Source organism: Taudactylus pleione, unplaced genomic scaffold (assembly GCF_031769625.1).
Source record: "Taudactylus pleione unplaced genomic scaffold, aTauple2 ptg000168l, whole genome shotgun sequence".
NCBI classification, from domain to species: Eukaryota; Metazoa; Chordata; class Amphibia; order Anura; family Myobatrachidae; genus Taudactylus; species Taudactylus pleione.
Genome location: NW_028284570.1, coordinates 307,743 through 377,419, shown reverse-complemented (window position 1 = coordinate 377,419; position 69,677 = coordinate 307,743). Strand labels below are relative to the sequence as shown.

Sequence of the window (69,677 nt, the reverse complement as noted above, 5' to 3'; positions counted from 1 at the left end):
ATCGGCCGGCTAGCAGCGCACTCCAGGTCTTCGTGACCCGGAGTGCGCTGTTCCCATAGCAGGGTTTCACGGGCTATGCCCGTGTTAAACCCTGCTAGTTACCTGGGTTGGATTGCCGGGTCACTCGACCCGGCGATCCAACCCTCTCCCCTTTTACACCAGGGAGCTGCCCGGGTTAACCCTTCAAAAACCCGGATTTTAGCTCCGGTGTAAAAGGGGTATTAAAAGAGGTGATTGCCATAAACAATAAAGGAAAAAACCTGCGCTCTGATATTTATGTTGGGACATAGGAACAACACATCGATATATTAAAAGAATTTAATACTTATAATGATAACAAAAAACACATATACAGACACAATAAATAAATGTGAAAAATTAATCAGCCTGCTAGAAGCTCATAAAAAGTATATAGCAAACAGGAAATAAGTAAGCATGCAAATAAAGGAGTTGATCGGGCTCCCAGATCTAAAACACGCTCTCCTGTGATAATGGCTACACCATATACCTGTGCAAATATGAGCTATATAGTGCTGTAGCAAGTTATGTTTATTAAGGCACTGGAAATAGCCTGTAGCCACTGATAGCTATCCCCAACAATGTATCAATAATGATATTAGTGGAACCCGTTGAAAAAATGCCAATTTTGTATCAAAGTCACAAGTGATCTGGCCAATCTCAAGCGTAAATAATGAGGCTGAGCATGTATTCAAGAAGTGAGCCTGTATATAGCATGTAGAAAAGTACCCTATTGTGCAATAGACAGTCACGCAAAAGTTCTGCTGGGTACTTAAAATATTTAGAGCTGTCGATGAGTACCTGTAGATAAGTACTGCGACCAAGAAGACCCACCTGATTGGGCAATGGTCTAACAGTGGTCCAAATCTCACAGGAAGAGTTGCAGGCTAGTTGTCAATGTGGCGGCACCTGGTTCCAAATGGGCAATAGCTTCAGTGGCTGGTATGGAGGGCAGCAACGCGTTTCGGCTACTGCTGTAGCCTTTTTCAAGCTGTAATGCTCCCCTTCATGGCTAAATGATATATATATAGTGTATAAGGATGGAACCCATTGGGTAATTAGATAATTATATCACTAACCATCCAACTCTCCTTAACCCTTAATGATCGGTTCCAAAGGATATATCCATATCATTTACCAATAGTCTTATTATTCCTTACATCTTAGACACAATACATTCAATAAATAAAAAAATATATTTATAAAAACAACTAAAGTCAATTACTAATAGACGTATAATAATGAACATGATATGCATATATAACTGCGTGTATATAACACGTGTGTGTGCAGGTGGGTCTTCTTGGTCGCAGTACTCTCTGGCGTCCCATGCCGAGCAGTGTTTGAGACTGAGACGGATTGTTCTGCCCGCAGAATCCTCCGGTGTCCACTCCAGATACGGATCCGAGTCACGTGGCCGCTGACGGAGGCCCCGGCGGCTGTAAGCCCGGGACGGGTGCCGTCGCCGACCAAGAGATAAACAAGCGGTTTGCAGACCTGTCGGACATCAATACTCAGCACATCCTGCTGAACTACACTGATTAATTTCAGTTCCAATCTCCTCTGTGTACAGGACGGCATGGTCTCTATCTACAGGTACTCATCAACAGCTCTAAATAGTTAAGTACCCAGCAGAACTTTTGCGTGACTGTCTATTGCACAATAGGGTACTTTTCTACATGCTATATACAGGCTCACTTCTTGAATACATGCTCAGCCTCATTATTTACGCTTGAGATTGGCCAGATCACTTGTGACTTTGATACAAAATTGGCATTTTTTTCAACGGGTTCCACTAATATCATCATTGATACATTGTTGGGGATAGCTATCAGTGGCTACAGGCTATACCAGTGCCTTAATAAACATAACTTGCTACAGCACTATATCGCTCATATTTGCACAGGTATATGGTGTAGCCATTATCACAGGAGAGCGTGTTTTAGATCTGGGAGCCTGATCAACTCCTTTATTTGCATGCTTACTTATTTCCTGTTTGCTATATACTTTTTATGAGCTTCTAGCAGGATGATTAATTTTTCACATTTATTTATTGTGTCTGTATATGTGTTTTTTGTTATCATTATAAGTATTACATTCTTTTAATATATCGATGTGTTGTTCCTATGTCCCAACATAAATATCAGAGCGCAGGTTTTTTCCTTTATTACAAAAAATGATATGACATAATATCTAGTGAATAAACGTAGCGTAAAGCACATGTCTGTTTACACTGGTATACATATGATTTGTGGTTACTATGTGGTGTATATGAGTATTTAGATTACACTGTTACAGTATACCTAACGTACAGCATATATTACATTATTATAATTCACATTTCATCCTGACGCGCAGATCACGGTATGTGGAATGCGGAATGTTCATTGAGTAACTGCGCGTAAGATGATGACATATGTACAACACGCTGGTCAGAACAATATTATTCTGTCACCATGTCGACATTTAAAAGGTCGACAATCATAATGTCGACACCACACTGACGTGTTATGATGTCGACATTGTTGAAATGGCGACGTGGAACGTGTCCACATCTGCAGGATGTGAAGTGTTGACTTTCCGCACAGGTTAGAGTTAGGCTGCGGGAGGGGAGGGTTAGGCTGCAGGAGGGGAGGGGAGGGTTAGGCTGCGGGAGGGGAGGGTTAGTCTGCACGAGGGGAGGGTTAGGCTGCAGGAGGGGAGGGTTAGGCTGCAGGAGGGGAGGGTTAGGCTGCAGGAGGGGAGGGTTAAGATGCAGGAGGGGAGGGCTAGGCTGCAGGAGGGGAGGGCTAGGCTGCAGGAGGGGAGAGGAGGGTTAGGCTGCAGGAGGGGAGGGTTAAGCTGCGGGCGGAGAGAGTTAGGCTGCAGGAGGGGAGGTGAGGCTTAAGCTGCAGGAGCGAAGGGGAGGGTTAGCCTGCGGGAGGGGAGGGTTAGGCTGCAGGAGGGGAGGGTTAGGCTGTGGGAGAGGAGGGTTAGCCTGCGAGAGTTGAGAGTTAGGCTGCAGGAGGGGAAGGTTAGGCTTAAACTGGGTACACATCTAAAAATTTTCTGTCCAACCATCCAACTAATTGATTGGTTGGAATGAAAATCTGGTAAGATATGAAAACAAATGACAATCAGCAATTTGCTCCCAAACGCCGGAAAATAGACAAAAACTGTTTGAACAAATTGTTTCGATCAAACATTTAACAAACTTGTTTGACGTCATTTTCATCTGTTTTCTGGCATTTAGGAGCAAATTGCTGATCATCAGTTACTCCCATACGTTACCAGATCTTCATTCCAACCAATCAACTAGTTGGCTGGTTGGACAGATAATCTTTAGATGTGTGGCCAGCTTTAGGCTGCGGGAGGGGAGGGTTAGAGTTAGGGTGCGGAAGGGGAGGGTTAGGCTGATAGAGGGCAGTTTAGGGTTAGGTTGTGTATGGGGAGGGTTAGGCATAGGCTGTGGGAGGGGAAGATTAGGCCGTGGGATAGGAGGGTTAGGCTGACGGAGGGGAGTTTAGGGTTAGGTTGTGGATGGTTCGGCATAGGCTGTGGGAGGGGAGGGTTAGGCCGGGGGCGGGAGGGTTAGGCTGAGGGAGGGGAGTTTAGGGTTAGGTTGTGGATGGGGAGGGTTAGGCATAGGCTGAGGGATGGGAGGGTAAGATGGGGGGACGGGAGGGTCAGGATTAGGCACTAAGGGGAGGATTAGGGTTAGGGAATGAAAGCGTCATTATCACATCACTGTTGGATACAGAAGACACCTCTGGACCACCAGGAATGTTTTGTCGACAGTGTTGCCATTGTCATATCGACATTATGAATATTGATAAAATATAGCACACCCACTGTTATTATAACCATAGATGTATATGGTAGACCACAGAGCTTACTATTGAATGAACAGTTATTACTGTACAATGGCCCTCATTCAGAGCCGTACGCTCTGAGCAGAGCGCACGCTCTGCATGAGGGCCGGGCTCCATTTTCATGGAGCGTCCTCCTGGACGCTCGTATAGCTGTGGGTCACCACCCACAGGCTATACGAGCGTGCATTTTGATGGCCGCGATGGTCGTGACCATCGCGACCATCGTAATTGCGAGCCGGAGCCTGCGGTTGAGGTTTTCAACCGCAAGCTCCGGAGTGATTTTGGCTCTATCAGAGCCAAAATCACTCCCACTGACATCACTAGTGATGTCAGTGGGCCGGCTTCTGACGGGAGGCGTTCCCATGGGAACGCCCCCGTCAGGGAGGCACGCCCCCGGCACGCCCACCAAAGGGGGCGTGCTGTCAATCAACATTGACAGCACGCCCCCTTTGATCGGACACAACGAGTGAAGGAAAGTCCTTCGCTCGTCGTGTCTGGCGCATGCGCATGACGGAGCTCCCTCCGTCGTGCGCATGCTCAGTGCAGACCATCGACCCACTTGCGAGCGGACAGCCGCTCGCGAGTGGGTCTGAATCAGGCCCAATGTCTGTGTACCCCCTATTATTGGAAAGGTGGAATATCTGATTTGGATTCAGATGCATCAGTGAAACAGCCGCATCTCTTGTTTCCAAGCCGACTGACCATGCGGCTGAATCGCAAAGCACGGTGCGCGCAAGCGCCTTTGCGATGTGTCTGAAGTCGCCACTAGGTGCGCGCTTGCTGCATCCTGTGTGAACGGAGACCAGCATGAAGAAGGCGTTTCCAAGCGGCGAGTATCAAGGCACACGGACTGGCTATTTCTGATGGGCGTGTACAGCATGTACAGATTTGTGTGATTCTGAGTCGTGCGCAAGGTAAGGGGCGCCCATTTCTGACGGCTCTCTTGCACATAGCATGGGGCTGGTTCAGGTGCCTATAGAAATGATGATGGTTGCGACTGCGGACGCTAGAAACATGGGCGAAAAAGGCTCGCACTCTCAGGCACAGAGTCACACCCTAGCTTGGCTGCTTGTCACGTTTGCATATGAAAAAAATATGCCGCAGATAACAGCGACCACAGAAGTGTGCGAGTCCTTATCAGGCCCTTAGTCTGTAGATTATTATTATATTATTATTATAACTATTGTGAAGTTAAGAATTTTAAGTCTGATGGCAAATGTACTTCCCCATAGCACACAACCCCAGAACTACCGTATACTGCCAGTACATAGCCTCTGTAACAATGGAGTGTTTTTGGACATATACAATCTAATTAGTGTATAAATAATTAAGCGCAGTCTTATCTGCTTATTTGTATTTAGTTCCTTTTTGGGTGTTCACATACCCTATAATTTAGACTTGCAGCTGGTTTACGAATGAGAGATTTTTCCTACTGATTTGGTAATATAGACAAATTACTGTAGATAGATTTTGTAGACATACATTGGTTTGTGTATAGGAAGTCATACTCGCCTACTTTTGAAAAAGCATTTCAGGGAGATTGTGAAAGCTACACCTATGACCGCGGCGGTAAAGTGGGCGTGTACTGCTACATCTGAGGGGCGTGTCATAAAATTAATTTACATCCAAATGTAAACGAGTCCCAAAGCAGTTAGTAAGATGTACTTGTTGATGAAAACATGCTTTTCAGAAAATTGTCATCATTGGCCCTGATTCAGAGCCGGACGCTCTGACAGAGCGCTCGCTCTGAATCAGGGCCGTCCTTTTTGATTTTTAGAGCGGCCTCCTGACCGCTCTTATAGCTGTGGGTGACCACCCACAGCTATAGCGAGCGGCCAGGAAGATGGTCGCGATGGTCAAGATCATCGCGACCATCGGGCTTGCGACGAGATCCTTGTGGTAGGGTCTCGTTGCCGCAAGCCCTGGAGTGCTTTTGGCTCAAACAGAGACCCGAAAGCACTCACACTGACATCACTGCCTCCGTCTGGGCAGCCACACCCCCGGCCCGCCCACCAAAGGGGGTGTGCTGTCACTCAACATCGACAGCACGCCCCCTTTGGTACGCGACCCGGAGCGACGGTTTGCCGGGTCTTGCGCATGCGCACTGGGCCCCCATCGAGCTGCTTGCGAGCGGGTCTGAATCAGGCCCATTGTGCCTTATAACCAATGCAGAGAAATTATGCTAATGATGCCATTTGAATGTATATCTCTCTGGATTTTGTATTTTATATACCAGCTTCATAATGGGGGTAAGGTAGAATCAGGGAGATTGCTGGACTCTTCAGGGAGACAGGGAGATTGTTACCAGAGCCGTAACTAGACTTTTTGGTGCCCTGTGCCAGAGTGAGCATTGGCGCCCCCTCATTTTTCAAAGGGACATAATTCACCCAAAAAAGGGCCATGGCTTCATGGGGAAGGGCCAGGGAAGAGATAGGGGAGGCCAGGAGATGCTGGGGATTAAATAAGAGGAAGCTACAAGCAAGATTGATAATAAACAGAAATGTGACAGGCCCAAACAGCACCCCCTGACCTGTGGTGCCCTGTGCGATGGCACCAGCCGCACTACCCTAGCGACGGGCCTGATTGTTACTATTTCAGGGACACTCCCTGACAATCAGGGAGAGTTGGGAAGTATGCAGATAGTGCCGCTTGGGGGTGGTCAGCCGAAAGCAGGCATGCCAGTGTGTTTGCATGCTGTTGCATGGACGTGCATAAATTATCCACTGCAATGCCATACGCAGTCTGAGGTCTCATAGCGTGCATGGCTGTTAACAATTTCTGAGTAAGGTCAGAGTTGTGCAAATGTGTGTGAGGCTGCGATGGTACTCGATTGTACCGATAGTTTTGCCATTCTGCTAATCTTTACGGATGTGTGCAATGTAAAGTGGGCGTCCTTATGTAGTGCTGAGTTTGCATTGCGATTGCAATGGATTAACATACTATCACTGTTGAACTGCATGCGTACGCAATATTAGCCCCAAAATCTGTAACAGTCATAAACTACCAAGCAACTGTTTTCTTGTGTGTCCACTAGATGGCGCATTTACATTTCCACCACTTCTGCAGAGACCATTATATTGCAGGGCCAGTAATAACAGCACCTGAATTATTTAGTGTCCCTATTATACACTGTGCTCACAGATAAAGAGAACCAAGCTCTGCCAGCGTGATGTGGAGGAACAGGTATACAAATGTAACATTTCATCTGCCACACAGTGCAAAAGCAAGTTACAGCACCTAGGTGAATATGGGAGTGGGTAACAAAAGTGTTGCAAAATGGGCTGGTTGCAATACCACCATTATATTTCTACAAGATATAATATATACTATAGCCACAGCCATCTGTAACACATACGCAGAGAGGTGTAGGTTACCGAGCACTGACCGCGCTCGCACCAGGAATGACTGACATATTAAGGCAAGGAATGACTACTGTGTTAAGACTTAAGGCGGCAATTCAGACCTAGACGCTAAGCCGCGACCGTTCGCATCCCAAAGGGGCCGGGTATACAAATTCCGCACTTGCACTGTCTGGTGTAAGAACGCCCTCTATATCTTAGAGAGCGACGGCTTAGTAAGCGCACGCCGGTGTAAAGACGCCCACTTTTCATACTTAGCCCATGTCACTTCCAGGAAGTGGGTGATTAATCGGTAACATCGAGAGCCATCGGAGCTGCACGCAGCGCTTGAGGTAGACCATACCCCACCGCAAGCACTGCGACCACTGCAGGCTGAAATACAACCAAGTGACGTGTACAATGACGCTTCCATGCTAATACTCAAAAAGTAGCGCTCAGTCTTTGTGCAAAGAGCGCACGATTCCCGACTGCAGTGACGCAGACGGGCGGCAATCACCCATAGCGAGCAATCGCGGCTTAGTGTCTGAGTCTGAATCATGCCCTAAGAGCATAGAAAAATACAGTATTTCTGCCACTATACATCGTCAGCGCACACACCTCGTCTATGACAAGTCAGCATCATCAGGGTATACTGCACTATAATATATACCTACTGACAAGTGTATACGCGCTTACATACCGGCCTGCAAGGGCCACATTGCATGAACATGTCCTTACCGAGAACACTCCATCCCTTCCCCATTCCGCCTGTCTGCTGTAAGGTTTGTCATGTACAGACGTGTGCAGGTCTGCCTAGCCGCATGTATGTGCAGCCTCACTCTGAGCGAACTCCCACAAGATACAACACGCAAGTAGGCGTACGTACACTCTGCACCAACCAATACATTTCTATGACCGTTGGGCTTATTCGGCTGCTCCACTGTTACAGCGATCCCAGCGCCGCCATCTTTCTGTCGCTATTCGGAATGATGGAGCATGCGCAGTAGGGAGCAAAGCTGTTCCAGCGCCATCTTTCTGAATACATTATGGAAAGGTGGCACCGCCGGGAGCACTTATAGGCAGTGTCGGACTGGGACATGATGTAGTGCCCACCAGGGGAATGCTGTGTTAGGGGCCTGCTGCAAAACTTACCAACCCACTGCAGAACATGTTTTATTGTCCCCTTAAGGGACCTCTAAGTACCAGCTGCATAAACCAGGGACTTGGGGAATGTAGTTAGTACAGACATGTTAGTAGAACACAGACAGGACAGGCAGACACTAGGGATATGGAACACAGGGCCTGATTCAGAGCCGGACGCTATTTGTGCTCGCTCGTTCAGAAAAAGGGGTCGGCTATTTAAATTGAGCGCTCGCTCTTTGCGGTCTTTTGACGCCTCTATGTCTGAGCGAGCGAACGAAACATGCGCTCGCTAATTTGTAAAGACGCCCCCTTGCCGCTCGCATCCTACGTCATCTCCGCTATTTATTAGATTAATCGAGTACATCGAAAGGCGTATGAACTGCTCGCAGTGCTTGTGGTAGGATTTTCCTACCGCAATCATGCGAACAGTTCAGGCTAAAAGACAACCAAGTGACGTGGTCGATGACGCTGCTTTGTTAATTATGCACACCCTTAAAACACCCGTTTTGACCGTTTGGCACGCCTGCGTTCGGATCTCCACTCCCCGTTTTCAAGCACCTTCCCCTGTTACCACCCACAAACGCCTCATCCTGTCACTCAAATTAGCAGGCATTCGCTATTTTGCGAGCGCTCGATTTCCAACCGCAATGACTGGTTCGCGCATGCGTATTACAACCCATACGCATGTGCAGATGTGCGAACATCGCTCGGAGCGAACGAGCGGCCGCTTACGAGCGGCTCTGAATCAGGCCCACAGACAGGACAGGCACATGCAGGACATAGAACACAGACAACTGGCAGACACTGGGTATGGAACACAGGGGTCTATGTACTAAGCAGTGATAAGAGACAGAGTGAAAAGTGATAAGTCTGTGATAAGGTGCCAGCCAATCAGCTTCCAAATGTCATTTTTCAAACACAGCCTGTGAGATGGCAGTTGGGAGCTGATTGGCTGGCACTTATCACTTTCTTATCACTTTTCCCTCTGTCTCTTATCACTGCTTAGTACATAGACTCCACAGACAGGACAGGCATCAAACATTTGCACTTAGCACTTGCTGTCTTGCTACAATGAGCTGGCAGCTGGATGGATCCCTGTGGAACAGAGGGGAGGGGGGGATGCAGGAGCAGAGCACACTTCCTTCTATTCCATCTGTGCTGAAGACCTGAAGGACAGCCAAAGTGCTGTTGGTTGGCTCCTGCCCTGCATTCTGGACTGCGCCTGTTCCCTGGGGAACCAGAAGGTAAAATCCCCTAGTTGTTGTTTCCCCCATGACAGCAAGGGGTCCTGAATCCACCACAGCTTATACAGTTTTGAAATGATAACACACTAGTTGATGAATAGCAGGGCCGGTTCTAGACCAAGTGGAGCCCAGGGCGAGAATTGCCTTTGGCGCTCAGCTCCCTCCACACACACACATACACACACGCTGCCCACATAGCCACACACACACACTGCCCCCATAGCCACACGCTGCCCCCATAGCCACACACACTGCCCCCATAGCCACACACACACGCTGCCCCCATAGCCACACACACACACGCTGCCCCCATAGCCACACACACACGCTGCCCCCATAGCCACACACACACGCTGCCCCCATAGCCACACACACACACGCTGCCCCCATAGCCACACACACACACGCTGCCCCCATAGCCACACACACACACGCTGCCCCCATAGCCACACACACACACGCTGCCCCCATAGCCACACACACACACGCTGCCCCCATAGCCCACACACACACACTGCCCCCATAGCCACACGCTGCCCCCATAGCCACACACACACACTGCCCCCATAGCCACACACACACACTGCCCCCATAGCCACACACACTGCCCCCATAGCCACACACACACTGCCCCCATAGCCACACATACACTGCCCCCATAGACACACACAGCCTCTTAGCCTCACTCACACACACACACACTGCCCCATATATCCTCACACACACTGCCCCCATATATCCTCACACACACTGCCCCCATATAGCCTCACACACACACGGTGCCCCCATAGCCTCACACACACACTGCCCCCATAGCCTCACACACACACACACTGCCCCCATAGCCCACTAAGCCCCACCCCATCTCATAAAGAGGCGTGGCATGAAATCGCGGGGACCAGACTCCCCGGCGGCCCTGCTTATACAGGGTTCTGCAGCACAGATTATCTCATGGGTGCAGAGTGTGCGGCGGGGGGGGCCTTCCTGGACCCATGGGCATTGCACCCCCTGCACCCATTATAGGTAAGGAGTGGAGAGAGGTGGGAGTCAAGGAGGCCTGATCAGAGGAGGTAGAGCCAGATTACCAATGGACTGGATGGAGCTACAGAGCCGGGGCCCATATAAAATAGGCCCATCCTCAGAAGTATGAATATTGTATTTTCTAGTTTTCTCACAAAATAATGCAAATTTCCTATTTTTATGTATTTAGAGAGACATTGGGGCTGATAGTGTAGGGGATGTACACGCCCACAGGTCACTGGCCACACCCACATGGCACTGGACACACCCACACAGCACTAGTCTCCTCTCCTCCCCTTCCCAGTATAAGCCTGTGAACATTTATGAGCCCAGGTCCATGTAGCCCATATGCTTGCCCGAAGAGCAGGTTACATTAGTTCAGTCTAGAGATGACCAGTCCGTGGATGAGGGTCTTCATTGCCTACAGGGTGAGAAAGCGTCTGATCCTGGAGACATTTTGAAGGCGGAAGCAACCAGACTGGGAGGGGGGAGATGTTTCAAGCCTTGGAGAGAGATAAAGTGGCAAAGTTGCCCACAGCAACCAATCAGCTTCTGTCATTTATCTAGTACAGGGGGAGATGTATCAAACCCTGGAGAGAGATAAAGTACCAATCAGCTTCTATCATGTTACAGGCTGTCTTTGATAAATGACAGAAGCTGATTGGTTGGTACTTTATCTCTGTCTGAGGTTTGATACATCTCCCTTACAGCCTATGAAATGATAGTCATATGGTGATTAAAAGTTTTTGGCAACTTCTCCACTTTATCGTTCTCCAAGGCTGGATACATCTCCCCCTGGGAGAGAGAGTGACTGTGTGGTATGAAGGAGAGGGCAGAGTCTAGAACCCTTAGACAGCGAGCACAAGGATCCATCCCCTCCCCTCTTCCTTAGGGCTGGAGCACTGTATAAATGACGGTCACGTATGATCCGGTATACCGGGGAGAGCACTGAGCCTGAGAGTTAGGTGCTCAGTGTTGTCCCTGCCAATATAAAGGATTCAGCTCAGGGTCACCTCCTTCCAACATGTATTTTAGGCTTAGAGCCCTGAGCGGTCCGAGCAGTGACCCCAGACTATGGACCTGATCCAGCGGTCGGCGCTAATGCTGCCACCGCTGAGTCTGTGTACGCGGTTGCTATGCAGAAATATGCAAATGTTGCAGAGGCGTAAGAATGTACTGAGACGCCCCCCTGCGACTTTGCTAATATAAGTATGTGCTTACAGAGACTCAGCTCCAGTCGCAGGTCATTCGCTTATCGCAGTTCTGCGTAACCCTTAGGCTACTCAGAATGGCCGCGGGAGCTGGGACACCAGAGACATTTTCGTGCGTGCGGAATCACAGATGAAGGAAAGTGACACGCCCCAAAATGGCCACGGCACGCCTGCGTTCTTTACCGCCACTCCCCCAATCGCTCCCTGACTGTCAATCACACAGAGTAAAAAGTCGCAGTCTACGGTGATAAGGTACCAGCCAACTAGCTCCTAACTGTCATTTTTCAAACACAACCTGTGACATGGCAGTTAGAAGCTGATTGGGTGGTACTTTATCTCCGTTCACGTTCTCTCCACCCAAGGCTTAGGAAATAGACCCAGAAGACTTCCAAGTACTTCCCCGGCCCCCTAATTCCCCAGACTTGAACCCAATTGAGCATTTGTGGGACCACCTCGATCATGGAGTACGCTCTATGGATCCTCCACCACGCACCCTCCAGCAGCTGTGGGATGCAGTGCAGTCAGCATGGCTCCAGATACCTGTGCCCACCTACCAGCACCTTACTGAGTCACTCCCAGCCCGTCTAGCTGCTGTATGTGCTGCACATAGCGGTGACTCTGGCTATTAGCTGGTGGTCATAATAATGTGACTCCACTGTGTAGAAGGTATATAGACTATGGGCCTGATTCTGAGTCCAAATGAAAACGGATCCCGTGGATATCTGCACACTGCACATACGCCATAGATAGAACCACAGCCTGCATATGTACCGTACCCTGCATACACACATAGCCAGCACCCACAGCCTACGTATGTACCGTACCCTGCATACACACATAGCACCCACAGCCTGCGTATGTACCGTACCCTGCATACACACATAGCCAGCACCCACAGCCTGCGTATGTACCGTACCCTGCATACACACATAGCCAGCACCCACAGCCTGCGTATGTACCGTACCCTGCATACACACATAGCCAGCACCCACAGCCTGCATATGTACCGTACCCTGCATACACACATAGCCAGCACCCACAGCCTGCGTATGTACCGTACCCTGCATACACACATAGCCAGCACCCACAGCCTACGTATGTACCGTACCCTGCATACACACATAGCACCCACAGCCTGCGTATGTACAGTACCCTGCATACACACATAGCCAGCACCCACAGCCTGCGTATGTACCGTACCCTGCATACACACATAGCCAGCACCCACAGCCTGCATATGTACCGTACCCTGCATACACACATAGCCAGCACCCACAGCCTGCGTATGTACCGTACATTGCATACACACATAGCCAGCACCCACAGCCTGCATATGTACCGTACCCTGCATACACACATAGCCAGCACCCACAGCCTGCGTATGTACCGTACCCTGCATACACACATAGCACCCACAGCCTGCGTATGTACCGTACCCTGCATACACACATAGCCAGCACCCACAGCCTGCGTATGTACCGTACCCTGCATACACACATAGCCAGCACCCACAGCCTGCGTATGTGCCGTACCCTGCATACACACAGACAGCACCCATAGTCTGCGTATGTACCGTACCCTGCATACACACATAGCACCCATAGTCTGCGTATGTACCGTACCCCGCATACACACATAGCCAGCACCCACAGCCTGCGTATGTACCGTACCCTGCATACACACATAGCACCCACAGCCTGCGTATGTACCGTACCCTGCATACACACATAGCCAGCACCCACAGCCTGCGTATGTACCGTACCCTGCATACACACATAGCCAGCACCCACAGCCTGCGTATGTACCGTACCCTGCATACACACATAGCCAGCACCCACAGCCTGCGTATGTACCGTACCCTGCATACACACATAGCCAGCACCCACAGCCTGCGTATGTACCGTACCCTGCATACACACATAGCCAGCACCCACAGCCTGCGTATGTACCGTACCCTGCATACACACATAGCCAGCACCCACAGCCTGCGTATGTACCGTACCCTGCATACACACATAGCCAGCACCCACAGCCTGCGTATGTACCGTACCCTGCATACACACATAGCCAGCACCCACAGTCTCCGTATGTACCATACCCTGCATACACACATAGCCATCACCCACAGCCTGCGTATGTACCGTACCCTGCATACACACATAGCCAGCACCCACAGCCTGCGTATGTACCGAACCCTGCATACACACATAGCACCCACAGCCTGCGTATGTACCGTACCCTGCATACACACATAGCCAGCACCCACAGCCTGCGTATGTACCGTACCCTGCATACACACACAGCCAGCACCCACAGCCTGCGTATGTACCGTACCCTGCATACACACATAGCCATCACCCACAGCCTGCGTATGTACCGTACCCTGCATACACACATAGCCAGCACCCACAGCCTGCGTATGTGCCGTACCCTACATACACACATAGCAAGCACCCACAGCCTGCGTATGTACCGTACCCCGAATACACACATAGCACCCACAGCCTGCGTGTGTACCGTACCCTGCATACACACATAGACAGCACCCACAGCCTGCGTATGTACCGTACCCTGCATACACACATAGCCAGCACCCACAGCCTGCGTATGTACCGTACCCTGCATACACACATAGCCAGCACCCACAGTCTCCGTATGTACCGTACCCTGCATACACACATAGCCATCACCCACAGCCTGCGTATGTACCGTACCCTGCATACACACATAGCCAGCACCCACAGCCTGCGTATGTACCGTACCCTGCATACACACATAGCACCCACAGCCTGCGTATGTACCGTACCCTGCATACACACATAGCCAGCACCCACAGCCTGCGTATGTACCGTACCCTGCATACACACATAGAGCACCCACAGCCTACGTATGTACCGTACCCTGCATACACACATAGCCAGCACCCACAGCCTGCGTATGTACCGTACCCTGCATACACACATAGACAGCACCCACAGCCTGCGTATGTACCGTACCCTGCATATACACATAGCCAGCACCCACAGCCTGCGTATGTACCGTACCCTGCATATACACATAGCCAGCACCCACAGTCAGCGCATGTGCCGTACACTGCATACACACATAGCCAGCACCCACAGCGTGCGTATGTACCGTACCCTGCATACACAGATAGCACCCACAGCCTGCGTATGTACCGTACCCTGCATACACACATAGCCAGCACCCACAGCCTGCGTATGTACCGTACCCTGCATACACACATAGCCAGCACCCACAGCCTGCGTATGTACCGTACCCTGCATACACACATAGCCAGCACCCACAGCCTGCGTATGTACCGTACCCTGCATACACACATAGCCAGCACCCACAGCCTGCGTATGTACCGTACCCTGCATACACACATAGCCAGCACCCACAGCCTGCGTATGTACCGTACCCTGCATACACACATAGCCAGCACCCACAGCCTGCGTATGTACCGTACCCTGCATACACACATAGCCAGCACCCACAGCCTGCGTATGTACCGTACCCTGCATACACACATAGCCAGCACCCACAGCCTGCGTATGTACCGTACCCTGCATACACACATAGCCAGCACCCACAGCCTGCGTATGTACCGTACCCTGCATACACACATAGCCAGCACCCACAGCTTGCGTATGTACAATACCCTGCATACACACATAGCCAGCACCCACAGCCTGCGTATGTACCGTACCCTGCATACACACATAGACAGCACCCACAGCCTGCGTATGTACCGTACCCTGCATACACACATAGCCAGCACCCACAGCCTGCGTATGTACCGTACCTTGCATACACACATAGCCAGCACCCACAGCCTGCGTATGTACCGTACCCTGCATACACACATAGCCAGCACCCACAGCCTACGTATGTACCGTACCCTGCATACACACATAGCACCCACAGCCTGCGTATGTACCGTACCCTGCATACACACATAGCCAGCACCCACAGCCTGCGTATGTACCGTACCCTGCATACACACATAGCCAGCACCCACAGCCTACGTATGTACCGTACCCTGCATACACACATAGCCAGCACCCACAGCCTGCGTATGTACCGTACCCTGCATACACACATAGCAGGCACCCACAGCCTGAGTATGTACCGTACCCTGCATACACACATAGCAGGCACCCACAGCCTGAGTATGTACCGTACCCTGCATACACACATAGCCAGCACCCACAGCCTGCGTATGTACCGTACCCCGCATACACACATAGACAGCACCCACAGCCTGCGTATGTACCGTACCCCGCATACACACATAGCCAGCACCCACAGCCTACGTATGTACCGTACCCTGCATACACACATAGCCAGCACCCACAGCCTACGTATGTACCCTACCCTGCATACACACATAGCACCCACAGCCTGCGTATGTACCGTACCCTGCATACACACATAGACAGCACCCACAGCCTGCGTATGTACCGTACCCCGTATACACACATAGCCAGCACCCACAGCCTGCGTATGTACCGTACCCTGCATACACACATAGCCAGCACCCACAGCCTACGTATGTACCGTACCCTGCATACACACATAGCCAGCACCCACAGCCTGCATATGTACCGTACCCTGCATACACACATAGCCAGCACCCACAGCCTGCGTATGTGCCGTACCCTGCATACACACATAGCCAGCACCCACAGCCTGCGTATGTACCGTACCCTGCATACACACACAGAGCACCCACAGCCTGCGTATGTACCGTACCCTGCATACACATATAGCCAGCACCCACAGCCTACGTATGTACCGTACCCTGCATACACACATAGCCAACACCCACAGCCTGCGTATGTACCGTACCCTGCATACACACATAGCCAGCACCCACAGCCTGCGTATGTACCGTATCCTGCATACACACATAGCACCCACAGCCTGCGTATGTACCGTACCCTGCATACACACATAGCCAGCACCCACAGCCTGCGTATGTACCGTACCCTGCATACACACATAGAGCACCCACAGCCTGCGTATGTACCGTACCCTGCATACACACATAGCCAGCACCCACAGCCTACGTATGTACCGTACCCTGCATACACACATAGCCAGCACCCACAGCCTGCGTATGTACCGTACCCTGCATAGACACATAGCCATCACCCACAGCCTGCGTATGTGCCGTACCCTGCATACACACATAGACAGCACCCACAGCCTGCGTATGTACCGTACCCTGCATACACACATAGACAGCACCCACAGCCTGCGTATGTACCGTACCCTGCATACACACATAGCCAGCACCCACTGCCTGCGTATGTACCGTACCCCGCATACACACATAGCCAGCACCGACAGCCTGCGTATATACCGTACCCTGCATACACACATAGCCAGCACCCACAGCCTGCGTATGTACCGTACCCTGCATAGACACATAGCCATCACCCACAGCCTGCGTATGTGCCGTACCCTGCATACACACATAGACAGCACCCACAGCCTGCGTATGTACCGTACCCTGCATACACACATAGCCAGCACCCACAGCCTGCGTATGTACCGTACCCTGCATACACACATAGCCAGCACCCACAGCCTGCGTATGTACCGTACCCCGCATACACACATAGCCAGCACCCACAGCCTGCGTATGTACCGTACCCTGCATACACACATAGCCAGCACCCACAGCCTACGTATGTACCGTACCCTGCATACACACATAGCCAGCACCCACAGCCTGCGTATGTACCGTACCCTGCATACACACATAGCAGGCACCCACAGCCTGCGTATGTACCGTACCCCGCATACACACATAGCCAGCACCCACAGCCTGCGTATGTACCGTACCCCGCATACACACATAGCCAGCACCCACAGCCTGCGTATGTGCCGTACCCCGCATACACACATAGCCAGCACCCACAGCCTGCGTATGTACCGTACCCTGCATACGCACATAGACAGCACCCACAGCCTGCGTATGTACCGTACCCTGCATACACACATAGCCAGCACCCACAGCCTGCGTATGTGCCGTAACCCGCATACACACATAGCCAGCACCCACAGCCTGCTTATGTACCGTACCCCGCATACACACATAGACAGCACCCACAGCCTGCGTATGTACCGTACCCCGCATACACACATAGCCAGCACCCACAGCCTACGTATGTACCGTACCCTGCATACACACATAGCCAGCACCCACAGCCTACGTATGTACCGTACCCTGCATACACACATAGCACCCACAGCCTGCGTATGTACCGTACCCTGCATACACACATAGACAGCACCCACAGCCTGCGTATGTACCGTACCCTGCATACACACATAGCCAGCACCCACAGCCTACGTATGTACCGTACCCTGCATACACACATAGCACCCACAGCCTGCGTATGTACCGTACCCTGCATACACACATAGACAGCACCCACAGCCTGCGTATGTACCGTACCCTGCATACACACATAGCCAGCACCCACAGCCTGCGTATGTACCGTACCCCGTATACACACATAGCCAGCACCCACAGCCTGCGTATGTACTGTACCCTGCATACACACATAGCCAGCACCCACAGCCTGCGTATGTGCCGTACCCTGCATACACACATAGCCAGCACCCACAGCCTGCATATGTACCGTACCCTGCATACACACACAGAGCACCCACAGCCTGCGTATGTACCGTACCCTGCATACACACATAGCCAGCACCCACAGCCTGCGTATGTGCCGTACCCTGCATACACACATAGCCAGCACCCACAGCCTGCGTATGTACCGTACCCTGCATACACACACAGAGCACCCACAGCCTGCGTATGTAACGTACCCTGCATACACACATAGCCAGCACCCACAGCCTACGTATGTACCGTACCCTGCATACACACATAGCCAGCACCCACAGCCTACGTATGTACCGTACCCTGCATACACACATAGCCAGCACCCACAGCCTGCGTATGTACCGTACCCTGCATAGACACATAGCCATCACCCACAGCCTGCGTATGTGCCGTACCCTGCATACACACATAGACAGCACCCACAGCCTGCGTATGTACCGTACCCTGCATACACACATAGACAGCACCCACAGCCTGCGTATGTACCGTACCCTGCATACACACATAGCCAGCACCCACTGCCTGCGTATGTACCGTACCCCGCATACACACATAGCCAGCACCGACAGCCTGCGTATATACCGTACCCTGCATACACACATAGCCAGCACCCACAGCCTGCGTATGTACCGTACCCTGCATAGACACATAGCCATCACCCACAGCCTGCGTATGTGCCGTACCCTGCATACACACATAGACAGCACCCACAGCCTGCGTATGTACCGTACCCTGCATACACACATAGCCAGCACCCACAGCCTGCGTATGTACCGTACCCCGCATACACACATAGCCAGCACCCACAGCCTGCGTATGTACCGTACCCCGCATACACACATAGCCAGCACCCACAGCCTGCGTATGTACCGTACCCTGCATACACACATAGCCAGCACCCACAGCCTACGTATGTACCGTACCCTGCATACACACATAGCCAGCACCCACAGCCTGCGTATGTACCGTACCCTGCATACACACATAGCAGGCACCCACAGCCTGCGTATGTACCGTACCCCGCATACACACATAGCCAGCACCCACAGCCTGCGTATGTACCGTACCCCGCATACACACATAGCCAGCACCCACAGCCTGCGTATGTGCCGTACCCCGCATACACACATAGCCAGCACCCACAGCCTGCGTATGTACCGTACCCTGCATACGCACATAGACAGCACCCACAGCCTGCGTATGTACCGTACCCTGCATACACACATAGCCAGCACCCACAGCCTGCGTATGTGCCGTAACCCGCATACACACATAGCCAGCACCCACAGCCTGCTTATGTACCGTACCCCGCATACACACATAGACAGCACCCACAGCCTGCGTATGTACCGTACCCCGCATACACACATAGCCAGCACCCACAGCCTACGTATGTACCGTACCCTGCATACACACATAGCCAGCACCCACAGCCTACGTATGTACCGTACCCTGCATACACACATAGCACCCACAGCCTGCGTATGTACCGTACCCTGCATACACACATAGACAGCACCCACAGCCTGCGTATGTACCGTACCCTGCATACACACATAGCCAGCACCCACAGCCTACGTATGTACCGTACCCTGCATACACACATAGCACCCACAGCCTGCGTATGTACCGTACCCTGCATACACACATAGACAGCACCCACAGCCTGCGTATGTACCGTACCCTGCATACACACATAGCCAGCACCCACAGCCTGCGTATGTACCGTACCCCGTATACACACATAGCCAGCACCCACAGCCTGCGTATGTACTGTACCCTGCATACACACATAGCCAGCACCCACAGCCTGCGTATGTGCCGTACCCTGCATACACACATAGCCAGCACCCACAGCCTGCATATGTACCGTACCCTGCATACACACACAGAGCACCCACAGCCTGCGTATGTACCGTACCCTGCATACACACATAGCCAGCACCCACAGCCTGCGTATGTGCCGTACCCTGCATACACACATAGCCAGCACCCACAGCCTGCGTATGTACCGTACCCTGCATACACACACAGAGCACCCACAGCCTGCGTATGTACCGTACCCTGCATACACACATAGCCAGCACCCACAGCCTACGTATGTACCGTACCCTGCATACACACATAGCCAGCACCCACAGCCTGCGTATGTACCGTACCCTGCATACACACATAGCCAGCACCCACAGCCTGCGTATGTACCGTACCCTGCATACACACATAGCCAGCACCCACAGCCTGCGTATGTACCGTACCCTGCATACACACATAGAGCACCCACAGCCTGCGTATGTACCGTACCCTGCATATACACATAGCCAGCACCCACAGCCTGAGTATGTACCGTACCCTGCATACACACATAGAGCACCCACAGCCTGCGTATGTACCGTACCCTGCATACACACATAGCCAGCACCCACAGCCTACGTATGTACCGTACCCTGCATACACACATAGCCAGCACCCACAGCCTGCGTATGTACCGTACCCTGCATATACACATAGCCAGCACCCACAGCTGCGTATGTACCGTACCCTGCATACACACATAGCCAGCACCCACAGCCTGAGTATGTACCGTACCCTGCATACACACATAGCCATCACCCACAGCCTGCGTATGTACCGTACCCTGCATACACACATAGCCATCACCCACAGCCTGCGTATGTACCGTACCCTGCATACACACATAGAGCACCCACAGCCTGCGTATGTACCATACCCTGCATACACACACACAGCCAGCACCCACAACCTGCGTATGTACCGTACCCCGCATACACACATAGTCAGCACCCACAGCCTGCATATGTACCATACCCTGCATACACACATAGCCAGCAGCCACAGCCTGCATATGTACCGTACCCTGCATACACACATAGCCAGCACCCACAGCCTGCGTATGTACCGTACCCTGCATACACACATAGCCATCACCCACAGCCTGCGTATGTACCGTACCCTGCATACACACATAGAGCACCCACAGCCTGCGTATGTACCATACCCTGCATACACACACACAGCCAGCACCCACAACCTGCGTATGTACCGTACCCCGCATACACACATAGTCAGCACCCACAGCCTGCATATGTACCATACCCTGCATACACACATAGCCAGCAGCCACAGCCTGCATATGTACCGTACCCTGCATACACACATAGCCAGCACCCACAGCCTGCGTATGTACCGTACCCTGCATAGACACATAGCCATCACCCACAGCCTGCGTATGTGCCGTACCCTGCATACACACATAGACAGCACCCACAGCCTGCGTATGTACCGTACCCTGCATACACACATAGCCAGCACCCACAGCCTGCGTATGTACCGTACCCTGCATACACACATAGCCAGCACCCACAGCCTGCGTATGTACCGTACCCCGCATACACACATAGCCAGCACCGACAGCCTGCGTATATACCGTACCCTGCATACACATATAGCCAGCACCCACAGCCTGCGTATGTACCGTACCCTGCATAGACACATAGCCATCACCCACAGCCTGCGTATGTGCCGTACCCTGCATACACACATAGACAGCACCCACAGCCTGCGTATGTACCGTACCCTGCATACACACATAGCCAGCACCCACAGCCTGCCTATGTACCGTACCCTGCATACACACATAGCCAGCACCCACAGCCTGCGTATGTACCGTACCCCGCATACACACATAGCCAGCACCCACAGCCTGCGTATATACCGTACCCTGCATACACACATAGCCAGCACCCACAGCCTACGTATGTACCATACCCTGCATACACACATAGCCAGCACCCACAGCCTGCGTATGTACCGTACCCCGCATACAAACATAGAGCACCCACAGCCTGCGTATGTACCGTACCCTGCATACACACATAGCCAGCACCCACAGCCTACGTATGTACCGTACCCTGCATACACACATAGCCAGCACCGACAGTCTCCGTATGTACCGTACCCTGCATACAGACATAGCCAGCACCCACAGCCTACGTATGTAACATACCCTGCATACACACATAGAGCACACCACAGCCTACGTATGTACCGTACCCTGCATACACACATAGACAGCACCCACAGCCTGCGTATGTACCGTACCCTGCATACACACATAGCCAGCACCCACAGCCTGCGTATGTACCGTACCCTGCATACACACATAGAGCACCCACAGCCTGCGTATGTACCGTACCCTGCATACACACATAGCCAGCACCCACAGCCTGCGTATGTACCGTACCCTGCATACACACATAGCCAGCACCCACAGCCTGCGTATGTACCGTACCCTCCATACACACATAGCCAGCACCCACAGCCTGCGTATGTACCATACCCTGCATACACACATAGCCAGCACCCACAGCCTGCGTATGTACCATACCCCGCATACACACATAGACAGCACCCACAGCCTGCGTATGTGCCGTACCCTGCATACACACATAGCCAGCACCCACAGCCTGCGTATGTACCGTACCCTGCATACACACATAGCCAGCACCCACAGCCTGGTATGTGCCGTACCCCGTATACACACATAGCCAGCACCCACAGCCTGCGTATGTACCGTACCCCGCATACACACATAGCCAGCACCCACAGCCTGCGTATGTACCGTACCCCGTATACACACATAGCCAGCACCCACAGCCTGCGTATGTACCGTACCCTGCATACTCACATAGCCAGAGATTGCATGAGTGGACGGCATAATCAGTTCATTTGTGGCTCATTCCATAACATGGGCAGCTACCTTGCGATCGCACTGAACTGATCCATCTCATGGAGTGTGGTCGGTGGGTCGGTAGAAGGGTGCCTGTTTCTCGCCGATCTTTTACGACCCCCATTAGGTGGGTTTAAGTCATGGTCCTACTGATGACGGGCGGAAACTTGCATTACCATAAGGTAGTAAGCCGTCTGCCACGGGCAACTCCGGTGGATCCAAGTCACAATCCGGCTCTTTGCTAGAATACTCATATGAAAGTAGACATTTATGGCCTTGGCATGGTTTCTCATGCACTATGCTTCCTGCCTTCTCATACACTATACACCCAGTGCAGGGTCCCAGGACACAGATAGTACCTGCTCCCCAGGCCAGGAGGGGTTAATCTCTGCCTTCTCATACACTATGCACCCAGTGCAGGGTCCCAGGACACAGATAGTACCTACTCCCCAGGCCAGGAGGGGTTAATCTCTGCTTTCTCATACACTATGCACCCAGTGCAGGGTCCCAGGACACAGACAGCACCTGCTCCCCAGGCCAGGAGGGGTTAATCTCTGCCTTCTCATACACTATACACCCAGTGCAGGGTCCCAGGACACAGATAGCACCTGCTCCCCAGGCCAGGAGGGGTTAATCTCTGCTTTCTCATACACTATGCACCCAGTGCAGGGTCCCAGGCCAGGAGGGGTTAATCTCTGCCTTCTCATACACTATACACCCAGTGCAGGGTCCCAGGACACAGACAGCACCTGCTCCCCAGGCCAGGAGGGGTTAATCTCTGCCTTCTCATACACTATACACCCAGTGCAGGGTCCCAGGCCAGGAGGGGTTAATCTCTGCCTTCTCATACACTATACACCCAGTGCAGGGTCCCAGGACACAGACAGCACCTGCTCCCCAGGCCAGGAGGGGTTAATCTCTGCCTTCTCATACACTATACACCCAGTGCAGGGTCCCAGGCCAGGAGGGGTTAATCTCTGCCTTCTCATACACTATACACCCAGTGCAGGGTCCCAGGACACAGACAGCACCTGCTCCCCAGGCCAGGAGGGGTTAATCTCTGCTTTCTCATACACTATGCACCCAGTGCAGGGTCCCAGGCCAGGAGGGGTTAATCTCTGCCTTCTCATACACTATACACCCAGTGCAGGGTCCAAGGACACAGACAGCACCTGCTCCCCAGGCCAGGAGGGGTTAATCTCTGCCTTCTCATACACTATACACCCAGTGCAGGGTCCCAGGACACAGACAGCACCTGCTCCCCAGGCCAGGAGGGGTTAATCTCTGCCTTCTCATACACTATGCACCCAGTGCAGGGTCCCAGGACACAGACAGCACCTGCTCCCCAGGCCAGGAGGGGTTAATCTCTGCCTTCTCATACACTATACACCCAGTGCAGGGTCCCAGGACACAGACAGCACCTGCTCCCCAGGCCAGGAGGGGTTAATCTCTGCTTTCTCATACACTATGCACCCAGTGCAGGGTCCCAGGCCAGGAGGGGTTAATCTCTGCCTTCTCATACACTATACACCCAGTGCAGGGTCCCAGGACACAGACAGCACCTGCTCCCCAGGCCAGGAGGGGTTAATCTCTGCCTTCTCATACACTATACACCCAGTGCAGGGTCCCAGGACACAGACAGCACCTGCTCCCCTGGCCAGGAGGGGTTAATCTCTGCTTTCTCATACACTATGCACCCAGTGCAGGGTCCCAGGCCAGGAGGGGTTAATCTCTGCCTTCTCATACACTATGCACCCAATGCAGGGTCCCAGAACACAGACAGCACCTGCTCCCCAGGCCAGGAGGGGTTAATCTCTGCCTTCTCATACACTATTCACCCAGTGCAGGGTCCCAGGACACAGACAGCACCTGTTCCCCAGGCCAGGAGGGGTTAATCTCTGCTTTCTCATACACTATGCACCCAGTGCAGGGTCCCAGGCCAGGAGGGGTTAATCTCTGCCTTCTCATACACTATGCACCCAGTGCAGGGTCCCAGGACACAGACAGCACCTGCTCCCCAGGCCAGGAGGGGTTAATCTCTGCCTTCTCATACACTATACACCCAGTGCAGGGTCCCAGGACACAGACAGCACCTGCTCCCCAGGCCAGGAGGGGTTAATCTCTGCCTTCTCATACACTATACACCCAGTGCAGGGTCCCAGGACACAGACAGCACCTGCTCCCCAGGCCAGGAGGGGTTAATCTCTGCCTTCTCATACACTATACACCCAGTGCAGGGTCCCAGGACACAGACAGCACCTGCTCCCCAGGCCAGGAGGGGTTAATCTCTGCCTTCTCATACACTATGCACCCAGTGCAGGGTCCCAGGCCAGGAGGGGTTAATCTCTGCCTTCTCATACACTATGCACCCAGTGCAGGGTCCCAGGACACAGACAGCACCTGCTCCCCAGGCCAGGAGGGGTTAATCTCTGCCTTCTCATACACTATACACCCAGTGCAGGGTCCCAGGACACAGACAGCACCTGCTCCCCAGGCCAGGAGGGGTTAATCTCTGCCTTCTCATACACTATGCACCCAGTGCAGGGTCCCAGGCCAGGAGGGGTTAATCTCTGCCTTCTCATACACTATGCACCCAGTGCAGGGTCCCAGGACACAGACAGCACCTGCTCCCCAGGCCAGGAGGGGTTAATCTCTGCCTTCTCATACACTATACACCCAGTGCAGGGTCCCAGGACACAGACAGCACCTGCTCCCCAGGCCAGGAGGGGTTAATCTCTGCTTTCTCATACACTATGCACCCAGTGCAGGGTCCCAGGCCAGGAGGGGTTAATCTCTGCCTTCTCATACACTATGCACCCAGTGCAGGGTCCCAGGACACAGACAGCACCTGCTCCCCAGGCCAGGAGGGGTTAATCTCTGCCTTCTCATACACTATGCACCCAGTGCAGGGTCCCAGGACACAGACAGCACCTGCTCCCCAGGCCAGGAGGGGTTAATCTCTGCCTTCTCATACACTATACACCTAGTGCAGGGTCCCAGGATACAGGCAGCACCTGCTCCCCAGGCCAGGAGGGGTTAATCTCTGCTTTCTCATACACTATGCACCCAGTGCAGGGTCCCAGGACACAGACAGCACCTGCTCCCCAGGCCAGGATGGGTTAATCTCTGCCTTCTCATACACTATACACCCAGTGCAGGGTCCCAGGCCAGGAGGGGTTAATCTCTGCCTTCTCATACACTATACACCCAGTGCAGGGTCCCAGGACACAGACAGCACCTGCTCCCCAGGCCAGGAGGGGTTAATCTCTGCTTTCTCATACACTATGCACCCAGTGCAGGGTCCCAGGCCAGGAGGGGTTAATCTCTGCCTTCTCATACACTATACACCCAGTGCAGGGTCCCAGGACACAGACAGCACCTGCTCCCCAGGCCAGGAGGGGTTAATCTCTGCCTTCTCATACACTATACACCCAGTGCAGGGTCCCAGGACACAGACAGCACCTGCTCCCCAGGCCAGGAGGGGTTAATCTCTGCCTTCTCATACACTATGCACCCAGTGCAGGGTCCCAGGACACAGACAGCACCTGCTCCCCAGGCCAGGAGGGGTTAATCTCTGCCTTCTCATACACTATACACCCAGTGCAGGGTCCCAGGACACAGACAGCACCTGCTCCCCAGGCCAGGAGGGGTTAATCTCTGCTTTCTCATACACTATGCACCCAGTGCAGGGTCCCAGGCCAGGAGGGGTTAATCTCTGCCTTCTCATACACTATACACCCAGTGCAGGGTCCCAGGACACAGACAGCACCTGCTCCCCAGGCCAGGAGGGGTTAATCTCTGCCTTCTCATACACTATACACCCAGTGCAGGGTCCCAGGACACAGACAGCACCTGCTCCCCTGGCCAGGAGGGGTTAATCTCTGCTTTCTCATACACTATGCACCCAGTGCAGGGTCCCAGGCCAGGAGGGGTTAATCTCTGCCTTCTCATACACTATGCACCCAATGCAGGGTCCCAGAACACAGAGAGCACCTGCTCCCCAGGCCAGGAGGGGTTAATCTCTGCCTTCTCATACACTATACACCCAGTGCAGGGTCCCAGGACACAGACAGCACCTGCTCCCCAGGCCAGGAGGGGTTAATCTCTGCCTTCTCATACACTATACACCCAGTGCAGGGTCCCAGGACACAGACAGCACCTGCTCCCCAGGCCAGGAGGGGTTAATCTCTGCCTTCTCATACACTATGCACCCAGTGCAGGGTCCCAGGCCAGGAGGGGTTAATCTCTGCCTTCTCATACACTATGCACCCAGTGCAGGGTCCCAGGACACAGACAGCACCTGCTCCCCAGGCCAGGAGGGGTTAATCTCTGCCTTCTCATACACTATACACCCAGTGCAGGGTCCCAGGACACAGACAGCACCTGCTCCCCAGGCCAGGAGGGGTTAATCTCTGCTTTCTCATACACTATGCACCCAGTGCAGGGTCCCAGGCCAGGAGGGGTTAATCTCTGCCTTCTCATACACTATACACCCAGTGCAGGGTCCCAGGACACAGACAGCACCTGCTCCCCAGGCCAGGAGGGGTTAATCTCTGCCTTCTCATACACTATACACCCAGTGCAGGGTCCCAGGACACAGATAGCACCTGCTCCCCAGGCCAGGAGGGGTTAATCTCTGCTTTCTCATACACTATGCACCCAGTGCAGGGTCCCAGGCCAGGAGGGGTTAATCTCTGCCTTCTCATACACTATACACCCAGTGCAGGGTCCCAGGACACAGACAGCACCTGCTCCCCAGGCCAGGAGGGGTTAATCTCTGCCTTCTCATACACAATGCACCCAGTGCAGGGTCCCAGGACACAGACAGCACCTACTCCCCAGGCCAGGAGGGGTTAATCTCTGCCTTCTCATACACTATACACCCAGTGCAGGGTCCCAGGCCAGGAGGGGTTAATCTCTGCCTTCTCATACACTATACACCCAGTGCAGGGTCCCAGGACACAGACAGCACCTACTCCCCAGGCCAGGAGGGGTTAATACCTGCTCAGTGCTCTTTGATCTCAGCAGCAATTATAGAGTGGAATATTCCATCTCATCAGACAGGAGGGGGGTAAGGGGCTGTAGTGTAATAGACCTTGGCAATGATCTCAGACCTTCCCCATAGATGTATCTTTGTTGGGCACAGGAATGACAGAGCTCCTGCCCAGTGTATGTAGATTATACCCGGCAGCTGTCCCTGCCCCCTGCCCTTTGAGCACCCCTCCTTCCTGTGCCGGTGGTTGCTTCCTCCTGTGGATGTCGCCCAGGCTGCAGGACACACAGGTCTGTTCCTCCCATTCATTCCTCCCTATGCTCTCTGTGTGATCTGTGCCATGTGTCCGGGGGCTCCATCAGTGCCAGGCAGGGGGGCAATGGCCTGGTGATCCCTGCCTGAGAGGCTGGTGTGGCATGCTGGGATTTGTAGTCTCACGATGGGTGTTATTAGGCCTCAGACTGCTGTCTCTGATGGGTGTTAGTAACTGATTACCCTGGGGGGTGCATAGGGAGGGAGTGGGTCACAGGCCAAACAGTAGGTGCCCTATACCTGTGGCCAGGGGATGCATTATACAGGGAATCGGTAGGATCCACCGCCGGACCCATGCCCGGCGTTTGGGATCCCGACAGCGGCATCCCGCCAGAGGAGGAAATCCCAGTCGTCCCCAGGTAAGTATATATACTAACCTATTTATACCCCCTAACCCTCCCTTAGGGGTGCCTAACCCTAATCCCCCCTCTAAGTGCCTAAACCTAACCCCCCCTTCCCCGCCACCTAAACCTAATCCCCCCCCCCCGGGGGTGCCTAATGCTAACCCCCTCTTCCACTAGCCCCAACCTCCCGGGGGGCGCCTAACCCTAAGTCGCCCCCGGGAACCCTAAACCTAACCACCACCCCCACGCGGCTATCCGCGCTCGGCGCCGGGCATCTCTTCGATCGGGCGTATGTCTAATGACAGACGTTGGCATATCGACGCCTGCCTTTACACCCTTCTCGGGATATGGCAGTCGGGAAGCCGGCTGCTGGGATTAGGTCCGCTGGCTTCCCGACTGTATACCTTATGCACAGGGTACAAAGCTGAGCCAGGACCATAACTAGGTATTTGAAAGGCCCATAGTAACAGTGTGTAAGGGCCCCTATGTACCACCCAATGGTGGAAATTGTACATAACACATGTAACTGTGACAAGGAAGACGGGCCCCCCCTCAGCTCTGTGCCCCATAGCAGCTGCACCTCTTACACCTATGGTAGTTACGCCCATGAGCTGAGCTGCTCACTGGATACAATGGGGGTCTATTAGATGCCAGCGGCACAGTGACATAGAGGCATCGGCATTGGCACCTCAACTCGCCTCAGACTTGCGGCTCTGTGTAAGACAGCCCATTACTGCGGAGAAAAGTCAGCGGGGCCAGTACAATTAGGAGCGCAGGGGGCCAATTACCGTTATAACTGCATAGAAACGCCAGCAGCGGCACGGCTATTTGCCCCCCTCCCCCCGACGTGGCCTGATCTCACCCCGACTCGCACATTTTTGCTTGCAGCCCTACGGGGACTGCGAACAGAAATGTGTGAGTGTGGAGGTACAGCCGCGCCGTGTTCTCACGGAGAACAACGCTCCTAGATGGATCGACCCCAGCGAGTTCAGGACTACCGTAAGTGCCGCATATCTGCGCAGAATCTCGCAGAGTCCCTCACTGAATTGATCCCCATGTATCAGAGATTACTGAAATGATTCTAGCTGATTAGTTACACTGTCAGCTGTGATAGAGATATACAGTAACTACAGCACATGGCAGATATACAGTAACTACAGCACATGGCAGATATACAGTAACTACAGCACATGGCCGATATACAGTAACTATAGCACATGGCCGATATACAGTAACTACAGCACATGGCCGATATACAGTAACTATAGCACATGGCCGATATACAGTAACTACAGCACATGGCAGATATACAGTAACTACAGCACATGGCCGATATACTGTAACTACAGCACATGGCAGATATACTGTAACTACAGCACATGGCAGATATACAGTAACTACAGCACATAGCCGATATACAGTAACTACAGCACATGGCAGCTATACAGTAACTACCGCACATGGCAGCTATACAGTAACTACAGCACATGGCATATATACTGTAACTACAGCACATGGCACAGATATACAGTAACTACAGCACATGGCACAGATATACAGTAACTACAGCACATGGCAGCTATACAGTAACTACAGCACATGGCACAGATATACAGTAACTAGAGCACATGGCAGATATACAGTAACTACCGCACATGGCCGATATACTATAACTACCGCACATGGCACAGATATACAGTAACTACAGCACATGGCAGCTATACAGTAACTACCGCACATGGCAGCTATACAGTAACTACAGCACATGGCATATATACTGTAACTACAGCACATGGCACAGATATACAGTAACTACAGCACATGGCACAGATATACAGTAACTACAGCACATGGCAGCTATACAGTAACTACAGCACATGGCACAGATATACAGTAACTAGAGCACATGGCAGATATACAGTAACTACCGCACATGGCCGATATACTATAACTACCGCACATGGCAGCTATACTGTAACTACAGCACATGGCCGATATACAGTAACTACAGCACATGGCAGCTATACAGTAACTAGAGCACATGGCAGCTATACAGTAACTACAGCACATGGCCGATATACAGTAACTACAGCACATGGCAGCTATACAGTAACTACAGCACATGGCAGCTATACAGTAACTACAGCACATGGCCGATATACTGTAACTATAGCACATGGCAGATATACAGTAACTACAGCACATGGCCGATATACTGTAACTACAGCACATGGCATATATACTGTAACTACAGCACACAGCCGATATACAGTAACTACAGCACATGGCCGATATACTGTAACTACACATGGCAGATATACAGTAACTACAGCACATGCCAGATGCAGTAACTACAGCACATGGCCGATATACTGTAACTATAGCACATGGCAGATATACAGTAACTACAGCACATGGCCGATATACTGTAACTACAGCACATGGCATATATACTGTAACTACAGCACATGGCCCATATACAGTAACTACAGCACATGGACGATATACTGTAACTACAGCACATGGCACAGATATACAGTAACTAGAGCACATGGCAGATATACAGTAACTACAGCACATGGCCGATATACAGTAACTACAGCACATGGCAGCTATACAGTAACTACAGCACATGGCCGATATACAGTAACTACAGCACATGGCAGCTATACAGTAACTAGAGCACATGGCAGCTATACAGTAACTACAGCACATGGCCGATATACAGTAACTACAGCACATGGCAGCTATACAGTAACTACAGCACATGGCATATATACTGTAACTACAGCACATGGCAGATATACAGTAACTACCGCACATGGCCGATATACTGTAACTACAGCACATGGCATATATACTGTAACTACAGCACACGGCCGATATACAGTAACTAGACCACATGGCAGATATACAGTAACTACAGCACATGGCCGATATACTGTAACTACACATGGCAGATATACAGTAACTACAGCACATGGCAGATATACAGTAACTACCGCACATGGCCGATATACTGTAACTACAGCACATGGCATATATACTGTAACTACAGCACATGGCCGATATACTGTAACTACAGCACATGGCCGATATACTGTAACTACAGCACATGGCACAGATATACAGTAACTAGAGCACATGGCCGATATACAGTAACTACCGCACATGGCCGATGTACTGTAACTACCGCACATGGCAGCTATACAGTAACTACAGCACATGGCATATATACTGTAACTACAGTAAATGGCCGCTATACTGTAACTACAGCACATGGCCGATATACAGTAACTACAGCACATGGCAGCTATACAGTAACTAGAGCACATGGCAGCTATACAGTAACTACAGCACATGGCCGATATACAGTAACTACAGCACATGGCAGCTATACAGTAACTACAGCACATGGCCGATATACTGTAACTACAGCACATGGCAGCTATACAGTAACTACAGCACATGGCATATATACTGTAACTACAGCACATGGCAGATATACAGTAACTACCGCACATGGCCGATATACTGTAACTACAGCACATGGCATATATACTGTAACTACAGCACACGGCCGATATACAGTAACTAGACCACATGGCAGATATACAGTAACTACAGCACATGGCCGATATACTGTAACTACACATGGCAGATATACAGTAACTACAGCACATGGCAGATATACAGTAACTACCGCACATGGCCGATATACTGTAACTACAGCACATGGCATATATACTGTAACTACAGCACATGGCCGATATACTGTAACTACAGCACATGGCCGATATACTGTAACTACAGCACATGGCACAGATATACAGTAACTAGAGCACATGGCCGATATACAGTAACTACCGCACATGGCCGATATACTGTAACTACCGCACATGGCAGCTATACTGTAACTACAGCACATGGCATATATACTGTAACTACAGCACATGGCCGATATACAGTAACTACAGCACATGGCAGCTATACAGTAACTAGAGCACATGGCAGCTATACAGTAACTACAGCACATGGCCGATATACAGTAACTACAGCACATGGCAGCTATACAGTAACTACAGCACATGGCCGATATACTGTAACTATAGCACATGGCAGCTATACAGTAACTAGAGCACATGGCCGATATACAGTAACTACAGCACATGGCAGATGCAGTAACTACAGCACATGGCCGATATACTGTAACTACAGCACATGGCATATATACTGTAACTACAGCACATGGCCGATATACTGTAACTATAGCACATGGCAGATATACTGTAACTACAGCACATGGCCGATATACAGTAACTACAGCACATGGCATATATACTGTAACTACAGCACATGGCCCATATACAGTAACTACAGCACATGGCCGATATACTGTAACTATAGCACATGGCAGCTATACAGTAACTAGAGCACATGGCCGATATACAGTAACTACAGCACATGGCAGATGCAGTAACTACAGCACATGGCCGATATACTGTAACTACAGCACATGGCATATATACTGTAACTACAGCACATGGCCGATATACTGTAACTACCGCACATGGCCGATATACTGTAACTACAGCACATGGCATATATACTGTAACTACAGCACATGGCAGATATACAGTAACTACCGCACATGGCCGATATACTGTAACTACAGCACATGGCATATATACTGTAACTACAGCACACGGCCGATATACAGTAACTAGACCACATGGCAGATATACAGTAACTACAGCACATGGCCGATATACTGTAACTACATATGGCAGATATACAGTAACTACAGCACATGGCAGATATACAGTAACTACCGCACATGGCCGATATACTGTAACTACAGCACATGGCATATATACTGTAACTACAGCACATGGCCGATATACTGTAACTACAGCACATGGCCGATATACTGTAACTACAGCACATGGCACAGATATACAGTAACTAGAGCACATGGCCGATATACAGTAACTACCGCACATGGCCGATATACTGTAACTACCGCACATGGCAGCTATACTGTAACTACAGCACATGGCATATATACTGTAACTACAGCACATGGCCGATATACAGTAACTACAGCACATGGCAGCTATACAGTAACTAGAGCACATGGCAGCTATACAGTAACTACAGCACATGGCCGATATACAGTAACTACAGCACATGGCAGCTATACAGTAACTACAGCACATGGCCGATATACTGTAACTATAGCACATGGCCGATATACAGTAACTACAGCACATGGCAGATGCAGTAACTACAGCACATGGCCGATATACTGTAACTACAGCACATGGCATATATACTGTAACTACAGCACATGGCCGATATACTGTAACTATAGCACATGGCAGATATACTGTAACTACAGCACATGGCCGATATACAGTAACTACAGCACATGGCCGATATACAGTAACTACCGCACATGGCAGCTATACAGTAACTACAGCACATGGCCGATATACTGTAACTACAGCACATGGCACAGATATACAGTAACTAGAGCACATGGCCGATATACAGTAACTACAGCACATGGCAGCTATACAGTAACTACAGCACATGGCAGCTATACAGTAACTAGAGCACATGGCCGATATACTGTAACTATAGCACATGGCAGCTATACAGTAACTACAGCACATGGCCGATATACTGTAACTATAGCACATGGCATATATACAGTAACTAGAGCACATGGCCGATATACAGTAACTACAGCACATGGCAGATGCAGTAACTACAGCACATGGCCGATATACTGTAACTATAGCACATGGCCGATATACAGTAACTACAGCACATGGCCGATATACTGTAACTACAGCACATGGCCGATATACTGTAACTATAGCACATGGCAGATATACTGTAACTACAGCACATGGCCGATATACAGTAACTACAGCACATGGCAGATATACAGTAACTACAGCACATGGCACAGATATACAGTAACTAGAGCACATGGCCGATATACAGTAACTAGAGCACATGGCCGATATACAGTAACTACAGCACATGGCAGCTATACAGTAACTACAGCACATGGCAGCTATACAGTAACTACAGCACATGGCCGATATACAGTAACTACAGCACATGGCAGCTATACAGTAACTACAGCACATGGCATATATACTGTAACTACAGCACATGGCCGATATACAGTAACTACAGCACATGGCCGATATACTGTAACTACAGCACATGGCATATATACTGTAACTACAGCACATGGCCGATATACTGTAACTACAGCACATGGCATATATACTGTAACTACAGCACATGGCCGATATACAGTAACTACAGCACATGGCCGATATACTGTAACTATAGCACATGGCAGATATACAGTAACTACAGCACATGGCAGATATACAGTAACTACAGCACACGGCCGATATACTGTAACTACAGCACACGGCCGATATACTGTAACTACAGCACACGGCCGATATACTGTAACTACAGCACACGGCCGATATACAGTAACTAAAGCACATGGCCGATATACTGTAACTACAGCACATGGCAGATATACAGTAACTACAGCACATGGCCGATATACTGTAACTACAGCACATGGCAGATATACTGTAACAGCACATGGGCGATATACCGTAACTGTAGCACATGGCCGATATACCGTAACTACAGCACATGGCCGATATACTGTAACTACAGCACATGGGCGATATACCGTAACTGTAGCACTAACGGGGAGGGTTGGTATACTTACCCCACCCCTGTCTGGATACTGAGCACCAGGATGCCTCTGTCGGCATTTTGACAGTAGGCATCCCGACTGTCGGTGTTTCATACCCAACCCCCTTATTAGTACCTCAGTCAGTTTGATTATACCATCTGCGCACAAGCATGGACGTCCTTAAAACGTTAACTGCAAGGACTGAGCATGGGAAAGAACCCTGCCACAAAGTATTTAACTGAGGCCTTGATTCAGAGCCGGACGCTCTGACAGAGCACTCGCTCTGAATCAGGGCCGTCCTTCCTGATTTTAGAGCGGCCTCCTGGCCACTCGCATAGCTGTGGGTGACCACCCACAGCTATAGCGAGCGGCCAAAAAGATGTGACCGTCGGGCTTGCGACGAGACCCTTGTGGTAGGGTCTCGTCTGCCGCAAGCCCTGGAGTGCTTTTGGCTCTATCAGAGCCGAGAGCACTCCCACTGACATCACTTGTGATGTCAGTGGGGCCGGCCCCAGATGGCAGGCGTTCCCTTGGAACGCCTCCGTCTGGCCAGCCACGCCCCCGGCACGCCCACCAGAGGGAGCGTGCTTTCACTCACCATCGACAGCACGCCCCCTTTGTAGCGAGACCCATAGCAATGGCTTGCCCGTCGCTATCCGGGTCTCGCGCATGCGCACTGGCCCAACATCGACTTGCTTGCGAGCGGGTCTGAATCAGGCCCTGAGTGTAGCACAGTGTTTCCCAAACCCAGTCCTTATCCCCCCTCACAGGGCCTGATTCAGCCGCTGTCGCAAGTGCAGCTATGTATACAGATCGAGCGATTGTTAGGCCTTTGCGCATTCATATAAGCCGCCCTGCGATTACGTACGCACAGAGGAATCCATCGCAGAGTGAGTGACAGGCTGTCAGCGTTCGGGGGTGGTGACGGGGGAGTGATTGGAAAAACGCAGGTTGGAAATGCCAACCGACGCCATCGATGTTCCGCGATCCATCGTAGAATCGGTGAAATTATACGTAAAATTTGGATTGTGATCGGCAAATCGGTTAAATCCAACATGTTGGATTTCACCAATCCTCCAACCCGGCATCTCTGCATCAAGACAATCCGTTGCTAGTGTATGGGGTAATAAGAAGAGAAGAATTAATATATCAAATGTAAAACTCAAGTTATAATCAATATAAGGACAGGATTTCAGCATTTCATTATTGTGAAGGCCCCCACCTGGCTATTTATTGGTGCCACCCGGCTGGCAATATTTTCTGGGGAGAATTCTGATATGGCATCTGCTGTTCTGCGCGGCCGATGCGATATAAAGCTAAATAAATCACAATATATACGTATGAAGATTGAACGAACTCCAGACGCAAATAAATGTAACCAGTTAAGGTGTGTACACATTATACAGATATATATATGTCGTTAATACACATTGCACGGCCATCATCTGTGTCTGGCTGCGGGTCATGGCAGCCAGGGAGCGTGTCAGGGGCGTGGCCTAGTGGGTGGGGTGCGTGTCCTGCACCCCTCCCCGCGGCTGCCGCTGTGTGTGAACGGGTGGGTTGCAGACCGCCCATGTACACCTGCCGATGGACAAATATGTCTGCAGACTTATCTGTCCAGCACAGCCAATGCGATATGTCGGTGAACGGCGACGTTCACCGACATATCGCCGGTACACACTTGCCGATGGGCAGCAGATATATTGGCCAATATATCTGTCAGTGTGTACCCAGCATAACACTCTCCTGACTGGGGCCCGGGGTCTCCTGGGGGCATGGGGAGGTGGAGGGGGGGTCATTGGACATCACCTATTTGGCTAGTTTGGAGAAGAGTGCGGTCTTGAACTATTTCTCCCTTCTAATGAGGGGCTCTAAAATCAAGTACCAGCAACAGGTCATGTTTTGTGGATTTCTTTAATCCCGCACAGGTGAGTTACTCTAATTTGCTGTAATTATCTCACCTACGTCCTTAAAACATGACCTGTTGGGGATACTTGTGGTTGAGAAGAAATGCTGGCGTGTATTCTCTATAGTAGAAATGTCATTGCATTCTGATAACATAATTTAAATCCTCAATTTTGATTAACCAATTTTAGTGTGTTTCTTAATTGTTACACTGTCATTAGACTAATTACAGCCCCTAGCATCTGCTGATCATGTCTGGGGCCAATTATATGCCCCGTCGCAGCTACTTGGCAGAGTATGCATCCAGGGAATGTAATCAGCAGATATAAAATCCTGTATACTCTGGTAATGAGTGACTTTTGTGAATAATTGTTTGCTAAGCTCATTATTTTTGTCAATAGCACATCTTGGAAATGATTAATCTTATGACACCGGCTTAGGGCTGCCACAAGTCCGGGGTGAGATTTGGCCACGAGGGGGGCGAGTTGCGGGGCCGCTAGCTGCTATCACCGGTACTTACACCTACCCCATGTTAGGTACAAGGCATGCTTGTGCATTATGCAAAAAATCTCACGAGGCGGCTGCGTGCGAATCAGAAACGGGCGCACAATCTGCATTTACAGTATTTAACAACGTCATTTTTTCTTTACATTTTGGCCGCTAATTCACCAACTAATAGCGTTGGGCTCACATATGTCCTTCGTACACTGGGCCAGATTCAGAGATGGAGGCAGCGCCGGTGTTTACGCAGTTGAGCGATTATCGGTATCTATGTCTGAGTCGCAGTCCACATGCGTCAAGTTTTGAGTATCGTTGCCGCTCGCAGGGAGGATTTATTCGCAAACTGATTGACAGGCAGCGGATGGCAATGGAGGGGGTGTGGCAACTCAAACGCAGGCGTGTCGCAACCGTCTTCGTGATGAGGCTCGTCCTGTGACTGCGATCTTGTATGCAGTAAGGATGATATCCGTTGTCTCAGTTCCCGCGGCGATTATGCGTGGCCATGGCGTTACTCAGAAGGCCGATTATCGACTGATCTGCCACCGATGCTACTTCTTGTATGCAGCCGCCGGTGGGTGCCTTAATACAGATCCGGGTGGCTGAGACATTTGCATATTCTCGCACAGTCGCTGCGTACAATTTTGCAGCTACGGCGGCGACATTAGCGCCAAATCTCTGAATCCAATCTCTAGCACTTATGGAATGTTTGAGGCCACTATGTGAGGACCTGACATTGGGTTCTGGATCACCGTAGTGTTTATAGGTTACAGGAGTGTATTCTGCTATGGTCCTGTTCTCCATAATGTGCTGTGCTCTGTCCTGGCCACAGCAGGGCACCATTTTGGGGATCCGGTTAAGATGCTGGCGGATGGGATGCCTGACGCCAGGTTACCGATGCCGGAATCTCGACGCCTGTCAGAATGCCGACGCTGCTATCTTGAAAAGATCGAGATAACGACGTCGGCATACCAACCGCCGATATCCCGAAGGTAAGTATGCGGGATAGTGTTACGGTTTGCCCGGGGATGGGGGGGGTTAGATTTAGGGACATTCTGGACTGGTTTAGAGTTAGGCACCAACCAGGGAGGGTTAAGGTTAGGCTACGGGAAGGGAGGTTAGGGTTAGACACCACACTGTAAGGTTAGGTTTAGGCACCCCGGGGTAGGTATTGGGGGGGGGGAGATGGGGAGAGTTAGTCTACTTTCCGGCCCCTGGTGGTATTTTGCATATCGTGATGCCGCTGTCAGTCTTCTGACCGCCGGGATCCTGTCCGACGATCATTCATACCGATTCCCCATTTTGCGTACATGCTTTGCGCCCAAGGCACCATGTGATGTATATATAAATGGGAACCCAGAAGCTGGTGACTCGTTAAGGGTAATAGGGAGCGATAACCTGAACTTAGGGCCCGGTTCAGACCCTCTCGCTAGGAAGCGTTCGCACGCAGCTAGATGATTTTTGCATTCTGTGCATGCGTGAACCAGTCCGAGCGATCGGGAAGCGTACGCTCGCCGCGCATAGACTGCCCTGCATAATGAGTGACAGGAGAAGCCTTTTGTGAGTGGTAACAGGGACTGGCCAATAAAAACGGGGGAGTGGAGGTGCGAAAGCAGGCGTGCCTGAGCATCTCAACGCCGTTTCAGAGGCGTGCATAATTATTACGGAGCATCATAGTACACGTCACTTGGTTGAGATTTACACTGAAGTGCTTGCAGTGCTTGCGGTAGGGTATGGTCAACCACAAGCGCTGCGAATGCATCCGATGGTACTCGATAGTACCGATGGTTGCATACACTTCATGGAGATGACGTGCACAAGTGGGCGTCTTTAGACAAAGTGGGGGGTCTACTTACACAAAGCGATCGCACGCCAAGACATATTGGGCGTGCTAATGTCTTGTTGTGCGATTGCTGCCTTCCCAAATTTGCATACGCATCGAGCGAGCGGGTCTGAATCGAGCCCTTAGGGCCTGATTCAGAGCCGCTCGTAAGTGGCCGCTTGTTCGCTCCGAGCGATGTTCGCACATCTGCGCATGCGTATGGGTCGTAATGTGCATGCGCCAACCAGTCAGTGCAGTTGAAAAACGTGTGTTCGCAAAATAGCGAGTGCCTGCTAATTTGAGTGACAGAATGAGGCGTTTGTGGGTGGTAACAGGGGAAGGTGCTTGAAAACGGGGAGAGGTGATCCGAACGCAGGCGTGCCAAACGGTCAAAACGGGCGTTTTAAGGGTGTGCATAATTAACAAAGCAGCGTCATCGACCACGTCACTTGGTTGTCTCTTAGCCTGAACTGCTCGCATGATTGCGGTAGGAAAATCCAACCACAAGCACTGCGAGCAGTTCAGACGCCTTTCGATGTACTCGATTAATCTAATAAATAGCGGAGATGACGTATGATGCGAGCGGCCAGGGGGCGTCTTTACAAAATAGCGAGCGCATGTTTCGTTCATTCGCTCAGACATAGAGGCGTCAACAGACCGCAAAGAGCGAGTGCTCAATTTAAATAGCCGGCCCCTTTTTCTGAGCGAGCGCAAATAGCGTCCGGCTCTGAATCAGGCCCAAAGTTCCTTTCATTTCATGCTGAATGAAGCAAGGACGAGCTTCGTACTGGGATTGAAAATAACTTGTGGGGATGGTCTAAGTAAGGCACCCAGCTTAGGGAAAACGAAATGGGAAAGTGACTATAACTGGAACAAGGTGCATATATCCATGTGGCAAATGTATTGCCCTAGGACTCACAGTGATTTAGCAATGTTTGAAGTTAAAGGGTGTATCCACTTAGCGATATACAAACGACAGCACGATTGCGACATTGCAATCGTTCTGTCGTTTGTATAGCTAGTGATGTGCTAGGACTGAACACTCACTCGTTCAATCCCGGCACATCCCTCATCCCCGCACATGCAGAACCTGACGAGATCGTCAGGTTGACCTGCATATACGGGCGATGTTGGAAGCGACCCGCGGGTACACGCATCGCGGGCCGCTTCTGTCCAAAACATGCCCGATGCATGCATGATTTTCAAGCGATTGCACGATAACAACATCGTTATCGTGCAATCGCTTGTTTAAATCGCTAAGTGGATACCCCCCATTAGTTTATGTCATGCACAAGCGGGATAAGCGAATATTATAAACACAGAGATACAGGTGGGTGGGGGTGCGGTACTGTGTTTGGGCATTTGTACAGATGAAATTGCCTCTACAATAAAGACGCCCATGGCAGGTCCCCCAGAGAAAGCTCCAGTGTAGACTGTGTGATAGTCCTTAGTACTCGCACCTTAGTACATCTACTGTATGTACCTATGGCCGTGCGTCACCTGACTCCGTGTACACATCGTAATAATAATAATGGTACATGAGGGGTAGCATCTAACGCTTATACATAATAATAATAATTTTTGTATAGCGGCTTTTCTCCAGAGGGACAATAGTCGCTTATGTGCATGATCTGGCTAAAGCAGAGCTGCAGTATCTGATGTGTTGGTGACATCTGTCTCCTCCCGCAGGTCCTCCATATTGAATCCCCTTCTTGGTTACACAGACGCCAGGGCCATGTGGATCGCGGTGCTGGTCCTCAGCCTGGCTGCCGCCTTGTTTTCCCTGCTGGATATCTGGTATTTTGTCCGTGCTTTCCTGGCGGTCCTGAGGTCCCGGCTGCAGCCTGCGGTGAAGGATCTCCTGAAGGAACACGCCGTCTCCGGCCTGGTCCTACCCCATGACCTAGACTTCCTGCTCCACATGAACAACTCCCGCTACCTCCGCGAGGCCGATTTCGCCCGTTTGTCGTTCTTCACCCGCAGCGGGATCTTTGGGGCCATACACTCCCTGGGAGCTGGCATGGTGATGGCCGCTTGCACAGCGCGCTACCGCCGCTCGCTCCGTTTCTTGGAGGCCTTTGAGATCCGCACGCGCCTGCTCTGCTGGGATGATAAGGCCTTCTACGTGGAGCAGCGCTTTGTGGCCCCAAGGGATGGCTTTGTCTGCGCCGTACTCCTGAGCCGGCAGCACATCATCGGGAACTCCCCCGACAAAGTGGTACAGACCATGTGTAAGAGGAAGGTAAGCTGGGCGTGTGGGCTGGGGGTGCGGGGAGTATACTGTAAATACAGGGAACCCCACTGAGTGGGAGACATCTCTGAGGTAGAACGTGTTACTGATGAGTTAGTAGATGTATCCCCCACCTGACTGCCATATGGGTTATACATAAATTGGGAAGAGCCATTTTCCAAACGGCGCAAGTAACGTGTATGGCGGCCACACGAGAAAGTGCATCGGCGCTGGCACAGTATTGCTAAATTAGCTGCCACATAATGACATATAATATGCTAAGTACCCCTCCTTCACATCTTATACCGCCACCATATTGCACTGAGGGTTCTGCTTGTGGGGTAATCGGATATTATGGGCTCAATTATTATATAGCTGAAAGTTTAAGATATATTAATGGATGTTCCTTAGGATTAATATTTTGCACAGTTTGTGACAATATCCCTGACATGATGTGAGGAGCGGAATGGAGGCAGCAGGGAGCCACAGACTGATAGTTATATAGTGGGAGGAGCAGGGTCCCCAGCAGCACAGAGTATATCAGGAGATGAGTGATGTGTTAGTGAGGACAGGGCTGCATGTGACAGAGGCAGTGACATGATGTGAGGAGGGGAATGGAGGCAGCAGGAAGCCACAGACTGAGAGTTATATAGTGGGAGGAGCAGGGTCCCCAGCAGCACAGAGTATATCAGGAGATGAGTGATGTGTTAGTAAGGGCAGGGCTGCATGTGACAGGATGTGAGGAGGGGAATGGAGGCAGCAGGAAGCCACAGACTGAGAGTTATATAGTGTAAGGAGCAGGGTCCCCCCAGCAGCACAGAGTATATCAGGAGATGAGCGATGTGTTAGTGAGTACAGGGCTGCATGTGACAGGGGCAGTGACAGGATGTGAGGAGAGGAATGGAGGCAGCAGGAAGCCACATACTGACATTTATATAGTGGGAGGAGCAGGGTCCCCAGCAGCACAGAGTATATCAGAAGATGAGTGATGTGTAAGTGAGGACAGGGCTGCATGTGACAGGGGCAGTGACATGATGTGAGGAGGGGAATGGAGGCAGCAGGAGGCCACATACTGAGCGTTATATAGTGGGAGGAGCGGGTCCCCAGCAGCACAGAGTATATCAGGAGATGAGTGATGTGTTAGTGAGGACAGGGCTGCATGTGACAGAGGCAGTGACATGATGTGAGGAGGGGAATGGAGGAAGCAGGAAGCCACAGACTGGGAGTTATATAGTGGGAGGAGCAGGGTCCCCAGCAGCACAGAGTATATCAGGAGATGAGCGATGTGTTAGTGAGTACAGGGCTGCATGTGACAGGGGCAGTGACAGGATGTGAGGAGAGGAATGGAGGCAGCAGGAAGCCACATACTGACATTTATATAGTGGGAGGAGCAGGGTCCCCAGCAGCACAGAGTATATCAGAAGATGAGTGATGTGTAAGTGAGGACAGGGCTGCATGTGACAGGGGCAGTGACATGATGTGAGGAGGGGAATGGGGGCAGCAGGAAGCCACAGAGTGAATGCTATATAGTAGAAGGAGCAGGTTCCCCAGCAGCACAGAGTATATCAGGAGATGAGTGATGTGTTAGTGAGGACAGGGCTGCATGTGATAGGGGCAGTGACAGGATGTGAGGAGGGGAATGGAGGCAGCAGGATGTCAGACCCGAGAGTTATATAATGGGAGAAGCAGCATAGGCAAACGCAGGTGGGGGGGGTTCTGTCTGCCTGGAAACCCCCCTCCCCAGCCCACACCATGCATAGTAATATAATGGAATTTTACTATCTCTGCATGTTCTTCTCAGTATCATAAATGAAATAAATAGCACAACCTATGGATCTTTTAACATGTATCAGCCAGTAATAAATACACCTGTGCCCCAATTAGGGGATTTGGAAAACATGCACCATTAGGGATGCACTGTTATAGAGCCCAATATGTACATATATGTCCAGGGCAGTCCTGGGTTATTCTGCTGCTCCCCCAGACTCCCGGACTTGCCCATGCCCTGGAATGGGAGCCCACATCTAACATAAAAACATTCAGCTCAAGGAGGATGGCCCTACTGCCACATATAATGGGTTACTGTGATCACTGGTCCTGTATATGCTGGAATTATTATACACAATACACTATGTATGACACATATAATGGGTTACTGTGATCACTGGTCCTGTATATGCTGGAATTATGACACACAATACACTATGTATGACACATATAATGGTTACTGTGATCACTGGTCCGGTATATGCTGGAATTATGACACACAATACACTATGTATGACACATATAATGGGTTACTGTGATCACTGGTCCTGTATATGCTGGAATTATGACACACAATACACTATGTATGACACATATAATGGTTACTGTGATCACTGGTCCGGTATATGCTGGAATTATGACACACAATACACTATGTATGACACATATAATGGGTTACTGTGATCACTGATCCTGTATATGCTGGAATTATGACACACAATACACTATGTATGACACATATAATGGGTTACTGTGATCACTAGTCCTGTATATGCAGGAATTATGACACACAATACACTATGTATGACACATATAATGGGTTACTGTGATCACTGGTCCTGTATATGCTGGAATTATTATACACAATACACTATGTATGACACATATAATGGGTTACTGTGATCACTGGTCCTGTATATGCTGGAATTATGACACACAATACACTATGTATGACACATATAATGGTTACTGTGATCACTGGTCCGGTATATGCTGGAATTATGACACACAATACACTATGTATGACACATATAATGGGTTACTGTGATCACTGGTCCTGTATATGCTGGAATTATGACACACAATACACTATGTATGACACATATAATGGTTACTGTGATCACTGGTCCGGTATATGCTGGAATTATGACACACAATACACTATGTATGACACATATAATGGGTTACTGTGATCACTGATCCTGTATATGCTGGAATTATGACACACAATACACTATGTATGACACATATAATGGGTTACTGTGATCACTGGTCCTGTATATGCAGGAATTATGACACACAATACACTATGTATGACACATATAATGGGTTACTGTGATCACTGGTCCTGTATATGCTGGAATTATTATACACAATACACTATGTATGACACATATAATGGGTTACTGTGATCACTGGTCCTGTATATGCTGGAATTATGACACACAATACACTATGTATGACACATATAATGGTTACTGTGATCACTGGTCCGGTATATGCTGGAATTATGACACACAATACACTATGTATGACACATATAATGGGTTACTGTGATCACTGGTCCTGTATATGCTGGAATTATGACACACAATACACTATGTATGACACATATAATGGTTACTGTGATCACTGGTCCTGTATATGCTGGAATTATTATACACAATACACTATGTATGACACATATAATGGGTTACTGTGATCACTGGTCCTGTATATGCTGGAATTATGACACACAATACACTATGTATGACACATATAATGGTTACTGTGATCACTGGTCCGGTATATGCTGGAATTATGACACACAATACACTATGTATGACACATATAATGGGTTACTGTGATCACTGATCCTGTATATGCTGGAATTATGACACACAATACACTATGTATGACACATATAATGGGTTACTGTGATCACTGGTCCTGTATATGCAGGAATTATGACACACAATACACTATGTATGACACATATAATGGGTTACTGTGATCACTGGTCCTGTATATGCTGGAATTATGACACACAATACACTATGTATGACACATATAATGGTTACTGTGATCACTGGTCCGGTATATGCTGGAATTATGACACACAATACACTATGTATGACACATATAATGGGTTACTGTGATCACTGGTCCTGTATATGCTGGAATTATGACACACAATACACTATGTATGACACATATAATGGTTACTGTGATCACTGGTCCGGTATATGCTGGAATTATGACACACAATACACTATGTATGACACATATAATGGGTTACTGTGATCACTGGTCCTGTATATGCTGGAATTATGACACACAATACACTATGTATGACACATATAATGGGTTACTGTGATCACTGGTCCTGTATATGCTGGAATTATGACACACAATACACTATGTATGACACATATAATGGGTTACTGTGATCACTGGTCCTGTATATGCTGGAATTATGACACACAATACACTATGTATGACACATATAATGGGTTACTGTGATCACTGGTCCTGTATATGCTGGAATTATGACACACAATACACTATGTATGACACATATAATGGGTTACTGTGATCACTGGTCCTGTATATGCTGGAATTATGACACACAATACACTATGTATGACACATATAATGGGTTACTGTGATCACTGGTCCTGTATATGCTGGAATTATGACACACAATACACTATGTATGACACATATAATGGTTACTGTGATCACTGGTCCGGTATATGCTGGAATTATGACACACAATACACTATGTATGACACATATAATGGGTTACTGTGATCACTGATCCTGTATATGCTGGAATTATGACACACAATACACTATGTATGACACATATAATGGGTTACTGTGATCACTGGTCCTATATATGCTGGAATTATGACACACAATACACTATGTATGACATATATAATGGGTTACTGTGATCATTGGTCCTGTATATGCTGGAATTATGACACACAAAACACTATGTATGACACATATAATAGGTTACTGTGATCACTGGTCCTGTATATGCTGGAATTATTATACACAATACACTATGTATGACACATATAATGGGTTACTGTGATCACTGGTCCTGTATATGCTGGAATTATTACACACAATACACTATGTATGACACATATTATGGGTTACTGTGATCACTGGTCCTGTATATGCAGGAATTATGACACACAATACACTATGTATGACACATATAATGGGTTACTGTGATCACTGGTCCTGTATATGCTGGAATTATGACACACAATACACTATGTATGACACATATAATGGTTACTGTGATCACTGGTCCGGTATATGCTGGAATTATGACACACAATACACTATGTATGACACATATAATGGGTTACTGTGATCACTGGTCCTGTATATGCTGGAATTATGACACACAATACACTATGTATGACACATATAATGGGTTACTGTGATCACTGGTCCTGTATATGCTGGAATTATGACACACAATACACTATGTATGACACATATAATGGGTTACTGTGATCACTGGTCCTGTATATGCTGGAATTATGACACACAATACACTATGTATGACACATATAATGGGTTACTGTGATCACTGGTCCTGTATATGCTGGAATTATGACACACAATACACTATGTATGACACATATAATGGTTACTGTGATCACTGGTCCGGTATATGCTGGAATTATGACACACAATACACTATGTATGACACATATAATGGGTTACTGTGATCACTGATCCTGTATATGCTGGAATTATGACACACAATACACTATGTATGACACATATAATGGGTTACTGTGATCACTGGTCCTGTATATGCTGGAATTATGACACACAATACACTATGTATGACATATATAATGGGTTACTGTGATCATTGGTCCTGTATATGCTGGAATTATGACACACAAAACACTATGTATGACACATATAATAGGTTACTGTGATCACTGGTCCTGTATATGCTGGAATTATTATACACAATACACTATGTATGACACATATAATGGGTTACTGTGATCACTGGTCCTGTATATGCTGGAATTATTACACACAATACACTATGTATGACACATATTATGGGTTACTGTGATCACTGGTCCTGTATATGCAGGAATTATGACACACAATACACTATGTATGACACATATAATGGGTTACTGTGATCACTGGTCCTGTATATGCTGGAATTATGACACACAATACACTATGTATGACACATATAATGGTTACTGTGATCACTGGTCCGGTATATGCTGGAATTATGACACACAATACACTATGTATGACACATATAATGGGTTACTGTGATCACTGGTCCTGTATATGCTGGAATTATGACACACAATACACTATGTATGACACATATAATGGGTTACTGTGATCACTGGTCCTGTATATGCTGGAATTATGACACACAATACACTATGTATGACACATATAATGGGTTACTGTGATCACTGGTCCTGTATATGCTGGAATTATGACACACAATACACTATGTATGACACATATAATGGGTTACTGTGATCACTGGTCCTGTATATGCTGGAATTATGACACACAATACACTATGTATGACACATATAATGGTTACTGTGATCACTGGTCCGGTATATGCTGGAATTATGACACACAATACACTATGTATGACACATATAATGGGTTACTGTGATCACTGATCCTGTATATGCTGGAATTATGACACACAATACACTATGTATGACACATATAATGGGTTACTGTGATCACTGGTCCTGTATATGCTGGAATTATGACACACAATACACTATGTATGACATATATAATGGGTTACTGTGATCATTGGTCCTGTATATGCTGGAATTATGACACACAAAACACTATGTATGACACATATAATAGGTTACTGTGATCACTGGTCCTGTATATGCTGGAATTATTATACACAATACACTATGTATGACACATATTATGGGTTACTGTGATCACTGGTCCTGTATATGCAGGAATTATGACACACAATACACTATGTATGACACATATAATGGGTTACTGTGATCACTGGTCCTGTATATGCTGGAATTATGACACACAATACACTATGTATGACACATATAATGGGTTACTGTGATCACTGGTCCTGTATATGCTGGAATTATGACACACAATACACTATGTATGACACATATAATGGTTACTGTGATCACTGGTCCGGTATATGCTGGAATTATGACACACAATACACTATGTATGACACATATAATGGGTTACTGTGATCACTGATCCTGTATATGCTGGAATTATGACACACAATACACTATGTATGACACATATAATGGGTTACTGTGATCACTGGTCCTGTATATGCTGGAAACATGACACACAATACACTATGTATGACACATATAATGGGTTACTGTGATCACTGGTCCTGTATATGCTGGAAACATGACACACAATACATTTTGTATGAGGCATATTAAAGCTGGATAAGCCACACTCACTCTAAAATCAAGCATTTGGAAACCCCCCCTAGAAATCCTGCATTTGCCACTGAGAAGCAGGGTCCCAAAGAGCACAGTTTAGTGCTATGATGTTTCTGTAGATTTGGGCATCCAAAGTACCTTTATGTGAAGTTATGCTCATTCATCTATTGTTTAAATGTATTCTGCTGTCTACCAAAATAAATATAATCTGTGTATAGAATGTATGATCTGTGTATAGAATGTATAATCTGTGTATAGAGGGTACTAAGAAGCCCAGGCTAGTGGACCCTCATTGTTAGAGACTGAAGGTTACTTATTCTGTACAATGTTTCCCTCTGCTGCGTCCCCAGGTGGAGTCTCCGGAGTTCCCGGACGAGGTCATGCACTGGATCGATTACAACGACAACAGCAGCCAGAAGCTGAGAGCAGAGAGCGGGGTGACTGGCAACAACAAAGACCAGTGACGGAGCCGCCTCCTGGTATCGCTCCCCGTTACACTACACCTGCTGAACCTGCATAAGCCAATGCAGATAGATTAGGATTGTTACCCAGTTCTAGTAGTGTTAGTCCTTTACTCCAGAACTGTACGACGAGTTCTGTATCATTCCTTACAGTGAGCCTCAGGTAGAACGGTGTCTGCTTTATACAGGGTACGAGGGGAGGGAGAACCACTTCTCCTGATACGTTATGTATCTTTGTATTGTGCATTTTATTTATTTAGGAACGATGCATGTTAAACATCCAGCACACTGCAACGGCACAGCGCGGCTAGCCTGCAACATGTTACATATATGTACGTTTACAGGCACAACATGGTAACCCTGCAACATGTTACATATATGTACGTTTACAGGCACAGCACGGTAAGCCTGCAACATGTTACATATATGTACTTTTACAGGCACAGCATGTCTGGGGTCCCTACAGTTGTATTATAAAACTCCTATAGATGTAAAGTGCGATGGGATTCACTCCTGGCAACCGGGACCTGAAAATACAACTATAAGTCCTTTGGCAATTAATCAATTATTGAAGACCATGAAAATGTATTTAATTACTTTTTAAAGGAAGGAATTGTTCAGCAGCGTATAAAGATGCGGCAGGAGCAGTATGTGTATAGATAGGGGCACTTCTTGAATGTCATTTAGAAAATACTGTACTATGTGTGTTGGTCCAAATTATCCAGAAAATGGCACAAAGTCTGGATACTCTACCTTCAGCTTTATTTTACTGTATGACTGCTGGGGGTTGGGTACGGAATCTCGGCGGTCAGAATACCAACAGCGGCATCCAGTCGGTCAGAATCCTGACCCAACTAGGTAAGTGTCCTATCCCTTAACCCTACCCCTCTCCCTAATATAACCTTGATACTTACCGTCGGAATGCCGGTGGCACCGGTAGTTCGCCGGTATACTGAGCTAAGGTATCCGGCGCTCAGTATACCCACTGCGTGGCATAGTTCTACTTTAATAGTAAAAACTCCTCCACCTCCTAAATACCTCTGGAATATTGTGCTGGGAGGGGAATATTAGGCTGGGAGGGGAATATTGTGCTGGGAGGGGAATATTAGGCTGGGAGGGGAATATTGTGCTGGGAGGGGAATATTGTGCTGGGAGGGTAATATTGTGCTGGGAGGGGAATATTAGGCTGGGAGGGGAATATTGTGCTGGGAGGGTAATATTGCGCTGGGAGGGGAATATTGCGCTGGGAGGGGAATATTGCGCTGGGAGGGGGATATTGCGCTGGGAGGGGAATATTAGGCTGGGAGGGGGATATTGCGCTGGGAGGGGAATATTGCGCTGGGAGGGCGATATTGCGCTGGGAGGGGAATATTGCGCTGGGAGGTGGATATTGCGCTGGGAGGGCGATATTGCGCTGGGAGGGGAATATTGTGCTGGGAGGGGAATATTGTGCTCAGCACCTCAGGTGATTTAGCAGAGATGACCCGTGAACCATTCCCTGAGCAGTCTTACATTTGCTGGATGCCACTGACACATTTTAAAGTGTATATTAAATATTATTTAATGTATCTAAGGTACCTTGTAATGTTAAAAAGTATTAGCAGTTTATTTTTAATTTATTTCTCTAAACCTGTTCAGTGAAACGTACGGGTGAGGCGTAAGTCAGTCTGCTAAAGGAACCTGATTATTTATAAATTATATATAATATATTTATGACTGGGCACTGCTGGATAAAATGTAAATCTCATTAATAGGCTGCAGGGAAGTAGGGTCAGTGGGAACAAAACCATATAGTTGATGCTTGAGTTTACCTAAGTGACGCATCTCCCATAAATAGGAGTACCAATGTGTTATGTGTGTAGTAGCTATTGTTATATGTGCCTGCTGGGCACGCTTTTCAAAAGACAGCCGGTGTAAAGGGGTTTCCACCTCAAATATGATTGTGCGTAATCTCCTTAAATCTCCTTAAATCTTTACAATTGATCATTTGGCAGATGCCTTCGCACTTATACACAATCGCCTTCAGCGTCGCGTGGACCTCGCCGCAGCAGGTCTCTGACAAAGCGTCTCTAGGGTACCTATTACAGACACTACGGAGAAAGCTGAGCAGTCGCAAACAGTATCCATAGGGGTCCCGGCTAATTCTAGCGACTGGGAGATCCCACCAAAGAACTGTTATTGCATAGGGAGGGGACTGAGCCAAATTCATGTTTAAATTGGAAAATCCCTTTAAACCTAATTGGTATAAATATGTGTAACTATGCTGTAACCACTAGCAACCAGCCTAATAGTTTTTTTATCAGTGTATTCTGCACTTGCCTGATTCAAAACGGTTATTTACTTAGTTGCTATGAGAGACGGTGATTGTGTGTTATATGTAACATGTTATTAATTGCGGTTTTGGCGATCAAGTTGTATTTATATTCGCATATTATTGCACAGGAGCTGCGTCCAGAGTCTCCGCTACTGTGCAATAGCGTGCAACTCAGAATTCCCATATTTGGTCTATATATTTTCATTTTGTATGTAGGCAATGATCAGTCTAGGCAATGATGAATAGCGTGCTATAGAAACGATCCCACAGAGCCCCGAGTGTCTTAATGCAATTGCGCAGGGACTCACCGCAAGCTGCCTGTCCAGAAAGGGACGAAACCCCTCCTATAAATTGGTAAAGAAAGTGAAATAAAAAATAAAACAATCCTGGGAGTGAATTGACCAGCACAAGTTACAAAGTTGCATTTCACCAAATGGTTAAACTTGATCGCTAACACGTGAATGTATAGCAGGTTGTCCTGTTTTATTGGTGGCCGATTAATTATACAAAATTTGCACTGAAGCCGATCAAGAAACATTTATAGAAACCTGAAGCCTGGGACAAGCAATAATACCCCTTTTACACCGGAGCTAAAACCCGGGATATTGCAGGGATAACCCGGGTAGCTCCGTGGTGTAAAAGGGGATAGGGTTGGATCGCTGGGTGTAGTGACCCGGCAATCCAACCCAGGTAACTTGCAGGGTTTAACGCCGGAATGTCCCGTGAAACCCTGCAGCGTAAACGGCCGGCTTCAGATTATGTCATCTACAAAGCATCCACTTTCACGCCGGAAGAGCCGGGGTCACTGTAGACCTGGCTATGGTGTGAACTGCGCCGCCTCGGGAATATCCTGGGTCGGCGCCGACTAAATCCTGGGTTTTTCTGGTTTGAAACCCTGTTGCAACCTCCGGGTCAGACCTGGAATTTAGGTATAAAAGCTGTATTAGTGTTGGCTTGATCTGCGTGTTATTTATCAGAGCAGTGTGTCTGTACGGTCTGTGGGGGTCATTCAGTCCCGCTCGCGAGCGGCAGTACGCTCGCAAGCGGGTCGATGTTCCCCACTGCGCATGCGCACGACGGAGGGAGCTTTCCATCGCTCCGGGTCTCGCACCAAAGGGGGCGTGCTGTCGATGTTGATTGACAGCACGCCCCCTTTGGTGGGCGTGCCGGGAGTGTGCCTGCCAGACGGAGGCGTTCCCATGGGAATGCCTACCGTCTGAAGCCGGCCCCACTGACATCACTAGTGATGTCGGTGGGAGTGATTTTGGCTCTGATAGAGCCAAAATCACTCCAGGGCTTGTGGCAGGGAGACCCTACCGCAGGGTCTCCGTCGCAAGTCCGATGGTCAAGACCATCGCGACCATCTTTTTGGCCGCTCGCATATGCTGTGGGTGGTCACCCACAGCTATGCGAGCGGCCAGGAGGCCGCTCCATTTTCATGGAGGAGGGCCCTGATTCACAGCGAGCGCTCTGGTCAGAGCGTTCAGCTCTGAATCAGGCCCTGTGTCCCCTGCTGAATTACACAGCACTTGTATGTACATAAACATAAGTCTAAAGGGAATATTGCACTTGTGTGAGTCTTTTTTTCTTCAGGGGTTTCATGAATAAAAAGAGAACTGAAGGGTCTATAACCCCTGTGTTATCTGTAAGCGTTTTCTGTATGTACTCGTGATATTGGAAGTCCGACCTGGTACTAATATAGGTGTCTAAATCCCGACAGCTGGTATCCCCAACGAAGGTAAGCGGGGACTGTTAGCTGTTAACCCCGGGGGGGGGGGGGGTTAGGTTTAGGCACCCTCGGGGGGACTTGTGGTTAGGCACCCCCCGAGGAGGGTTAGGGTACTTACCAGCTACAGTCGGGATCTCCACTGTTTGGGCTTCCGGCGTCGGTATTACGTCCGCCGGGTACACATCCGGTGGCATTACATACCGATTCCGCTCCATATAGCTGGCCCGCTGGAAGTTGGTGGGAGCTTCCGTTCAGATGCAGCAAGATAAAGTAATATTTATGTAATCTACACATATGCTAATAGACTTCCGGATAGCACAGGGTTTATATTGGTGAAAGTGATGTAGTCGGTGATGTCATAACTGCTCTGACGCTTATTCTCAATGAAATATATAATGGTCAGATGGCTGCGATTTAACGCCATGCAGTAACGTTTGGTGCATGTTTATTAATTATCGGGTCTTCGGCCCCATGATAGTTACATGTTACTGACGCCGTTCGTGGCAATGAGAAATGATGATTCACCCAGATGTATTAAAATACAATCGCTCAGAAAGGGGCCAATCCCTGCGCGGTGTAAGTGCGGAAGGGATTGCGATCCCTACACTACAGTACGTCTTCGGGAGCTGTGTGCACTACTGCACACCCAATGTCAGGAGATCCGCGAATGCGCAGCCTCTGTATTACACACGGGTATATCTTCTGTGAGTGCCCAGATGCCGCACCTTGAATGAAAGGCTGCGGTGGTTTGGGGGGGGCGACGTCAAAGGGGGCATGTCGGCCCCGTATCCTGGATGTGCTTTTTGTAAAATTTAGCCCATAGGCCAGTGGTTCCCAAACGCAGTCCACAAGGCACCCTAACATACCAGGTTTTAAGGATAACCCATGCATAAGCAGAAGTGACTTCATTAGTACCTCAGTCAGTTTTATTATACCATCTGTGCACAAGCATGGCTATCCTTAAAACCTGGACTGTTAGGGTGCCTGGAGGACCATCTGGAGACGGCAATAGCTACCTGGGCCACGCTCCAGGATGCATCGCATTACTGAGCTTGGTACATTCTGCTAAAATGCAGCCCTTATAGAAACCTATGGGAGACTGCAGAATATATCTCCGATACCTGCTGCTGTCCCCCGGTTACATACATTCGGGGGATACTTATTAATTTTAGGTACCCCCCTTATTACGTGCAGGTACCCCCCTTATTATTTGTAGGTACCTCCCTTAAACATCTGCAAAAATAACTGATAAATAGGCCCCATAGTATACATCAGCGCTGGATGGTTCTTGTTACGCTCCTCGCCATACAGCTGGGAAGGCGCAGTGTGCAGCGTGTTGTAGTGAAACGCACTAGTAAGAAGCCTGATGGGCATTTATCCGCCGGGGTGATTAGCAATAAGGGACCCGCATTATGCACAGAATAAAATACCTATTGTCACCGTTTGTAGAGTTGGAGTTGTATGCATCTCTATGTCTGGGCCGCACCCTATCCTTGCGCTTAGTTTGAAAGATGCCATGATCGCCAGCCTACGGCACACATGCATATTCACTCCCAAATCCCCCCCCCAACCCCCGCAGCTGCTTAGACACATTGCCTGCGTGAGTACGCACCGCTACAGCCATGTTGCGCCTGCTCAGTGGCGATTTGACTGAAATGCATTCAACGCTACATCACCCGAACTTGCGTGTGCTTGTTTCCGAAGCATGCGCCAGATACGCTCCGCAAATAGCTGTACGCCCAATTGTGGCTTAGCCATGATGATGGCTAACATTTATTAGGATAACATAAACTAGTTGCGCTCCCCCCCCGTTGCTTTAATTAAGAATAAATTACAGATTATGATCGTTATGAATGTTAATAAAGGTGGGAGCAGGACAAACTGTACCAATGAACTATACCCAACTCCTTTATTGTCATAGGAGGAAATCCTTTGTAATGGAAGTTGCTCTAAGGCCTCCTGATGATGGAGAATGAAGGCGCACACAGGGGGGGATTCCACCCGCACTGAGTGTTCCTCCCACCAGCCGGCTGGTCTCTGGCACTCCCACTGTTCCCGCCATATTGCACTGTACTCCCCTCCTAGCGGCTGAGTCCTCCAGGTACTGGAGCACAGAGTAGTGAGATGTAATGTTGCAGGATGGACCTCAGAAGAGGCTGCACCTGATTGGGCAGGTTCTCCGCCATCCAGGTTCTGACCGAGCTGTAGCTCCTCCTACGGTGAGCACTGGAATTCCTCTGTGACCTTCTCACCCTCGGGACTCGGCCATTGCAGGGAGAATCTATCTCTGGAGATACCAGTGAGGTTCTGCGTTGGACAGGGCTGGGGACAGAGGGACTAGTGATTGGGTGGAGTTCTCCTTTATTTGCACTTAAATATAAACTTTATGTGATGATAAGAACTGGAAGTATTTATATATTGCACATAAATAAAAAACTATATTTTGATGGAAAGTCTCTATTTTCCTACCTGGCTTATTAAGCGAAGTCTGTCAGGTTGCACCTGGTTTCTGAGCTTTAATTCGCGGAAATATTTTATATTTTCTGAGCAGCGAAAGGCGTTAAGGACGAGTAACACGTCTCCATTAGGAGCATTGTGATGTTAGACGTGTATTGTATTGTGACTTCCGATTATTTAATACTTTGGAGAAGATTTAGCAAAGCTTGGAGAGAGATAAAGTGAACGGGGATAAAGTACCTACCAATCTGCTCCTGTCACCTTACAGGCTGTGGAGTCTATGTACTAAGCTTTGGAGAGACATAAGGTGAGCGGCGATAAAGTACCAACCAATCAGCTCCTAACTGTCATTTTTCAAACACTGTGTAACGTGACAGGAGCCGATTGGTTGGTACTTTATCTCCATCCACTTTATCTCTCTCCAAGGCTTAGTACACATATATATATATATATATAATTAGACTGTGGAAGTAGCTTAGTTAGGCAAAGCATGTCTGTCGCCCACTGCAATGAATGTAGAGAATGCCTGTTGTTTTAGTGGCAGGTGGATGACGCCACATTCTAGCACAAAATAGATGCCACCAATTTTTCTAATGCCCTGACAAGGAAATGGGCGTGACTAACTGGGTGGGTGGGGCTATGCCGGAGTGTGCGACTGAAGCAGAACTGCAGCGGGGTTTGGACAATGTTACTGTTGTTCTGATTTTTTGATCTTAAGTGTTGGAACAAATGTAATAGTTGTACATTATTTCCTGTGTCCAGTTGAGTCAGGAAATAATATGGACATACAGGGCCAGACTGGCCATCGGGCACTTCTGGTATTTGCCACCAGGCCGATGGTGTCAGGGCTGCTTCGAGGAGGGTGGAAGTATCCCCGCTCTCCACCCCATGCCACCGGATACATGATATGCGGTCAGGGGAGGGAAGGGGTGGCGGCAGTGGGCCGGGAAGAGAGGTGGGTGTGCCGCAAGGCCAGGCTTCTGTGACTCGCGGCACGCCCCCCTCAAAGCTAAACCATGCCCCCTTTGCACACACAGGGCAGACTGCCAGGGCTGATGTACAGCCCCAGTCCATCCCTGTGGACATAGGAGGATGTTGGGATAATACTTTTGGTGTGCATAGTGTAATTTGCAGGCAGTACTGTGTATGGTGCTATAGATGTGCCCACATACTGTACAACTATCCTCAGTGCGCTACAAGTCGCGCCACACATAACGCGGGAGCTCACTGTGACTCGGTGGTGCCGAGCGTCTTTTTACCTTCAAATGCGTCTTATTCGCACAACAATGCGATCAGATATCATTTTAATCAGCAGAAGCTGCTTGTGCTATGCAGCATGCCTATGTTCTGTGTGCGTCTGCGGCTGTATCTGCATGCTAAACACTACGATACAGTGTTACACCCGCTGACACAGTAACGTAGCAGTTCGTATATGCAGATACACCCGTACTCGCACAGAGAAATAGGCATGCTGCATATCATTTTAATCATCAGAAGCTGCTTGTGCTATGTAGCATGCCTATTTTCTGTGTGCATCTGCGGCTGTATTTGCATGCTAAACACTACGTTACAGTGTTACACCCGCTGACACAGTAACGTAGCATTTCGTATGCATATACACCCGCACTCGCTCACAGAACATAGGCATGCTGCATATCATTTTAATCATCAGAAGCTGCTTGTGCTATGTAGCATACCTATTTTCTGTGTGCATCTGGGGCTGTATCTGCATGCTAAACACTACGTTACAGTGTTACAAGAACTGACACTGTAACGTAGCATTTCGTATGCAGATACACCCGCACTCGCTCACAGAACATAGGCATGCTGCATATCATTTTAATCAGCAGAAGCTTGTCCTATCTATTCGCATCGTTGTGCGAATAAGACGCATTTGAAGGTAAAAAGACGCACGAAAATACGCCTGGCGCTACTGAGTCACGCCACATCATGGTGCGATAACGCTCCAGGAGGCTAGATGTATGTGGACCCATCTGTAATTAGACTGTTCTGTATTATTAAAAAAAAAAAAACCTCAACAATTTTTCCAACTAGATTTTGGTTTTTGTTTTCTTAAGCATAAAGTGTAAAACACTTTGGCTCCTGAACTGAGCCAGCAATTCACATGATCCCAAAGCTCCTATCTCTGCGTTATTTCATTACAGTTTGGTGTTTTTGTCATGTTAGTACATTTGAATCAGACTTACATCCTAGTCCGTGTTTGCTTTACTCTGCGCTCTTGAAACAAAATGTTTGCATATGAATATCCTGTCACTTTTTGGTACCCATCTGCTGTGCTCCATGTTCTTTATGTGTTATTTATTAAATTACCTATATCACCACTGGAGTCTGTTTTTTTGTGTGAATTTTTTATGCTATTCAGTTGGGCTGTACAACAGGCGGCAGGTGGGCCAAATGCGATCCTCTGCCATCACCGACCGGCAATCTAGGCATTGTGTGGTGAGGCATGACCAGGATGACGCAATTGCACAGTCACACCTACCGTCCCACCCCCAAATTTGCGTCACGCCCCCCGGAGGAGGCAGTCAGACTGGCGGTAAGTATGACATTATGCTTTTTATTTTCTGGCAATCACTTCGCCTGGAAGCACATTGTTACAACATATATTCTGTTTGGGATATTTTTGTGCTGAATTATTTTATGGTTTTTGATTGTGACTTTGGTTGAAGTGAGCTGGGATGGAACCAACCTTTATCCCAGAGGTTCCCAAACACGGTCCTTAAGGCTCCCCAACAGCTCAGGTTTTAGAGACATCCATGGTTGCGCACAGGTGGTTAAATCAAATTGACTGAGGTACTAATAAGTCACATGTGTTCAAACGTGGATATTCTTAAAATCTGGACTGTTATGCTGGGTACACACGGGACGATCTGTTCAGCGAATGATATCGCTGAACGGTCTCCCTTGAAATTCCTGGTGTGCTGGATGAATGATATTGTTCATCCACACACCAAAGATATCACCAACGATGAGCGACCAACGATCGCAAACCCCTGTGGAAAATGAACGATATCGTCCAGATTGGCCTGCATGCATGCCCGATGGACGATATCGTTATCATCCAGAGGGAGCGCGCATCGTTGGTAGTTTGTTGCATACACACGGAACGATATAGGGCTCGATGCAATTGGGTGCGATGTCCTCGCGTGTGCGAGTCATCGCGACAGTGGCCGTACTTGACGGCCACCTGAAAGTGCTCGCTGACCTATAGGGTGGCGAGCAAATTCAGTGGCGAGTCGGGGTGCGATGTGCCGGGCCGTTAACGCCGTTGCCACGGCACATCGCAACCTAATTGGATCGAGCTCATAGTGTTGAACGATATCGTTATCGTTCATATTAAGATATATCGTTCCGTGTGTACGCAACTTAAAGGTGCCCTGAGGACGGAGTTTGGGAACCTCTACTTCAGCCAATCAGTCAATGCAAAAACAAACAGACCCTCATCAGAATATATGTGTAAAGCTTTCATCTATATCAGACATCGCTAATCCATCCACCTCGTTACCAGATCTATTCTCCTGAGGATAAGATCATTATTTACTGTATAATTATTAATGTTCGTCACTATTGTTTGCTATGGGCTTCTTGTCCACCTATTCTCCTTACAAGGCTTGATACCTCTCCCCTTATACAGACATACCGTATAACTGTCTTCGCCCCCCTGTCTACCTTACACACACACTTTCTCTATCCTTCCTCCACCTGTGCCAGAGATATATGATGACCTGTGCCAGCAACATTTATCTATATATCACCTGAAAGATGACTGCTGCCAGCTGATCGGTGGCAGGGTATGCTGGGATTTGTAGTTTCTCAACACCTGGAAAGCTACAGGTTGTCCAGGTCTGATGTGATTAGTCTCTCGTTTCTGGACAAAAGTAGGGGCTCGTTCTCAAGCTGCACTTAGCGAGACCACGTTCTCGTGTCATCAGACCCTCCCCATTGGCACGGTAGATGCTGACATGTTGGTCCGTAAGTACATGTGCTTCCTCATAACACCAGGAAACCACAGTGACTGTCCCAATTCTGATTTTTTTTAATTTTTTTTTATTTGCTGATAATTACTACGAGATATTCTATTTTAACCATTTGTGGTGGTCCCCAAGTTTGGTCCATGGTCCAAACGATCTCTGCTTCAAAGAGTTGATACTATGGATCCAGACACAGGGCCAGATTAAATTAGCCGTGAAAAGTCCCGGACTTTTCGCCTGTCAGACTTTCCGCCGCATTCGCCTGTTTAAGAGGCGAAAACTTTCAGTGCGCTTCCACGCTTTTCGCCTAATTCAATTCCAAATCAGGCAAAAACGGTAAGCGGCGAATGCGGAACAGGCGGAAAGTACTGAATAGATTGGGGGAAATCAGTCTGTACCCCAAAATAACATGCACTGACACTGGAAATCATTACAGATGTGTACTATTAGCCCTAATAAAGGTACCTTTGTGTCATTCATTTAGGTTAAAAGCTTTATATTAAAAGCGCTGAAAAATTGTAGAAAACATTATTTTTGGGGGTTTAAAGAAATAGTCCTGTCAAATTTTGGGTATTTGAAAACGGGTGCTAACATATTTTTGTGTCTCTAAAGTGAACTTTGAGAAAAAAAAGTACTTTTCTGGGGTGTTCTGAGGTAATTTTTTATTGTTTTTGGCTAATCTGTCCTTTGGGGGGGCTACCCCAAGGGTTCTGAGTCGTTTCCCCACGTTTGCACCCCAAAATAACGATTTTGCACTTTTTTTCACCTGCTGTTCATAGGAGATACTTCTCTGCCTATTACATTGCATTGAGTTACCGCTTAGGCAAAATCGTCCTGCAATTGAATATGGAGATACTTTGAAAACAGTCGAAAAAAGTCCAAATCGGCGGAAACTTTTCACCAAAAGGCACTTTTCGCCTCTGATTGAATCCGGCCCACAGAGACTGATGAGAACCCCAAATAAACTGCACACACTTACAGGATTGTGGTTTATCATTATGGGAAAATGAAGGAAGGAATAATCACAGCGTATGAATATACAATATATGTAATGTTCTATAGCATTCATACATGAATTACTATTATCTCTGGCATATTATAATGAAACCTGTACCTCAAGAGGATCACAATACAAACACATCATGTACAATAACAAGGTGACGTGGCCCAAATGAGCTTACAATCTAACAGGACAACTGTAGATGTTGGTGGGGAAAGTGTGTGGTTACTGAGAGACGGAAGCATTATGGGTAAGGTAAAACATGAGCATACTGTATTATAGTACATATAAGGTCACTAAATGGTGCTAATCACTGGGCTGTAGCTCCAAATCTTATCCTCCACTTGCAGACCTGGCCAACCTGTGGCTCTCTAGCTGTTGAGGAACTACAACTCCCAACATGCTTTACCAGTGATTGGTGGGAAGGTATGCTGGGAGTGGTAGCACCACAGCAGCTGGAGAGCCACAGGTTGGCCAGGACTGCAAGTTATACTATTTAGCAGTAATCTGGGCTGGCAAATTGGTCCTTCGGCAGTTCCTAAAGTCAGTATGCGACAATCTCCGTTGCTTGTTATCATTATTATTAGATGTTCAATTGGGGGGAAGGACGTTTACCCCAGTTCTAGGGTCCAGTCTGTCTATTATACTGTAGATGCAGCCCCTGGGAGGGTAATTGTCTGTACATTTTATCTATACAGTGCAGAACATCTGCTGATCCCTTCTGGCTGTGCTCTGAGATGCCGTGTATACATCATTCAGTGTTTTGTTACCAAGGGGTTCTGGATCATCACTGTACGAGTCTCCTTGGAGTTCTGTCACTTGGACATGGCTGAGACTGTGGCTTATTATCCTGGCCTGGTCTTTCCTTGCTTTACCTTCTGTTATTCCACCATCAAAATTTACTGTGACTTTGGAGCAGATGTATCAAGATTAAATAACCTTTTTTTCTTTATTTTTGGTGACCTGGACTAGAAAGAGCATTTGTGCCTTTCCCCCAAACGCCCCCTCCCACACACACACACACACGGTGCCCCTTCCCACATGGAGTATATATATCTATACTACCTGACGTACTCGGTTTCACCCGGGTAGACCTATGATATTTACTATTTCCATCTCACCACTCCAGTAACACATTAATCCTTAACTTCTATAGAAATGCATCACTGCTATAGTAAGACATTACCCTCTCTCACCTGTGTACTAACACATTCCACTCCCTCACCTCTTTAGTAACACATTATCCTTGCTCACCTCGGCAATAACACAATTCCCTCCGTCACCCATGTTGTAACACATTCAACATTCCCCTTCCTCACACCTGTGGTAACACATTACCCTCACTCACACCTGTAGTAACTTATTCTCCTCCCTCACCTCTGTAATAACACATTACCCATGCTTACCCCTGTAGTAACACTTTCCTCTCCCCCACCTCTGTAGTAACACACATTCCCATCCCTTGCCGAATGTGTTACTACAGAAGTAAGAGGAAAATTTGATACAACAGCAGTGAGAGGGGAATGTGTTACAACACAGATAAGGGAGGAGAGTGTGTTACTGTAGAGGTAAGGGAATGAGTTACTACTCAGGTCTGGGAGGGAAATGTGTTACAACATGGGTGATGGAGGGGAATGTGTTGCTACAGGGGTGATTGGGAGTAATGTATTTCTACCGAGGTTAGGGAGGGGAATGTGTTACTCCAGAGGTGAGGGAGGGGAATAAGTTACCACAGGTGTGAGTGAGGGTAATGTGTTAATACAGGTGTGAGGGGGGGATTGCATTTCTACAATGGCAGGGGAATGTTGATTGTGTTACAAGATGGGCAAGGGAGGGAAATGAGTTATTACAGAGTTGAGCAAGGACGATGTGTAATTACAAAGGTGAGGGAGTAAAATGAGTTAGTACACAAGTGAGGGGGAGTGATGTCTTACTACAGCTGTGAGGGAGGGGATGCATTACTATAAAGATGGAGGATTAATGTGTTACTGGAACAGTGATGGAATGGAAACGGCAAATATCCAAGGTCTAGTACATCAGCTGGAATATATATATATATATATACACACATACAGTATATAGGCTTACCATATCATCCCTTTAAACCAGGACAGTCATGTATTACACAGGTTCTGTGGCTCATTAAAACCAGGTGAAATCCAGTCTTGAAATAAGCCAGCCACAGAACCTGTATGATTCATGAGTGTCTTGGTTTAAAAGGATAGTATGGTAATATATATATATATAGTACAAAATAGGCCAGCACTCCACAAAATAACAAGTGATTGCCCAGGTGCCATCCAATGGTAAAATGCCAAAAATATCTAAAAAAATAATAACAGCGGCACTCACAGGACTGTAGTAATGAAGACTCACGACTCAGATGGGTCAAAGTTCAACGTTTCCGTCAGGCGACTTTTATCAAGAACCAGGGTTCTTGATAAAAGTCGCCTGACTGAAACGTTGAACTTTGACCCATCTGAGTCGTGAGTCTTCTTTACTACAGTCCTGTGAGTGCCGCTGCTATTTTTATATATATATATATATATATATACACACACACATATATTTGTAGAGCACCTAAACTGAAATTCAAAGCACTCTGAGAATCCGCTCATATCACGTTCATACACTTGAACAGAGTGGTCCACGCTCCAGGTCTTAGAGGGTATGTCTATAAGGTGTGTGAGGAAGGGAGATTAGGGAGCAAGATGGGGGGAAAGCAAGAGAGGTGGGGCTATGGTGGTGCTGCACGTGGAACAGGAGTACCAGATCCTGTTAATTACAAGTTGGACGAGGGGGGGTTTACACGTGCGCTCCTGTATGTGGATACATGCTGCGAGGGGAGGATAAAAAGGGGGGGGGGGTTTGTGGGAGAAATGTATGTATATATGTTGGTGGGGTGAGGGGTGAGAGGAACGGGGTGGGGGGGAAAAAAAGGGGGGGGGAGGTGGGAAAGCGGAATATGGGTGGTTATGTAATACCAATAGATGGCGTGTATTAGTATTTGTCTACTGTGTGGGTGTTGTTGGTGTGTAATGAAAAGCCAGACACTTGAGATCGAATCCAACCTGTTTATTGGTGAGTCACAGTGCTCCCCAGGCAGTATCGTGAATGAGATTGGGGTTGAGTGGCGGGTTTAGTGATTTCCTGGTCAGGGAGTTGGTGAGCCCTTTTAGGGGGCTCCTTTCCGTGCGGCCCTTACTTCTGCACGTCCCCTCTGCTGGACCTATGGTCACAGTCTTAGAGGACCAGGATAGTGATGATGTCTATGATAAAGTCCCGTGAAGTGGCAGTGGCGGCGTCCCGCACTGATGTTGTAGTTACCTACCGGTAGGATGCAGTCTCTAGTCCTTGTACAGATGTCGTGTACTCCGGTATCGGTCCGGTGGTCACTGGCACACTGCTTTGTGATAGGGGATGATGCGGCGGTCCGCGTTCGTATTTCTGTGCCACCTTGCCGTGGAGTTGATGGGGTACAAGGTGGGGTAGTGCAGTAGTCCTGTGCAGGGGTGTGTTGCCTCCAACACGTTTCGGCCTTAAGCCTTCTTCAAGGAGCTCCTTTATTTAACACACATTTCTCAACACTGTCATACCCAGAATTGAAACCTATCACCTCTCACATTGTAGTCAGACACCTTACAGATGGAGCTGTTTGCTCCTGCGTATGAAGGCTGTGAATTCTAATTATATGAAGCTACTTCTAATTGTTAGTTTAAAACCTTTGCAACTACTGTAAGCAGATTTTTTGTAGTGTGCAGCCACATCCAATGCCCTGCAGCCACACACTACATAGATCTGTTCAGCTGCAACGTTTATGTTATACTGACAATTAAAAGTACCTTCATATAGTTAGAATTTGCAGGAACAGATAGCTCTATGTGTAAGGTGTCTGACTGCAGTGTGAGAGGTCATAGGTTTGAGTCCCGAGTATGACAGTATTTTAAATTGCGTGCCTTAAATTGAGGTAAAATGTGATTGAAGGTGCTTAAGGTTGGAAGGGGAGGTGGCCAGGCAGCGGAGGGAACGGAGATAGATTTGGGCAGGGAGGAGCTAGGAGGTGTGGTCAGATGCAGAGAGAAGATGCGGGGAGCACCGCAAGGGTGTGAACGATGAAACCAGAAAATTGATAGGTGCTGTGGCGCTTTGTACCATGGCACATGTTGCACTGCCCTAGTTACTGCCCTGCATTTGCTGTCCGCAACTTCTTCCCATTGTATGCTTGGACAAGTTCTCGCGCATGCAAGACCCCTGCGGAGACTGAATTATTAATACATTCCTGAGCAGTAACATCCGGTAATACTAAGATAAATAAGGTGCAGAGATCAGGAAGGTTCCTGCATTTCTTTTTATCCTTTAAAGTAGGGGCGTGCACCGGCCACTTTTCGTGTTTTGGTTTTGGATCTGGATCTTTCTTCGTGTTTTGGATCTGGATTGGTTTTGCCAAAACCACCCTTCCGTGTTTCGGGTTCTGGGTTTTGTGTTTTGGATCTGTATTTTTTTGAAAAAAAGTATAAAAACAGCTTAAATCACAGAATTTGTGTGTTTTCTGCTCCTATGCAATTATTAACCTCAATAACCTTCATTTCCACTCATTTCCAGTCTATTCTGAACACCTCACACCTCATAATATTGTTTTTATGGCCAAAAGATTGCACCGAGGTGGCTGGATGACTATGCTAAGCGATACGACTGGGCGGCACAAACACGTGGCCCATATAGGCGTGAAACTGCAGTGGCAGACAGGATGGCAGTTTGAAAAACTAGGCCCCAAACAGTACATAATGCAAAGAAAAAAAAGAGGTGCAAGATGGAATTGTCCTTGGGCCCTCCCACCCACCCTTATGTTGTACACTCGAGTAGAAGTCGACCCGAATATAAGCCGAGGTACCTAATTTTACCACAAAAAACTGGGAAAACTTATTGAGTCGAGTATAAGCCTAGGGTGGGAAATGCAGCAGCTACTGGTAGTAATCCCTCCCCTGGTACTGCCCCCAGTAGTAATATTTCCCCTCTCGTAGTGCCCCCAGTAGTAATACCCCCCCTGGTAGTGCCCCCAGTAGTAATATTCCCCCTTTGGTAGTGCCCCCAGTAGTAATACCCCCCTGGTACTGCCCCCAGTAGTAATACCCCCCTGGTAGTGCCCCCAGTAGTAATACCCCCCCTGGTAGTGCCCCCAGTAGTATTAATCCCCCCCTGGTAGTGCCCCCAGTAGTAATCCCCCCCTGGTACTGCCCCCAGTAGAGAGATGTAATATAAAATTAAAAAAAACACACCTGAAACCCCGCTCCTGGTCCCGACGCTGCTACTGGATCCTCCGGCCGCTTTGCATTATGGGAGAGTCTCCCATTACCCACTGGAGGAGCCGGAAGATGGCTCCCGCAGTGGGAGCAGCAGCAGCTGATGAGAGTCTGGACTCTGCTGATTACAACAAACACACAGCTGCCGGCTCCGACGGCTGTGTGTTTGGCAGTGTGTAGTGCTGACCAAATTCCGTCCGGTCAGCGCTACACACGCGGTGCAGCTGTGTCACAGAGACACAGTCTGCACAGCGGCCCGCATGGTACGCTACTCAGCTGCGTAACATGCGGGCATCACTCGAGTATAAGCCGAGGGGGTGCTTTTTCAGCACAAAAGATGTGCTGAAAAACTCGGCTTATACTCGAGTATATACTGTAAATAGGACATGCACACTTTAACAAACCAATCATTTCAGCGCCAGGGTCTGCCACATGACTGTGGCTGAAATGATTGGTTCGTTTGGGCCCCCATAAAACAAGCTGGCAATTAATGTGTCCCTGCACAAACTGGCTCTACGGAGGCAAGATGTCATCCTCACCCTCCTCATCCACCGATTCCTTGGATATAACAGTAAAAAGGGATTTAGGTGTCCCTGGACTGCTTACGGTCTTAGCCAAAGTTTCTGAACTTGACAGTAACTTTTTATGAACGCGCTGCAGGTGCCGTATAAGGGAGGATGTTCCTAGGTGGTTAACGTCCCTACCCCTACTTATTTCACCTTTACATATGGTACATATGGCAAGACAGTTGTTGTCCGGATTTGGATAGAAATATTGCCAGACCAAAGAGGTGGAATGTTTGGTCTTCTGCCCAGGCATGACCGCGATGGGCTTTTTCATCCCACGGACAACTGTCTCCCCCGGAGCCTGATTTAAACAAACCACATCACCATCAGAATCCTCCTCGCCAACTTCCTCCTCAGCGCCAGCTACACCAGTATCCTCATCCTGTTGTACTTCAACAGTGACATCTTCAATTCGCATATCAGCAAGTGGACTGTGGGTGCTCCTTTCAGCACTTGCAGGGGGCGTGCAAATGGTGGAAAGAGCCACCTCTTCCCGTCCAGTGCTGGGAAGGTCAGGCTTCACAACCACCCCCACACTTGGACTCTCTTTGGGGATTTGTGATATCTTCTTAGAACGCACAGTTCTTCGCTGTGCTTTTGCCAGCTTAACTCGTTTGATTTTTTTAGCGGGAGGAGGGCTTCCATCGTCATGTGAAGCTGAACCACTAGTCATGAACATAGGCAAAGACCTTAGCCGTTCCTGGCATATTGGCAAGTTTACGTTTCTCTTCAGATGATTTAAATGTTTTTTTCAAGGTCATTTTCCTGAACTTTGTCATTTGGGATTGTATGTGCCCTCTACTATGACATTGGGCATCGGCCTTGGCAGACGACGTTGATGGCATGTTATCGTCTATGTCATGACTAGTGGCAGCAGCTTCAGCACTAGGAGGAAGTGGTTCTTGATCTTTCCCTATTTTATTTTTATCGGAGAAAGTTTGGTCCTCCATTTATGTTATATTGATATATACGTGCGGCTAAGGCGCACACAAACACAGAAAATAATTTTTTATTTTTGTTGGAGACTAGTGCTCTTTGGGGGTCACAGCACCCTTTAACGGACAAGCCAGCCGGCCTTTTACTTATGGGACACAGGCGCACGCTTGGCGCTGCTCCTTCGTTGATGCACGTGCAGCCACAATGCACACAATTCACAAACACAGAAAAAAATGTTTTATTTTGTTTGGAGTGCCCTTTGGGGGTTACAGCACCCTTTAGCGGTCAATCCAGCCGGCCCTTTATTTATGGGACACAGGCGGACGCTTGGCACTACTTTGTTGATGCACGTGCGGCTACTGCGCACACAATTCACAAACACAAAAAAATATATATTTTTGTTTGGAGTGCCCTTTGGGGGTTACAGCACCCTTTAACGGACAAGCCAGCCGGCCTTTTACTTATGGGACACAGGCGCACGCTTGGCGCTGCTCCTTCGTTGATGCACGTGCAGCCACAGTGCACACAATTCACAAACACAGAAAATGTTTTTTTTATTTTGTTTGGAGTGCCCTTTGGGGGTTACAGCACCTTTTAGCGGTCAATCCAGCTGGCCCTTTATTTATGGGACACAGGCGCACGCTTGGCACTACTTTGTTGATGCACGTGCGGCTACTGCGCACACAATGCACAAACACAGAAAAAATATTATTTTTTTAGCACTTGGGGGGAGCACCCCTGATGGACAGAGCACCCCCTGGACAACACTACAGCACCCCTTTAGGACTGGGACACTGCACAGGACTTTGGAGTGGACACAGCCCCTATGGACAACTGACTGCACAACACAGTCCAGCCAGCCCCTATGGACTTTAAAGGAGTGGACACAGCCCCTATGGATAGCAGCACAGCACAACACAGCACAACACTACACTGCACTACACTACACTACACTACAACACTACACTACACTACACAGCCCAGACAGCCCTAACTCCCACCCTCCCTCTTCACTGTCCACAGCCGAGTGAGAAAATGGCGCCGACGCGGGTACCTTATATAGGATCCAAAACCCGCGAGACCCGGGAAGGTGGGATGATGACGTTTTGCCTCGATTTCAGATCCGAGTCAGGCGGGAAAAGTCGAGCCTGACTCGGATCGGCCTCGGATCGGGGGGGCTCGGGGGGGGGTTCGGATTTCAGAAATCTGAACCCGCTCACCCCTACTTTAAAGCAATGGTTCCCAAACTCGGTCCTCAAAACACCCTAGTATTGAAATTAGCTGTGAGGTTTACCCTGTGGCTTGTTGTTAGCGCTGCCTTGTTCCGCTGTGAGAACCTTGCGCGCTAAGCCCCAGAGGGTGGATTTTTCCTCGTAGCCTCGGGAGCAGTGAGGAAAAGCATTAGCCTTAACGTTAGAATGGCCCTCTGCATTTAATGCGCGTGGAATCCCATAGATTCCAGCACTTTGCGCAGCCTATGGTTTATGCACACTTCCATATGATTTAAAGACAAAGCTTTTCCCTGTGCGTATTTGAATATGCCCCTAACAGTCTACATTTTAAGGATATCTATGGTTGAGTGTAGATGGTAAAAAAAAATTAGGT

General features: G+C 48.8%; 1 protein-coding gene across 3 annotated transcripts; it reads left to right on the top strand.

The window, feature by feature from the left end:
• The first annotated feature begins 9,528 nt into the window (after positions 1–9,528).
• On the top strand, positions 9,529–50,843 carry THEM6 (thioesterase superfamily member 6). 3 transcript variants are annotated; one of them, XM_088475232.1, is made up of 3 exons: positions 9,529–9,594; positions 41,530–42,082; positions 49,668–50,843. In XM_088475232.1, exons 2-3 carry the CDS (start codon positions 41,576–41,578, stop codon positions 49,779–49,781), a joined length of 621 nt encoding a protein of 206 aa, XP_088331358.1. In that variant the 5' UTR covers positions 9,529–9,594; positions 41,530–41,575; the 3' UTR covers positions 49,782–50,843. The 3 variants fall into 3 exon arrangements, with proteins under 3 accessions (XP_088331358.1, XP_088331356.1, XP_088331357.1); XM_088475230.1 differs by lacking the exon at positions 9,529–9,594 and adding an exon at positions 28,380–28,504; XM_088475231.1 differs by lacking the exon at positions 9,529–9,594 and adding an exon at positions 29,797–29,869.
• Positions 50,844–69,677: the final 18,834 nt, after the last annotated feature.

Coding starts and splice junctions, on each gene's coding strand:
- THEM6 (XM_088475232.1), top strand. CDS start 41,576: ATGTGGATCGCGGTGCTGGTCCTCAGCCTGGCTGCCGCCTTGTTTTCC. Junction 42,083..49,667: donor AGACCATGTGTAAGAGGAAG/GTAAGCTGGGCG, acceptor CTGCGTCCCCAG/GTGGAGTCTCCGGAGTTCCC.